The 72,089-nt window shown below is 41.0% G+C and overlaps 3 protein-coding genes and 1 long non-coding RNA gene across 4 annotated transcripts; 1 reads left to right on the top strand and 3 right to left on the bottom strand.

The window, feature by feature from the left end:
* Window positions 1-31,407: 31,407 nt before the first annotated feature.
* Window positions 31,408-35,502, top strand: LOC134755031 (FMRFamide receptor-like). The gene is made up of 6 exons (XM_063691510.1): window positions 31,408-31,543; window positions 32,059-32,309; window positions 32,865-33,212; window positions 34,077-34,268; window positions 34,443-34,580; window positions 34,965-35,502. Exons 1-6 carry the CDS (start codon window positions 31,408-31,410, stop codon window positions 35,379-35,381), a joined length of 1,482 nt encoding a protein of 493 aa, XP_063547580.1. The 3' UTR covers window positions 35,382-35,502.
* Window positions 35,503-36,974: 1,472 nt separating this feature from the next.
* LOC134755030 (uncharacterized) lies at window positions 36,975-45,801 on the bottom strand. Its single transcript, XM_063691509.1, has 11 exons — window positions 45,542-45,801; window positions 44,805-45,007; window positions 43,364-43,568; window positions 39,714-39,960; window positions 39,538-39,656; window positions 39,276-39,398; window positions 39,022-39,144; window positions 38,768-38,890; window positions 38,514-38,636; window positions 37,695-37,927; window positions 36,975-37,067 (listed from the first exon to the last, which is right to left on the bottom strand). The coding sequence occupies exons 1-11, from the start codon at window positions 45,659-45,661 to the stop codon at window positions 37,058-37,060; spliced, it is 1,629 nt and encodes a 542-aa protein (XP_063547579.1). The 5' UTR covers window positions 45,662-45,801; the 3' UTR covers window positions 36,975-37,057.
* A 694-nt stretch (window positions 45,802-46,495) lies between these two features.
* LOC134755029 (outer dense fiber protein 2-like) lies at window positions 46,496-54,163 on the bottom strand. Its single transcript, XM_063691508.1, has 10 exons — window positions 54,095-54,163; window positions 53,298-53,378; window positions 52,954-53,121; window positions 52,769-52,882; window positions 52,313-52,423; window positions 51,796-51,948; window positions 51,385-51,536; window positions 49,061-49,205; window positions 48,535-48,639; window positions 46,496-46,672 (listed from the first exon to the last, which is right to left on the bottom strand). The coding sequence occupies exons 1-10, from the start codon at window positions 54,161-54,163 to the stop codon at window positions 46,496-46,498; spliced, it is 1,275 nt and encodes a 424-aa protein (XP_063547578.1).
* A 190-nt stretch (window positions 54,164-54,353) lies between these two features.
* On the bottom strand, window positions 54,354-55,766 carry LOC134754072 (uncharacterized). Its single transcript, XR_010128870.1, has 3 exons — window positions 55,706-55,766; window positions 55,577-55,609; window positions 54,354-54,400 (listed from the first exon to the last, which is right to left on the bottom strand). It is a non-coding gene; the product is annotated as an uncharacterized LOC134754072 (long non-coding RNA).
* Between the last annotated feature and the right edge of the window lie 16,323 nt (window positions 55,767-72,089).

The raw sequence follows: 72,089 nt of genomic DNA, 5'->3' as shown, positions 1-72,089 counted from the left end.
AATAAATTAGGTATGGATGGTATAGAAAGGACGCCAATCTCTTATGGCAGAATTGTTGCAAAAGTGACCGCTTTCAGCTTTAAATAATAGTTCCTAATCTCTCCGGTGGCGCTAGTTAGGCTCTGGGACATGAGTATAACATGAACCATATAAGGCAACAAATAACCCGACCAAATTACGTAGGTTGTTTTTGGTAGTATTTCGGTGTATGGTGGCGCCGCCTAATTACTGTTTTTTGATGGACACTTTTCATACATAGAGATTTGGCTCCTTTATATAGTCTCCATGGAATTAGGTAATCCGTATTTTTTGACATTTAGATTTTTATTCTAGAAAGTTTCTAGACTAGTATTTTTTTATACAATTTTGGTGTTTGACGATCCTTTTGTGAAACTCTTATTACTAAATTTGACATATCTATAATAATTCAATGTTTTTAAGAATAATAATAACTGCATCAATAAATTGCTCTGATATTTAGATTGGTAATATTTGTAAAACTTGACAATTTAAAAGTACTTGTTGCTAGGCCTATTTGAATAAATAATATTTTGACTTTGACTTTGACCTTATTACAAAAGGCATAAGGTCCACCGCTGGACAGTTACGAATGTTACTGTTTTTAAACAAAGACACCCCGCGGTTGATCGAACTGATAATTTTTTAAAGTCAATTAAAATTAAAAATGATAAAAAAGTTCGCCCGCTAGCCGTAAGACATTATCACCAATTTCCTCCCCGGGCCGAATAAAATAATGGCGTCCGCGAATTATTCCTCAATTATTTAAATGAGGCCTATCGGCCTCAAGCTAATCAGCATTAGTCATTTCGGCGACGTCTGTGAAAAACGTTTAACACCAAGTGCTTTCACATTTTCTGATACGATTTTTGGTGGTCTCTGTTTATTTGTTAGTTTTCTTGATTTCTTCGCGTTCGAATTTGAAACAAGCGCAAGTCAATAGGGTCGTTTCCACATATTTAATTTTATAACTACATAAATCTGATTAAATAGATAGAAAATTAGCAATTTATCACAATAAATTGGAAACTTAAAAAATATATAGGAATAATAAATAAATACAAGACTTGTAAAAAAAAACTCAAATAGGAAAAAAAATATGGTACCATTCGATTCCTTACATTTTATTAAAAAATATTGCAACAATATACATAAACGCAATATTTCACCGACAAAATAGCAATTTCCTTTTTTTTCCACGGCTTCTAAGCAATATATTTATAGCGACGTTACATGCTGAGGTCACGATGTAATGCCAATTTGTTAGGAGCGCTTCGTCAGTAAAGTGCGGGTGCCAGACTTTGACCATCATTTGTGACTTTTGTATTGATTTTTAAGACAATGGGTCCCATACAAACATTTGATCCTAAAAACAAACCTGATCGACTGATACCATTCATAAAAAAATGTGGAATACCCTATTCTGAGAGTGTACAGTCCCCATCAGGCGAGGCGCTAGTGCGTGTTCAGATATTTTTGAGCACCTCGGCCGCTCCGATGTATCTGATGGCGACTGCACGAGAACCGATCTCAAAAATTGTTAGCTACACAATGTTAAGTGAACATAACTATAGATAGGAGATAAATGTCATCAATTATAAAAAAACCGGCCAAGTGCGAGTCGGACTCGCGCACGAAGGGTTCCGTACCATTAAGCAAAAAACGGCCAATAAAATCGTGTTCGTTGTATGGGAGCCCCACTTAAATATTTGTTTTATTCTGTTTTTAGTATTTGTTGTTATGGCGGCAACAGCAATATATCATATATGAAAATTCCAACTGTCTAGCTATCACGGTTCGTGTATCTCGTGATATACAGCCTGGTGACAGACGGACAGACATATAGACAGACAGACATCGAAGTCTTAGTAATAGGGACCCGTTTTTACCCTTTGGGTACGGAACCCCAAAAACACGGCACTGCATGGCCTTAGTCTCCTGGTCTAGTCGCCAGGCCCAAGTTGCCTATGTACGGCAGGGGTGCGAAACTCCTCGCTTCGGGCAAACTCGGCTCCGTTCGGTTCAGCATTGCTCCGAGCAATTATTAGGGTTGGCACAACTTGACGTCCCTTTACACGAACACAGATAAGATAATGACCTGAATTTTGACAACCCTAAATAGCCGAAAGGTATGGATGGTATAGAAAGGATCGCAATCTCTTATGGCAGAATTGTTGTAAAAGTGACCGCGTTAAGCTTTAAATAATAGTTCCTAATCTCTCCGGTGGCGCTATTTAGGCTCTGGGACATGAGTATAACATGAACCATATAAGGCAACAAATAACCCGACCAAATTACGTAGGTTGTTTTTGGTAGTATTTCGGTGTATGGTGGCGCCGCCTAATTACTGTTTTTTGATGGACACTTTTCATACATAGAGATTTGGCTCCTTTATACAGTCTCCATGCCGAAAGGGACATCATGATTCGACCCTGAACCGCTGTCAAACTTCGGTATTGTAGGAAGTCTCCTTTCTGTACGGCAGCACTATTATTCTGTGGTTTCGGTCGCCGAGAAACCGAGTCGCCGGCTCTAATTTAAACTGTCGGTAATCAACATTCGTAACTTCCGCGCGTTAAAGTTTTATTGTGGGCTGATAAAATTATGAAAGTCTGTGGTTTAATAGGTGTAGGCGCTATTAACGTTAATCGGTTGATTAATTCAGGGAACTTCGAACAAAGGCGGCAAAAATATACAATCTTATTAGTAGGTATAACCCTACAAGAAAAATGTATGAGTGCAAATCGTCTCACGAAATTAAATTTACACTGAAATAGGTGTTAAATACCAAAGTAACCAAACCCTCCAATTGTCGAGACCGGAGTCGAAACGGTGTCTTCAGCTTTAGTGGCTAACACCACACCTAGGCCAGACCGGTCGTCAATTATACACTACATCTGTAGCTGTACTAAACTGACTGAACTTTAGGGAAGTAAGAAAGCTTAATATAAGAAAAAACCGGTCAAGTGCGAGTTCGTCTCGCGCACCGAGGGTTCTACAAACTTTCAATTTTCTCATGTAAATAGAATCGAATCGTGGTTGGTCCCATAGTAAAAGTTGCTCAGTATAATCCCAAAACCTCTCTGGCAACGGGAATGCACATATTTTTTGGCCACCCTGTATATTCGCGATTCATGTCAACATCCCTGTTGACAGATTTTGATATTAATATTTGACAGGCAATCTTGTATTATAGATTTTCGAGCATAAAGTTAATGACACTGTAGGCCAAGCACATGATTGGCGCGACAGTATCTCGCCGCGAGATAGACTATCCGTCTTTTTCTAACTGTATGAATTAAAGGAGGACGGGTAGGCTATGTCGCGGCGAGATACTGTCGCGCCAATCATGTGCTAGCCCGGCTGATCGCGTTCTATATTCTACCACCCCCTTTTAATTCCCAAACGATTCTAACTGTAATCTATTTATATCTGAAGTTGACGGCAAACAGCAGGTACCGAGAAAGTAAACTTATGAAGTGGCTCTTATCGAAATGAAGTCGGCAATCAATACGGTGTGTTTCGTTACACTTTGATGTTCGAGTCCCGTGGCCCGAAGATAATTAACGTAGATCACCCTGCACTAGGTGGAGTATACTGTGTATACTGTGTACTGATAGCCACTCAGTGTTTTACAGTAACGTTTACTGTGACATAAACACATATTGCTTGTCAGCGCCACCTAAAGTGTATACAATGTGAAAAAAAAATTATGGGCTCTGCACGGAATGTGCCTTAAAACCTTCAGTTTTGTTTCTTTTTAAAAATAAAAGAATGTTTCCCTTAAGTAAAATAAGCTAACTTAAGGTTTTAAGGCACTTTCCCTCCAGGGCCCATTAATTTTTTCCAACCTGTATATAGGCAGGTGTTTTAGAGAACATACGTTCTTATAAATTTAAGATATACTCTCTGTCCCTGCTCGAAAAAGTATAACAAGATCAGTCTTGTTATTTCATGGCGATCCAGACTAACGAACCAAGGAACTAACACTCAAGAAAGAACCTTCCCCGCATTTTCAAGAAGAACCAGATCCATACCTAATCCAGATCTTGTACCGACCACACTTTATTTTCTAGGCAGGAGGTACAATTTTTTTATAAAATGACCCAACTTTCATCTATGGTCAGTTCAAAAAGCCGGGTGGTAGCCGGACACTTAGTCCTAAAACTTATAGTTAAAACGGAGTCTTGTGTGTGGTAATCTACGAGAATTATAACAAAATCAATGTAATCGGAAATATTACACCAACACTTGTAGCTTTTTGACGATTGTCGATCGAATCTATTTCCCCTGAGTATTAACTGTGTTCAAAGAAAAGCATTGAAATAGGATATTTTACACGAATAAAAATAATGCTGGGAGTACCTCCTTCGAAAATAGTAACAATTTCGAGAACCATAGGGTTCCGTAGTAAACTAGAAACCCTCATAGTTTCGACATGGTTTCTGTCTGTATGTCTCGGCTTTGCTACGTGATCGTTAGACTTAGTGTACCTATTTAGTTGGTGTGGGTCAAATCTTGGAAGATAAATTTGACCCTCTTCCCGATTTCCGATTGAGCTGATAATTTTCATACTTATGTAAGGCGGGTGACGATTCAATATTATGATACCATCGAGCTGATCTGATGATGGAGACAGGAAGCGGTAATTAAAAATATTATCAGATAATCGATATAATATTATTCCTTTATGTATACTTGAAACCGAAAAGTTATCTTAATCTTCAAATTGCAATGTCTTTCAATTCTTTCGTAATTATAAACCTTTGCTTATCTCACCTAGTTTTTAATAGTGGAGGCAGGCAGTTATGCATCGCGCCCGTACAAAACCCTTTTTTTGTTAAGCTATGAGCTTCATCACATTTTCCTTGAGTAATTAGAATATACCAAGTGTGTAATGTTTTCTTAAACTGAAAACCTAGTCACAACTAAAGGGGACCCATTACCAGTCCGCCGGACGATATCGGCCTGTCAGCTGTTCGGAACTGTCAAATTTTCGGTCTAACTGACAGGCTGATATCGTCCGGCGGACATAATCAGTGGGCCCCTTAACATTTGCGGCCGAATTATTTGACATTCTGACGGCGACTGTACTCTTACTTTTAACGGTTAAAAACCAACAATTACAAACTATGTAGATTTCGGGAAAATCATATTATCATATTATAATGAACGGTGTAAATGTAAATACTTTGGACACAGATGGGGTACTCCCTGCCACGCCAAAACTGACCTTAAATATTCTGTACAAAGCACATATTCGGACGGCTATGCTAACTATATATCGATTCCCATCTTGCTCACAACGTCTATTATACTTTTTGCGTCAAAGGAAATACGACTTAATTGCTTGTGAACAAAGTATATTTTTAGACTGAGCTTTATTACACATAAATTTTAGCAAATTAACGATTTTAAGAAGATATATGAACTGTTTAATTATTGGAGGTCTCAGTCCAAGATATGGAGATGACAAATGATAGCTATTTAATAAATCGATGTTACGAAAGTTACTTATTTTCAGGGCTCGAAATTTTAGTGCCGATGACATCAAACCACACATAGGTGATTTTAAATAGCCTTTTCGTGAGGTATAGGTACAGGGTACAGTGTTCTACGTGGTTCTACTGAAATAAAGACTTAATTCATCATCACGTGAGACAGGGCCGCTGACAGGAACCGATGGTACGCGCCGTATCCAAGATTACCGCCTTCTGCATCTGACCCTTGATGATATGATGATAGCCAATCAGCTTACAACTTGCACCTCACAGTTATTCATTAGTGGAGGGCAAAACCAGTAAAATCAATTGACGGCCTGCTGTAATATCCACCGACGAGCAGCTGACACTGACAGACTCCCAGACATAGTAATAATAATAGTATAGCAAACAGTCTTTCCTGTAGATATAAAGCCTGACCAGTAATATATGATCATTGTCAAGAGGGCGCTGTTGTTGTGCATGTATAGGGCGACAGTTCAGTATAGTATGAACAAATTAGTTCTAGTGAAATTCCGCAACATGGCGCGTGATCAGTGATCATATATGCCTGGTCAGGCTTTACATATATCCGTGTATAATCATATAACTGTGTACGGCTACGTATAATATGTTTTGTAACAAATGAGATAGTACGGAACTGTTGCAAACTTGTGGTTCCGACATGACGTAGGATAACGGATAACAACTGTCTTTTACAAGTAGTTGTGTGCTATCAACTTACATCATACAGGGTGGTGGGTGCGTCTAAATCAATGAGAAGAGAGAAAAATCAATGAGAGAAAATTATAAACCAAATTGGATCAAATCGTTGTTTGGAATCGCGAGGAATTAACAAGGAAAATGCATTTTCTTCTTATTAACTTTTTTTTCCCGTTTACTTGGGGTCGGCCTTTCTTGTCCTTTTCTTCCATAATACACGGTTTTTGGCTATTTCAGCGTCCAAAATGCCGCGGCAAATTACAAACGGCGCGGCGCTGTTAATGTCATAAGGTATTTTACAAATTGCCTGGACTACTTACAATTTGCCTTTGTAAAATGACGACGCCGTTTGCAAACGGCGGATTCTTACAAATTCGCTACAAATAAAAACTGCAAAATATTATCTTCATTTTATTTAGCAAAACTGTATCCCAGAACAGTAATCGTATTTTTCACAATTTTACACAATCTTTGATCCCAAGCTACTGTGTGTATCCATTACCACAGCTAGTACGCTCGTTGGCCACAATGAAACCAGCCTTGATATGTTTGCAAATTTGCAATGAGACCTCGCGGGGGATTTGTGTGGCCGAGTCGCGTCCCTCGTGCGGTAAGTATGTTTGTTTAGGACAAGCCGAGTGTCCACATTGCGGAGCGCGGGTGAAATTGTTACTATATCGAAATTCGAACCAGAGTGTCGAGACCTCAAGGTTTGTTACAATATTTTCCATTCGCATGTTAAAAGAATGTACAAAAGTCCATAATCCTCTTCTCCACTATGGATAAATCAAAGAACAGAGCCCCGAAGATGGTCTTATGGAACTTTCAATTTCTGGCTAGTTTATAAAAGTCCTAAGTGCCACTGCCACTTCAAAACGGTAGCCATATTGTTGTTTCCTAACAAAGCTTGATAGGCAATAATGAGCCTACTAAATTACGTACAGTCACCATCAGATATTATCGGTGCGCCCGAGGTGTTCACAATATCTGAACACGCACTCTAACGCCTTATATTGACAATAGAAAAATCTATAAAAGGGTGCAATGTCATGAAGACACCATCTTACTACAAGATGATTTAAATAAGCTTTATGACTACTGCAAAAGGAATAAATTATTTCTAGCTTTCAACAAATGTCAACATATGATATTCACAAAAAAGAAATACATAATACATAACTCATATCACATAAATGAACACCGCCTGGAAACTACTGAAAGTATACGTGATTTAGGTATGCACTTAGACTCTAAATTAACTCTTGATGTTCACGTAGACAGCGTTGTAAAAAAAGCGTACCAAATGCTCGGCTTCATAATACGTACATCTAAACCGTTCAAAAAGCAGGACACTCTCATTCTACTATATCAATCACTGGTAAGATCATATCTTGAGTATGCTTCAGTAGCGTGGAACCCATACTACCAAATTTACGTAGATAAAATAGAAATGGTGCAGAAGAAATTTCTTCGCTTTCTGAATTTTAAAATAAAGAGTCCGCGTTGTTCATACGCTGATCTTTTGACCAAGTTTAACATGCTGTCTCTGGAGAACCGACGAGCCGTTGCTGACGCAGTGATGCTGCGCAATATCTGCGTAGCCGATATAGACTGCCCGCAGCTTCTCGCGGCCCTACAGTTTCGCACTCCGCAGAAGTTGACCAGGTCCAAACACTTATTTAGTTTACCGCTTACGCGTTCTAACGCAGGCAAACGGGCTCCTTTACATAGAATTTGCGACCACCACAACCAGCTACTTTGTAATGTAGATTTATTCTCATGCTCCCGTGCCTCATTCAAGGCTGCTGTCACAAAATTATATAAAAAATAGATAAGTAGTTTTAGATCATAACATTCATAAATCATAAATATGAATTTAATGTAGTTGTTGTAGTTAAAATAGTTAAGTGTTGCATGTTGCTAGGTTTACATTCTAATACCACTTATGTTCTCGGTGAGATATGCTTAAGGAAACAACATAATCTATAATAGTTATGTATATTCTGTCTATATTGTTCTTCACTTGTATGCTTCTGTTTTATCTCCTTGTAATAAAAAAAAATAAAAAAAAAATAAAAAAAAAATAAAATAGAGCCGTGTTCAGATATTTGTGAGAGCCTTAACCGCTCAGATATATATGATGGCGACTGTACCTAGGTTGTTTTGGTATGTTGCTGGAAATGTTAAAACGTGTTTTTAATATCTTCGCCCTCACGAGTGCACGCGTATACTTGATACTTGCTTCGACACGAAGATCTATCTACACTAGCCACCGCTCTCGCGTTCGCTACGCTACAGCTACAGCAGCGTCACTCGTGTGGTTACATCAGCGGGTGTCATACACAGAACAAAGAACGGGCCGCCTCTGCAATTCAATGAGAGTTCAAACGAGTCAAACCAAACCACTTCCAAATGGAATCGTCTATATTAAGATTTACAGAGGCACGAAAAGAGACCGCGCGCGTTGGAGGGTCTGCCATCTTGTGGCCTGAATCGGAAACATAAACCTGTACAACATTGCCAAAGCAAATGCTGCCATCTACCGTCCTCGTACGTTTTCTTGTGCATAGTAGGTTCTGCCATCTTGTGGGCTACGTCGGAAGCATCAACTTCACATTACGCCTCGCGCCAAAAATCTGACGGCTCCAGTGCTGCCCCCTATAGTTCATGGACACTCCCTTTCACACAATTCGAACGTAAACTGACATAAGAATGATAATATATTTGAATCATGTTATTTAGTTATCGTGCGTTTCGCCCGCGCCAATACATTTAAAGACTAGTTCGAGCGAAATGACATCAGTTATCTAGATATCGTTTTGATATAAGTAATATCAGGCCTCCTTCACTCGCTCAAGGCCACACGCTTTATGCCTACCGCTCGGCGTATCGTCGACGATACAACCGACAGAGGGCCGCCGAACGCCCGCCTGAGCGCTCGCATCGCACGTTTCCCGCGCCTACGCTTCGAAATGCCGAAACCACGTAATTATTGTGCAGTAGATGGGTGTAAAAGTTAAAAAACAAAGGAACATTTGTCGTTTTTTTCATTTCCGAGAGACGAAGAAAGGTGAGTAGTGTCAGGGGGGTGTCACTGCGCAGTTTAGGTATATTTGGCCGGCGCACCGCCCGAGACGGTGTATGGTAGTGGGCTGCCGCTCGGCTCGCACGATAGTCGTGTCACGTGGCGCTCGCGCAAAATTGTAAATAAGCAATGGCTTCGAAACCTAAATCGCGATCTAATCTGTATAAAAGATAATGTTCTGTTTACGGATGTCTGAATAAACGGAAGAACAAGGAAGCAGAAAAAACCTTTTTTTTTAAATTCCGGACTATATTGACCGACATATTTTCAAAGGAATAAGTACTTCTAGGGATCCCTTATAGGGATAAGTCCGCCTTTGTACATTGTATATTTTTTTGGTGTTTTATTGTGTTTGTAATCTGTCTTATGTACAATAAAGTGTTTACATACATACATACATACTTCTGTGGCATACCTACTTCCGTGAGAATCAGACATACTATCTCCGGCTAAAAATTTTATGTTTACAGAATCAACGTTTGTAATTCCTACATATTTATCTTAAAAATAATAAATCAGTAGGTTACAAAAACTTGTCAAGTGACAACCCCGTGCCGACACTCGGAGCTCGGTCATAAAACTGCGGCGCGCAAAGAAGATTCACGGTTCGTGCGCGGTTAAAAGTTTCAATTTTGCTTGCAGGCGGCGAGTGTAGGTATAATTTTATACCTAAATCTGGCTTTTGTGAAGGAGTGAATTTTCTGTACGGTAGTACTATTAGTTATTCTGTGGTAGTGTTTTAAATCTATCTTTATGAATTTTGTTACCATTTATTTCTTTGAACATAAGTAGTTAAATCGTAAATTAAGGAGTTTTTTGAGTCAGGTTGTTTTTATATTTGATTGACTAATAAAAAATATGGTTGATTAGCAACATTCGTTTTATTGCAATAATAACATAATTAACAGTATAACCCTAGCGCATTCTTACGTTGACGCGTTGGCACGTGACTCGCACGGCGAGCAAGGCAGTCTCGACTCTTTGTGCGCGTACTTATGGTACATTTCTTCTCGTCCTAAGCAGCAGGTATTATTATTAAGATTTTGTAGGCTATTATAGCGTAGGTATTTTCGCTTTAGTATGGGAATGATGTATCTGTTACGTAGTAACTATCTGTTAATTTGTGGTAATATGTACGTCGAATTGGCCTGTAAGATTATTCCTCTATGGCCTTGCCTTACTCTGAGCGTTAAAAATCAAGTTAAAGTAGTTATTAGTTTTACAAGGAGTAAAAGTTGTTGTTAAACCGCTCGTGCTATTTAATATTGATACCCGAGCAAGCGATAGATTTCAAAATGGAAAAATTTTCACACAAAATTTTCACCACACTCAACGCGAGGAAAGTACTATGAAATACCAAAAAAATCATATCCAGATGAATGTAATAAAAAAATATCATTCAAGATCATCATTTAAAAGTGAATTCTACCAGCTAACGTAAGGAAACAACGCAAAATTTGCATCTGATTACTTTGCCCAATCAGGCTCCTATTTCACCACGGCTACAATAATTGTAGCCTGACAATTATTGTCAGTGACATATGTCGAGCGACAATTATTGTCAAGCGACAGGTGACTATTACAATTTTATAATTAACCGATAATTCTATATAGGCACAGATTAACAAATAGTTACTACGTAACAGATACATCATTCCCATACTAAAGCGAAAATACCTACGCTATAATAGCCTACAAAATCTTAATAATAATACCTGCTGCTCAGGACGAGAAGAAATGTACCATAAGTACGCGCACAAAGAGTCGACACTGCCTTGCTCGCCGTGCGAGTCACGTGCCAACGCGTCATCGTAAGAATGCGCTAGGGTTGTACTGTTAATTATGTTATTATTGTAATAAAACGAATGTTGCGAATCAACCATATTTTTTATTAGTCAATCAAATATAAAAACAACCTGACTCAAAAATCTCCTTAATTTACGATTTACCTAAAAAAAAAAAAAAAAAAAAAAAAATTTAAACTGTTTATTTCAAGAAAGATTACAAAGACTATTTACAGACTTAGCCTAATCTACATTCTAATAGATTGTATGCTAAGTATGGTCTATGGTATAATATGCTATATTTAACAATTATGAGGTTAACTTAAATATTCAGGCAGTGCTTTTTTATCATGATTTTAATTTTATGGGGCTTACCCTCTTCTAAATTATCTATTATATCTCTAGGAAGACTATTTAAGATGTGTGGCAAATAACTCGACCAGACTCTTTGCCCATAATAGTTGTTGCTACTTGGTATATTGAAATATTTTTTATTTAACAGTACTCTAAGGTTAGTTGGCCTGTCATACCTATTCAGACTTTCCAATTTATGTCTATATTCTAATACTATCGCTAGTTTCACTTTATCATACACATTCATTATTCTACAATGTTGGAATAAGTTATCATAATTATGTTTATGTTTATATTTGATTTTTAGTGGTACAATGGATTTTAAGATTCTTAACTGTAAACTATATATTCGCTGTAGGTGACTTTTGTGGGTTCTGCCATAGCTAGATATTCCATAGTTTATCACCGAGTCAGCCATGGCCATGTATATTAGACGGAGTGTATTATATGGCATTTTGTTTTTAAGTATTGTCAGGTTACTGAGTATAGCTCTTAGTCTCTTACATACATGGTCAATGTGCGGATTCCAATTAAATTTATTATCTATTATAAGTCCAAGGTATTTATGCTGTTCTACTAAGTCCAGGGGCTCACAGTCGCAGCTCGAACCTGACCCATGCAAACAAGGGTGTTTGTGTGCTGTAATCTTGGGTCTTATGTTGGTTTTGATGTAAGGTGACCTTATATGCAATATTTTAGTTTTTTGGTAATTGATAGTTAATCCTGCATCGTGGGACCATTTGCATAACATATCAAATTCGCGCTGCAACCTGCGTTGTGCCTCTGAGATATCAGTATCAGCTGTTATTAGACAAGTATCATCTGCAAATTGGTATACGGAGGCCTCTCTGAATATGTTGCACATATCGTTGACATAAACTAAGTATTCGGTTGGCCCGAGCACAGAGCCTTGTGCTGTGCCTTGGTAAGACTGCAGCAGCTCACTTTGCTCTCCTGCAATGCTGACCGTATTGTATCTATTTGTGTGATAGTTCTTTATCAAGTTCAGAGCCGGCCCCTGTATACCGCTTTGTTGTAATTTATTATATAATTTATTAAGATTTAAGGTATCAAATGCTTTGCTGAAGTCAATCATTACCGCTAGGACATGTTTTTTCTCATTAAGGTGCATGTTAATCTCATCAGTAAATTGTGCTAGTAATTGGGTAGTGTTTTTCCCCTTTTGGAAACCGAATTGTTTTTCATGTAATATTCCATTGCCCGACAGGAAATCATTTAATGTTTTACCTAGGTGTTTTTCTAGAATTTTGTCAATTACTGGCAATATAGTAATAGGCCTATAATTGTCTGTGTCAGTATAGCTCCCTTTTTTATGTATTGGCCTAATTAATCCTATCTTTAATTTGTCCGGATATACTGAATTACTAATACATTGGTTAGCAAGATGGGTAAGGACAGGTGATATTTCCTTGCTTATGTACTTTACATCTCTAGCCCTAATTCTGTCATAGCCTGCACTCTTTTTTTCATTTAAGTTATTAACAATTTTATACATACCTTTTTCACTTAGTTTTCTAATTTTCAGTGTCAGGTTTGGGGTGTTTTGATAGGTATTTTGGTCGAGCAATGGAATATCACACAAGTTTAGTATATTTTTAACATTATTTTCAAAGTCTTTAGAGAACTTGTTACACAGGGCAGCGGCTTTCATTTTGAATGACTTCAGCAGTACATCATCAACGGCTTTCAGAATTCTTCCTGTCAGACTATTTATAATTTGCCATAGCTTTTTAGGGTTTCTAAAATTAACACAGATTTCCCTTTTAGTATAGTTATTTTTAGCTTTATTCATGAGCTTATTTGTTTTATTCCTATATTTTTTATACAACAACTCATTTTGTTTATTACTGGGGTCTTTTAGATGAATTTGTAGTAACTTATTTTTTACACGTGACATTTCTAAGAGTTTGTCATTTATCCAGAGACAGTTTTCCCTGGGTTTGCTATTGGTGGTTTTTTGGATAGTGCACTTGTCATATATATTTTCAAAATTGTTACTTATGCAGTTGTATATACAATTTGGGTCCTTCATTTTCAGAGCTGGCTCCCAATTTATTTTGATTAACTCTTGCTGTACCATTTTATTGTCTAATTTACTACATACTGTGTTTGTTTTTACTATTTGACTAGTCAGGGAGAAGCCAGTAATGAAGTGGTCCGCTATTGCATCACGCACTACCGCAGCACTGACATGGTGGGGTTGGGACCGCCTATTATTATTTGAGATGTCTCTAAAGTAAATGTGGTCTATGCACGACTTGGAAGTACCTCTTAGAGTGGATTCAATCCTTGTGTACTGCGAGATGCAACATTGGAGGCCTCTATCTGCTAAAGTATCTTGGTAGTAGTTTGACATATGATTAGATACGCTAATGTCTATGTTTATGTCCCCGCATAATAATAAATTACAGTTCATTGGATCTGCAGTTAATAGTCTGGCTAACTCACCAACAAAGTCACTCACGTTAGAACTAGGCGGACGATAAATGGCACATATATACGTTATATAGCCGCACGGCAAAACTTTTCTATCTTTTCGTAACGCCGTGTTCATCGTGTAGTTTTCTAGATGAAATAGGTTTTTAGTCTGGTCGCTCACGTTGGCCTCTGTCACTACAATTAAGTGAATCGTTACTGGGCTTGTCTTCACACTGTATTCTAAAATGGCAAAGTTTTTTATAAGAGATCTAATGTTGACATGTAGCAATAATAGTTTGTTATGATTTGAGGTTATGTCGCAAGTGAAGTCGCTCCACTTATTAAAGCTCTTTTCACATACTCCACTTTCCATTTATATCTGTATTTTGTATTAAAAAACACTATATATGACTAAACACAGGTATATTTGTATTATTGTTGCAATCAGCCTTCGGGAGCGCGGTCCATCGACGATTTAATATTTTGTATGTCTTTCAGTGAGTGCACGTAATATATTTTCTTTGCATTGTCTTCCTTCCGCACCATAATACGACCGTCCTTGCACCACACATGTTTGCACAGAGGCTTCAACTCGCTCTTCGCTTTCCATAACAGATACGCCACACTGGGTGTCAGTGCGGCTCTTGCGTAGATTTTTTTATCAACGCTCCTGTCATCCGTGCCCGCTGGCTGCTCCTCTGTGTTTACATGGCCGGTGCCGCCGGCAGTTATTCTCATATTGGCTTTTTTGAATACACTAGACGTGATGGTTGTATTTTTTGATGCACTAATCCACATATCTTGACAGCCCTCTCTCAGAGTTACGCTAATAGGGGCGTCAATGGCGGCACGGGCTGCCTGGGCCTGTCCCGTCCGTATTGGTGCTTTTTTCCTATGTGCTCTCACAATGTCCTCTTCGTTTTGCTGTAGCAGATGACACATAGTAGACACTATTTGCTGTATGTTCTCGTCCTTCTGTTCATTTACCCCGCATATTTCAATGACGTTGCTTATTTGACCTTGTTCTAACTTGCTAACTTTTTGGTCTAGGGCGTCGTATTTTAGTTCCAGATTTTTGTACGAGTCCGTTATGTGTTTGACTTTGTTTTCCATCAGCTTTATTTTGGTTTCCTGATCTTTCACTCTTCCTTCGTAGTCGTCGATTTTATCCGAATAGTATTTCATCGATTCTTGCATCTCCTGTTTTATAATGTTCTTGACGGTCTGCCTTAACTCGCGTATCTCCTTGTGAATGTCGAGTAGTATGTTTTTATCTCGCCCGCCTGGTTCGGTGGCCTCTGTTTCTGAGTCTTCGTCCTCTATGGGCTCCGCGGGCTCCGGGTCCGGGAGTATTACAGATAGGCGTTTCGGCTTGCCGCCGGCCGTGCAGTTGCGGCATTTCCAATCTATGGAGTCCGTCGTGGATAATGCGCCGAGTTGTTCCGGTGTTAGCGAACTGCATGTGCCATTACAGTGTAGCCATCTAAAGCATTTGCTGCACTGCGCTCCTGGGAATTTTTTTCCTATCGTTTTGGTACATTTGTGGCACTTGACTGTTTTGACCATTTTTTTTTTTTGTCGGTTAGCCGTTCAATCTATAGATGTAAACAAGTTGTAGTTTTATTTTGACTGCGCTTCCTGGATTTCGCGGCCTGTGCTACGTTCCCCGTAGCAGCGACGTAGCATTCGTAGCCGATATTCCTGTCTCGCTCACAAAACCCGCTAGGGGGGCACCTAATGGCCCTGCCCTGCAGGTGCGACAAGGAGGGTCCGATTTTTTTGCGTAGGCGCGATCGGTGTCACTTTGCTGCACTATTTACACGGGTTATTACGCAAGGGGCGCGACTGCTCCTCTCGGCTACGCGCGAGCAACTGAGTTACCTACTTATGTTCAAAGAAATAAATGGTGACAAAATTCATAAAGATAGATTTAAAACACTACTCACCTTTCTTCGTCTCTCGGAAATGAAAAAAACGACAAATTTTCCTTTGTTTTTTAACTTTTACACCCATCTACTGCACAATAATTACGTGGTTTCGGCATTTCGAAGCGTAGGCGCGGGAAACGTGCGATGCGAGCGCTCAGGCGGGCGTTCGGCGGCCCTCTGTCGGTTGTATCGTCGACGATACTCCGAGCGGTAGGCATATAGCGCGAGGCCTTGAGCGAGTGAAGGAGGCCTGATATAGGTATGTCGCACCTGTCACCACTTGTGAAATTGGGACCGAGGCGAGGGCATTTACACTGGTGTGGTGAAAATATTTTTTCCCCTCACTAGCTCGGAAAGCCGTCTTTTATCCTTTAAAACAAGCGGGGAAAAGCGCATTTTATCCACTAGTGGGGAAAGTAATTTGACCTTGGATGGCGTGTTTAAGTAGCTTTTGACAGATAACAAAACGTAAAACGTTCATAATAATGGTTCGTTCGATATTAATAATGATTAAATAAATGGTTTGAGAATTTAATAAAAAATAGCAAATGTAGGTAGCTTTATTTAATGGTTTTAAGTCATAAACCTTAAAATTCCATAAAAAATATTTGTTTTTTTATAATGATGTTGCATATAACTGAACGCACAAGTTGAGTTGATGCAATTTCAAAACGCATCGTCAGAAATGTCAACATTGTCAAGTGTCAACAAAAATTTTACTTTAAAAGTTCTCACTTGGTCCTCACCGACTCCGACTCACGTAAAAATACACAACTTCCAGGGTTTTCTCTAATAATATCGTAAAAAAAAGTGCGAGTCGGGCTCGCGCACGAAGGGTTCCGTACCATTACGGAAAAAAACAGCAAAAAAATCACGTTTGTTGCATGGGAGCCCCATTTAAGTATTTATATTATTCTGTTTTCAGTTTTGTTGTTATAGCGGCAACAGAAATACATCATCTGTGAAAATTTCAACTGTCTAGCTATCACGGTTCATGAGATACAGCCTGGTGACAGACAGACAGACAGACGGACAGCGGAGTCTTAGTAATAGGGTCCCGTTTTTACCCTTTGGGTACGGAACCCTAAAAATGAGTGATTCCAGTGATGAAGATGATCTAAAGAAAGCCTGTGGATGTTGCACTTTCCTCGCTATAGTGAGGCGAAAAGTTTTGTGTTACACACGGGTGCAAATGTATTTTACTTCTCGTGTGTTGAAACACTCGCGGGTAAAATACAACTTTGCACCCTTGTATAACAAATAACTATTATTTGTTACAGGTACTAAGACGGCGGGCGGTATCTCAGCAATAATGAATGAAGCGACTTGACTTGACTTCAAGTTTCAGAACTACTCGGAAGTTTGTACGAGTAAGTAAATTAAACTTACAGGTACTTTTTTGTCGTTTAACCATATTGGAAAGTTTATACTTTTAATCTATTCTGGGCCACTGAGAAAATTATGGTAGTCAATAAAGTTTCAAAGCGGGAAACGTGTTCAAAACACGCATTAATCGTTTAAGAGAAAAAATACCACGGCCGCTTAGCTGCTTATGATTCTGGCTGTACCTGATAGTACTATGCGCTAACACTTACGAAACATTACTATACGAACAATTAATATCTATGCCGTGTACTGTGAAACTAGGGAATCTCAAATCAATACAATCCGACTGTGGAGAACTGTCCTAACTGAACTCCTCAGACAATTAAAATTATATCTTAAGTTTTAACATAATGTTCTCCCAAATATGGGAAGTTTTCCCAGTCATAAAAAGAAATATGAAATAAAGTTAACTAATGGGTCATTCCAATAAATTTATAGATCTGTTTAGGTCGCGACGACTTTATTTATGTAGGCCGAGCACATGATTGGCGCGACAGTATCTCGCCGCGAGATAGACTACCCGTCTTTTACTAACTGTATGAATTAAAGACTGACGGGTAGTCTATGTCGCGGCGAGATATTCTCGCGCCAATCATGTGCATGTGCTCAATAAAATGATTAATTTCATATATTATTATATAAGTAGAAGGCTTCTTGTTATTTCAGCCACTGTGCAGATGCAGATCAAGTAACGTCGGGTACATTAAGTACTCCTTTTATTTGAATAAGTATGATAAAATCATTACCTACATGCCCACAGTGTGTTCGTCCGAACGGTACAGTTTTCTCTCCTGTATATTATAATACAGGGTCTCTCAGTGAAATTGATAAATTGGGGCTTACATGCAAGTATAAAACCATTTGTGAAGAGACAGAATGATGGAAGAGCCTCTAGTCCGTAGGGCCAAGGGATACGACAAGATGGAGTATAATAATATTGAAAGTTTGGTAAACTAGCTAACAGCATGTTGTCAGACTGTTCAGAGTAGTGTCCCGTAGTTTATGTATAAACTATCGTCACAGCTATATAGGGCAAACCATTAGTATTGAATTATCTTTAGTCTTTTTAGTTATTAGCAGGCATCGTAAACTGCGAGCGAAATCCATTGAAATGACGTATGACCACAGAATAACTAATAGTACTACCGTACAGAAAATTCACTCCTTCACAAAAGCCAGATTTAGGTATAAAATTATACCTACACTCGCCGCCTGCAAGCAAAATTGAAACTTTTAACCGCGCACGAACCGTGAATCTTCTTTGCGCGCCGCAGTTTTATGACCGAGCTCCGAGTGTCGGCACGGGGTTGTCACTTGACAAGTTTTTGTAACCTACTGATTTATTATTTTTAAGATAAATATGTAGGAATTACAAACGTTGATTCTGTAAACATAAAATTTTTAGCCGGAGATAGTATGTCTGATTCTCACGGAAGTAGGTATGCCACAGAAGTATGTATGTATGTATGTAAACACTTTATTGTACATAAGACAGATTACAAACACAATAAAACACCAAAAAAATATACAATGTACAAAGGCGGACTTATCCCTATAAGGGATCCCTAGAAGTACTTATTCCTTTGAAAATATGTCGGTCAATATAGTCCGGAATTTAAAAAAAAGGTTTTTTCTGCTTCCTTGTTCTTCCGTTTATTCAGACATCCGTAAACAGAACATTATCTTTTATACAGATTAGATCGCGATTTAGGTTTCGAAGCCATTGCTTATTTACAATTTTGCGCGAGCGCCACGTGACACGACTATCGTGCGAGCCGAGCGGCAGCCCACTACCATACACCGTCTCGGGCGGTGCGCCGGCCAAATATACCTAAACTGCGCAATGACACCCCCCTGGTATGACAACCAGTTAGGCGTATGAAAACCCTATTTCGCTCGCAGTTTACGATGCCTGGTTATTAGGTAATGTGCATGTACAATATACATCATTGTTCTCATATGTGTATGTAACTTAGGGCAGTCTGTTCAATTCAAAATACAATGTGTGGCCTGTAATATATTACTATAGGAGCAAAAAATTAAACTGTAGTCTGTACTCCTCATACCGACTAACATTTGTTGAGCGACTTTTAAAAATAACTTGTGTTTTGATTTTTAATACACTTTAAAAAAAAAAACAAGGCGCAATGTATTGCGAATTTTGTTATGTTTAAGGTGTGACAGGCAACGTCAATCACAATGATAATGGCGTACATTGAAGATAATATTTATTTTGTATGAAAAATATGAAGTCTAAAGTCTTCATTATTTTTAAAAGTCGCTGAACAAATGTTAGTCAGTTTGAGGAGTATAGCCTACAGTTTAATTTTTTGCTCCTATTACAGGCCACACATTGTATTTAGACTATTTAGGCGTGAGTCACGCGCAAGACTTGCGCCGCGTGACTATTATATGGCAACGCGGTACAGAAAAAGTTGATATTTACGGAAATTGTCAAGAAGTACAATCAACCAATTTGATTCCTAGGCCACTATAAAACCATGTCATAATGAATCAATTTGTTTATTTTCTACTTGTGCTAATATTATGATGTAGGTATATAATGTATCTAATAGTTAAAGCGACAAGGTTATGGAGTGGCCTAGGAATCAAATTGATTGACTGTGTACATATACTGTGTATATATACGTATTCATATTTTTTGGGATACAAGTTGGGAGATGAGGGTATATGGGTTTTCAGTGGGTCATGAAACACCGTGTATATGGCGGGCGTTCTTGCTAATAAAATTTAGTGACCGGTTTGAATTGGGAGTATCAGATCGCGCGGCAAGGTACTTTAAATATATAAAGGTACCGTTTGGACGGGAGCTTGTTTGGATACCTAAAGTATTGATATCGGTACCGGAATGCTACTTTAACGGTCGGGTACCTTTAAAAAGACCGGTCAAAACCGTTTTTAAAGGTAACTTTTCAGTACCTGCCGGAAACCCGTGCGGCGGGTTCTCTGTTCGTAGTCGATTTCCTCCACAAAGCGGAAAAACGCTGGGATCGACTACGTACGTACAGTCGCCATCAGATATATCGGAGCGGCCGAGGTGTTCACAATATCTGAACACGCACTCTAACGCCTTTACAATAGAGGCGTGCTCAGATATTTGTTAGCACCTCGGCTGCTCCGATATATCTGATGGCGACTGTACGTACGTACGTTGGCAGTGAATGTGTTAATGAAGTTTACTTAGACAAATTGACATGGCAAAACTATAAGTTTTTTTGTTTTCTATTAAAAGACACTCACTAAAACTCCAAATTAGTTTACAATAGATTATTTATTTTGAGTTTTCTATAATTAAAACAATACAAATCTCTTATCCAACAACTTGCGTTTTTTTCTCTGTCTTAACTTAATCTCCTGTCAATGTCATTATTGTCCAAAACCGCGGCAAACCATCTGTCACTTGTCAGATATTTTAAAAATAATACTAAAAGACCGTTTGAGATATCCTCAACATCTAACACTATGGAACCCCAAAAAAAGCTGGGATATACATTAATTACTTCTGCCAAAAGTTGTTTTTGTCTGCGATAGCTTGAACAGCGCCAATTTTTTTACTTTTACATATAATATGATATATTTCAGCCTATATTCGTCCCACTGCTGGTCACAGGCTTCCTCTCATGCCAGAGAGGAATTGGGCTATAGTTCCCACGCTAGCCCAATGCGGGTTATGCTTTTAGATAACCGAACATGAAATAACCGAAGACCTTATACTATTGTCACTGTGACAAGGTACAAAATGGGTCGGAAATTAAATTCTTTGTGTACCTATAGGGGCTATAGGTATACTGAATGCGACAGCCTGTATAATCAACACAGACAACAATATAGTTTATCAGACCCCTAACTGTGCCCGGCGGTTGTGGCGGCGGTCGACAAAAACTTACAACTTCGGATATTATAGTCGCGAGACGCGCAATATAGTGATGTCATTATTATGTGTTGCTCAGAAAGGAATATCGAAATTACGATGTTTCAAAAGGAAATCGGACTAATAGAGTAAAGTACTGACGTCAGAATGTTTGCGAAATTGCAAAATTTCCACGTTATTTAATTTTGGAGACTTCTCATATTTTAGTATGGGGCGCGGATAGAAATGTTCCGATTCCAAAATGAAAACTTCTTTAATTTCCTATGAAATTTCCCTAAAATTTCCAAGATCTTATACCCATAAAGTATTGATTTACCCTACAGATTAGCTCTATTAACAACCTATTGTTATGATAATTTATTATTTGGTTACTGGTTATTTAATTTTTAATACGATTTACCCTCAATATGTATTACGCCCCATTAATAACCACACCTCTCTTTTTGTGTCATGGATTATAAATTATTCGCAACATTTGCTTCTATCAGACTCTTTGACTGATAGGTACTGTTAAGATGGAATAACTTGAAATAATGTAGTTAAGTATTCCACTTATGTGCATTCTCTTCATTCTTACCTACCTACTTAGACTTGGTCTTTGACAAAAGTTCAAAAATCCAAACTCAAGGTTTGTCAGCGGGCCATGGAGCGTAGTATTTTGAGCGTGAAATTAACCAATCGCATTGAAAATACAATACTGCGCTCCAAAACACGAATCACTGACGTAGCTGAAACTGCCGTCAAGCTTAAATGGGACTGGGCGGGACACGTCAGCCGTATGCCAGATGCTCTGTGGGCCTTAACAGCCACCCGTTGGGTCCCACAAATTATAAGGCGTCACGGTAGACCTCATCGGAGATGGTGGAACGAGCTTGACGCATTTGACAGAGACTGGTTGAAGACTTCAGGGGATAGGGGTACGTGGAGAAATAAGAGGGAGGGCTTTGCCCAGCAGTGGGACAATATGGGCTCATAATAATAATTCCACTTATTTGCGCACAGTAACACAGGATTCTAACATTGGCAGAAATAATTCGCTCCTTGAAAACCATAGCTAGTGCCGCTATACAAAATTAAAAAACCGGGCAAGTGCGAGTAGGACTCGCGCACCGAGGATTCCGTACTTTTTAGTATTTGTTGTTATAGCGGCAACAGAAATACATCATCTGTGAAAATTTCAACTGTCTAGCTATCACGGTTAATGATATACAGCCTGGTGACAGACAGACAGACGGACAGACGGACAGCGGAATCTTAGTAATAGGGTCCCGTTTTTACCCTTTGGGTAAGGAACCCTAAAAAAAACGATTTATGGGAAGGTCTGTGGGCATATGCCCAGTACGCTCAATCCCTAACGGCCTATCTCTAGACGGGGGGCGAAGGCAGTTGGAACTTTCTCGAGATAGGTACCACACAACTTCATTTAACTTTTCACGTCTTCATGTTTTGTTGATAAGTTCCGTCAACCGGGGTCAATAGGGCTGGCTGGGGTGAATAGGGACCAAATTTCAAATTAGATTTACCTGACAATTTCTTTAAAAATACCCACACACATTGTATCATTCAATTGAAAACAATAGAAGATTTGTTAAGAAACAATTTGAGTGAGTATTTTTTAAGAAATTATCAGGTAAATCACTTTTTAAATATTGTCCCTATTCATCCCATCCCTATTCACCCCAGTTGACGATACCTACTTTATTGTTACCTGGTGGTTTGGCACTCACAAAAATATCACATACTTAGTATTAGAAAATCAGTAAGTAAGTAAAAGATTTAATACATAAAACCACGGAAAACAGGCATATAGCTTAGGTAAATCACACTCCGACGGCGAACTGTCAGACGAGCATCGCCCGCCATTACGTCGTCGGAGTGTGATTTACCTAAGCTATGCCTGTTTTCCGTGGTTTTATGTATTAAATCTTTTATTTAATGATGTATGGTGTTTTCTCCTCTAATATTAGACTATCAAACTACTAACTATAACAGGCGCCGCAAGACGATCGTCAAGCTCGTATATGTATAGACCAGTTCAAACTGTAACAAATTATTAAATTAGAATTAACCTCCTGCCAGTCCTGCTCAACTGATTGTACTACAATATGTAGCCTTTATCTAATACCAAGTTTAATTTTAGTATTGTATTTTGTTTACCCTAGAGGGTAATGTAATGTTAGTGTACTCTGCACATAGAGAGGGATCTCTGCCAGTTAATAGTTAATGTTACCAAAGTGATCAAATCTAACCACCTCCAAACTTAAGTGAGAAATAGTGAAGGAGTTTTAATCCGGTGAAACAGTGTTGGGGGCAGATAAACACCCCCCTCGGGAAATGAGCGGCGGCGGTGTTATCAGCTGTATTGAAATATACTGAGCGGAAGGGGCTACCTACTGATTTTTACGGATTGCTTTGCTTTTTTTGCGGAAGCTGATTTCTTTTCAGGGGCTAAAGGTTAACGCGGATGACCCGTGAGATGAACGTTAATAATATGGTTTAAGCCCCATAGGGATCAAGAACTTGCATGCGATTGTCGTTACATTGCCGTGCAGTATTTGGTAGATCGACTTGTGTAGTGATACCATATCATCATCATCATCATATCAGCCCTTTATCGCCCACTGCTGAGCATAGGCCTCTCTTCCAGTACGCCACTTGTCCCGGTCCTGAGCTAATCTCATCCAGAAGTGACCCGCAATCTTCCGGATGTCGTCCACCCAACGAGCCAACGGACGCCAGGGGCTTCTTTCATTCGAAAGCGGCCACCATTTTAGTCCACCAGGGGCCCATTTCTCGAACACTATTAGTCTAATATTATTAGTGTGTTGTCATGACAACCCATACGATTTGACAGTTCGTGGACTAAATAATATTAACCTAATATCGTTCAAAAAATGGGCCCCTGTCATCACTCTGCCTAGCAACATGTCCCGCCCAACTCCATTTTAGTTTGGTAATGACGAAACCAACGTCTTGCACCTTGGTGCGTCGACGGATCTCAACATTCCTTACTCGATCTTGAAGCTTGATACCGAGCATGGCACGCTCCATGGCTCTCTGTGCTACGCAGATTTTATGCACAGCCTCCTTAGTGAGCGTCCATGTCTCGACACCGTATGTCATGGGGAGTAATGATAACAGAAACACTCTGTAATGGTAGCTAGCTATGTCTACTTTTAAGTTTTATAAGAATGTCGACATATGGTAGCCAACGTGACAATATGTCGCTCTGACAAGTCAAATAGGCCCCCAAGCTATGCGAAATTGATTGACTTGAATTGACTTCTGGAGGCTTATTCTAATTCAACTGTGGCCAAGTTTAATTAATATTTACTAACTGTGAAACTTATGACAACCATCGCCTTGCATTTGCGAATTACATTTCAGCTGTTCTCTGCTAATTTTGTAACTTAATTTCGAATATCTAGATCTCGTACAATTGCTGCTGCTGTTTTATTTTACGGTAACGGCTCTGCGAACTTCTTTCTTTCTCATGTTATGTTATGTTATGTTATCTTATATAGTAGTAGATGATAAACCATATGAAAGAGCAAATTAAACTTATTTTACAGATATATTTAACAAACTAAACCTTCAGGTAAAATACTGCCTCTAAAAATGACATATGATTAAACTCTCGTATCGTATCAAACGTGAATCCTGTATGTGCGACTTAGTAGCAGTAGCCATTGAATTCTATCAGGGGATGGGGTTCTTCAAAAAGGAGTGTACAGGTTTTTAAAGGGTCGGCAACGCGCATGTATATATCTCTGGTGTTGCAGGCGTCCAGGCTACGGTGACTGCTTACCATGGGTCGTATGCTTGTTCGCTACCGACGTGGTATTATTAGATATATCCTTAAAAGTAGGCAAGCACCTCTCAAGACTATCGCTTCAAAAAAAGGACAAAACTCTTAAACCTAAACAGTTGATTCCTGTATGTAAGTTTAGTATATTAATTGGAAATTACCTTACCTTAGGTGGTACACTGTTACAATTTAAGTGTTATTCTAGACTTATATTGACCGGGATATAGACCGTGATTACCTTTTGTATTATTTGTGAGCTCCCGATATTTCGACGCAGTTACATGCATCATGTTCACGGGTGACTGAAGATAGCGGGTGGGTGTCAAAGTTGTGTAGACAGCGCTCTGTCTACCCTCATTCTTGCGCGTCGGCTGCGTTCACTTTCAACGTTACCAACGGTCGCATTCACACTTGTTGGTCCGGTCGCGTTCACACTCATTGGTCTGTCCAAACACACTACACTCACGGTGTCACTACGCGTGTTTGATTCGGATATCACTGGTCAATATAAGTCTAGTGAAACTAACCGTGAATCATTTAAAACTCTAATTTTAAGTGTTATGTTTTGCAAATATTACCTTAAACATACAAATTAAACCAAGTTAAAAATAAAAGCTATGAGTCGGTACCTAATTCAGTACGTATTTATGGTAGGTACGATATTAATCTCAACCTCTTCGCGGATGTCCTTGAACTCGCCCTGAAGGGGGGCCTAAATTTGCATTCAACATTTGCGTACAATATGCGTGAGATTTTCCCCTTCGCAACTCCTAACGGTTTCCCTAAAATATGGTCTGCAATCTGTCGTCGCGATATCGTGCGATAGCGGATGGGACACTCCCCGATAGATGGTGCTTTACCGTAACGGCCTTTGAGATTCGAAGTATCTATGGATTCTGTTTATTTTGTTTTGACTACTCGCGTATTTAGTGCAAAGCGAAAAACTGAAACTGCATGTGATTTGGCTTATCAAATCGTACAGAAAGAAGTACTACTACAAAGAAGTTTCAAAATGTGTTTTTAATCACCGAAGTGGCATCTCATCCATTAGTGTATTACAACTTTACCTTGCTTAGACTTTGAACCGAACAGTCGGCTGGCTGCTCTTATGACAAAACGTCTCCGTGTTGTGTGATTACTTGATTAGTCTCTTTGGTAATTCATTAGGAGGATTGTAAGGCAGGATGGTGCACTTCTTTCTTTGGTAACTTAACTAAGCTTTTAAACCGGAGGTAGTGGGTACAAAACCCGACTTTTACAAATGAAATATTTTGGAATTGAAATTTATTATAAATCTATACCTTTTTGGCGAAGAACATTTGACTGAAGGTTCGAATGTTCGAATGGCAAAGGGCATTTATTTGTGAGTTTTCTCGGATATTTGGTTCGTGTCTTACGGACTTATAACAAAACAACATACAGCAAAAGTTATTTTGAGTTCAATGCGAGACTTGGCCGATTTGTGCGTGGTTGTCTTATTAATATATTTATTTACATTTACCCTGTCCCTGTCCCCCGACACTGAATAGAAGTAATAAAGTGTCATCAACGGCACGTCAAAAATTACACGTAGACAGTGTAAGTGGCGTGTGAGGCACGAAATGTACTGACTTTATATTAAGTATACATTAGTATCCGTAGGCGTGAAGACTATAACCCAAACATTGGTGTATTTTAATTGCTGTAACCGTAAAATTGATGCGATAGAGGCAATATATGTAACCCGTATATAAAATGCGCACGACGCACTCAAAAATGAATTATGGATTGCTTGCCGCCCTGTGACATCTTCCCCGTCTTCCCCGAGGGACTCGTAAACAAAATGTAAGTAATTTGTATCGTCCTTTAACGTATTAGATTACGTTATATTGCCATATTTTGGAGCAGCGAGAGCTAGGAGCTGCGAGACCATTCGAACCTCTCGAAATAAGGCATTTTATTTCCTTTTTATTTTTGTTGCCTTCCAAATCAAATTTTGACGTTACGAAATAACTCCTGGTGCGGCAGTAGCGTTCGACGATGGACTTAACGGGTAATGAGGGCTACCGTTTTTGTGCTCACCAGTAGGCGCCACTTTAGATGTAGGTCCAGAAAAACAGATCTTAAAATTCTTCTGTGCTTATTTTTATAAAATCAATAAGTTATAATATACGCATAAGTATATATTAACGTCTAAATGTGCCATTTCTCAACCTATATATTTAATTTTGCATATTTTAGTTGGCACTTTTTACCAATAACATTTATTGAGCTATATCTATCGTTTACCATGATTAATCAAAGAAGGACAAAGATTTACCACAATTACGAATAAAGAGTGAAAATTCCCGATAAAAAAGCTTAAAACTCCCTAAACTTCTATGCATTTCACATTTAAACCTCCATCTACACTAGCGCCGCAAGCTGTGAAATTAAATGCGGTAGCCCTCATAGAAACACACACGATAAATTATTGTAATGTGCATTGCGAAGCTCAGTTCTGTAGTAGGTACCCACTAGGTACCTAAATTTAAAATCCGCTTACCTGTCGAGTGTCGAGTAGAAGCGAGGCGGCATCGGCTTGAAGCTGATCGGCTTCTCTATTCTCAACGACCCGACTTGCTCCATCACGCCATTCACGCCGCACTCCAACACCTTAACATATTCAACACAGATTCCAGGATGCGCTAGGTTAAAAGGCGATGCGCCTTATGGACACCACAGGTGACCAGAAGGCTGGCCATGCTGGCCAGAGGGCCTACCGCGAACCACGACGTGTTGCCTCCATGTCACACTTACTTACGAATTTACAAGTGCGAGAGAGGCAACACATCGAACGTGGTTCGCGGTAGCCGCGCAGTATTGCGCTCAACGTATAATTATAATCATTTACCAATCAACGTGGCAATGCGGCCTTCTGGGCACACCTTCCAGGCAGCGATTTGGAAGACATTTCCTATTTATTAATCTTAGGTTTATTTACATAAGATTATGTTTATCATTTTGTATCGTTATCGAATGAAATTATTGTATGTTAAATAAACAAAAGGCACTGGCACTCAGAAATAAAATATCACCATCTAAACCACCATCTACATGCACCACACTAAGAAAACATGAATAAAAATATATAAATCAATCCCATTTTTGGACGATAAGGGACGCGGCGCGACATTCAACCAAATACTACCCAAAGACAATTGACAGCATGAGAATTAAGGCTGACACACGACTCGTAAAAAGGTCGGTGGTAAAACTAACCAAAGGCAATCTCCTAGATGCTTCTTCTTCATCCATATTAATATGAACATATAAGTTACTCTATGATATGAACTAGCTAACATGTAGCATATATTATAATACTCTTTGCATGTAGCTAACTCATAGCTAACTACTATATTATGTCTATGGAAGGAAGAAAGCCATAATCATGGCTATAGCCATAGTCGGTGGTATGGATGGTATAGAAAGGATCGCAATCTCTTATGGCAGAATTGTTGTAAAAGTGACCGCGTTAAGCTTTAAATAATAGTTCCTAATTTCTCCGGTGGCGCTAGTTAGGCTCTGGGACATGAGTATAACATGAACCATATAAGGCAACAAATAACCCGACCAAATTACGTAGGTTGTTTTTGGTAGTATTTCGGTGTATGGTGGCGCCGCCTAATTACTGTTTTTTGATGGACACTTTTCATACATAGAGATTTGGCTCCTTTATACAGTCTCCATGGTCGGTGGTAAAACTAACCAAAGACAATCTCTTAGATGGTCTTCTTCTTCATCCATATTAATATAAACTAGCTAAAATGCATGTAGCTATCTCATAGCTAGCTAACTACTATACTATGTCTATGGAAGGAAGAAAGCCATAATGTCAATATGAAATACTGTCAAAATGTCACACATGTCAGCATCCTTCTTCGGTCGTACAAATCTAAATATTGAAATAATATCTTTCTCTTGATGATTAAGCTGACATAAACCAAAGACATTAAAGACTCGAAAAGAGAACAGACCCGCAACAGATCTCAATGCTGAGGACAGTGTTAATGTTATGCGCCGTATGCGTGAGCGTGGCGAACGGGGGGCTACACGTTCTTCCGCTCCATGAAGACTGCCGGAACTCGACGAATGTTCGGCGCCACTGAGGTAAAGGCTAAGAGGTAGTGAGGTAAAGGTACCCAGCACTATTCTAATGCCTACCTATAGAATAGATACGTTACATGAGTGGCAGTGTAAGACAGTTGATGAAGAGACCATGCCAACACGTTGTTGTTATATTCTTATGTACCCAACTGGTACAACAGAGCAGAGGGCCGTAAGGCCGTAACGAGTTCACGCCATTCGATCCTATGGCCCATAGCAAAACTTCAGCTCAACTGAAATGCTTCTCAACAAAGCGCTGTTGTGGAACTGCGCAGTTGATATCTGGCGACTGGTTATTGTGAGAAACGTGCGCGACTGCGCGTTGTGTGCTCAGCGATAGGCTATTTCTGTTACTGAGAAAGTTTCCAATATTACCAAATTTCCCACATTAAACAATTTCGGAATCTTCTCGTAATTAGGTATGTAAAGGGATGAAAACTTTCCATTCCCGAATATGGAAATTATCTTTTTTTTTTTGTAAAACTACAGAAATTTCGTAGAATTTCTTCAACTTCTTAAGTGTCCCCGGCAAGCTCGGCCGAATTTCACCTTCCCATACAAACGGATTTTCGTTCTCATTTTAAAACTACGGTTTGGATTGTAATCAAACTTTGACATGCGGTATATCTAGTTCTGTAATTAGTTTATATAGCTCTAATACATATTTCTTTGCCACATTGAGTAAGGACATCGACTAAGCGCCTACCTGATCATGCCTCTACCTGAGGCTGTGATCTGGGGCGGTTTTTTTAAGCTACAGACAGACTGAGTAGCGTCAGCAGTAGTGGCACGCTATGCATGCTAGTAAACATTCACTGCCGTCAATAATGCCACACTATAAGCCTAACCAGCCGGCCTAGCCAAGGTGACAATCGCTATCGCTTCCACAACGAAACGCTTTGTGTCTCTCTATCACTCTTCCATAGTGCGACAGTGACAGTTGCGTTTCGATCGCTACGGAGCGTTAGCGATTGGCGGGTTAGCTACGCGGCCAGGGCATACAACAGGATTCTCGTAAGAAATCCGATTCTTAGAACTACAGAAGACTAATAAGAACACTCGCTTACCTGACCATCGATCGGCGAACCTTCTACCTTGCCAGTGTGAATACTGTGTGAATGGTGGTTCACTGAAAATAAAACCTCCAGGTACCAGACGGTGATGAAGCCCGTCGATGACGTCACGGACGTGGTCGTGCTAGTGAATTTATAAGTCATACTGAACAACTTTTATTATGGGACCGGTGGCGAAATCGCGAAAATATATTTGGCTGTTTTATACATTCCGGCTGATGTGATTCCGCTGATTTCTATGGGCCAGGCAAAAATTTTTTCGCAATGTCGGCATTGGTCCCGTAATAAAAGTTGTTCGGTATGACCTATAAAGTCACTATGCAGATTATGAACGGTGGTAAAAATTTCAACCTGTATTTAGTATATGGAAATATTGGAAATATTATTAATTAAATACATACTTACTTCTATTGTTTAATTCCCCTAAATTTTATGCCTGGTCCTGGCGCCATTTCTTCTAGCTACGCCCCTGATTCTACGCGACGCAGTTATACGGCTGATGATGCTCTCCTGACCGATTTCGGCCACAGCGACTGTGTGCTCTGTCAGTCAGTCTGCTCAGTCATCGCCTCCCGGGCGAAAACTCGTATAGTGGTTAACGGCTATGTATGATGAACCCTCGTGAACGGGCAATTTTTAATTCGCGTTATTAGCGTGTAGCTGATCCGCTCTCTGGTGCGCCCTTAGGTGGTTCACGTATCCTATCTTTTTGCTAAATACTCGAGCGCATTTTGGACACATCAGCGCACCACCTACATAGTTGTAGGGAATCGATATACGGCTATAATAAGTATAATAAATAAATAATAATAAATAAATAAATTTATTTGGCAGGCAAGAAACCCAATTTTTACAATTTACAAAAAAAAACAAAAAATACAGTGCAAAATACTAAAACTTACAACCTAAAACAATGAAATAAAACATATACAAACTTATGGTCTAAAGATGGCCGTTCTCGGACCGGTGCAGTTTTCGCCAATGTTTGTTAAATTCGTCACTGTAGTCTTTAGCTACCAGTGACAGAATTTCATTGTTAGAGGCTAGCAGTCTCGCCCGGAAGGCAGCCGACCTGGCTCTCAGAATGGCGAAAAAGTCAGGGACTCTCGCGTCCGCAAACATGCCCTTCGCACTGCAGAAACGCGATAGTTTCAACAGAATACGAAAGGCGTTGTTGTACTGTACCCTCAGCGCGTTGAAGGAGTGCCTGGTGTACCTGTTCCAAAGCTGACAAGTATAAAAACATTGGCAAAAGGCTTTGAACAGGGTCACCTTTACCTCACTCGAACAACGCGCAAACCGTCTAGCCAACATGTTGCACCGAACCGCGAGAGCCCTGCGCTCCCTCTCCATATCGGCGTCATCTTTCAAGTACTCGCTCAGGATGTGTCCCAAGTACTTGAAGCTCGTTACAACCCGAATTGGCGCACCACTCATACACACCGTAGGTATCACCTCCGGACCCTTCCCTGACCTAAAAACGAGCATTTCGGTCTTAAGCACGTTATATTTTAGGCCATGCGTACTGGCATAGTGTTCGCAGAATTTAAGCAGCTTTACAAGACCATTTATCGAGGGGCTAAGAAGCACCATATCGTCTGCGTAGCTCAGATTGTTAACACATACGTTACCAATGTGGCAACCGACGTTAGAGCTTCTCAGCTCCCCGATAAGGTCGTTGACATATAGGTTGAATAGGTCCGGAGATGTCAACCCACCTTGGCGCACTCCACAGTCTAGCCTGTAGTCGTTAGACTGTGCGTCACCCCATTTTACATTGTTAGTTTGGTTCTCGTACCAGAACCTCAACAGACCTACAACCTCGGGAGGTGTTCCAGACGTGAAAAGCTTTTTCCACAGCAAATCATAGTTGACTAAGTCATAATATATATATCTGACTGCGTCCCGCAGATTCTCCTTACTTACACACCGTGCTTAACAGTATCTTTGTATTTGTTCGCAGAGCGCTCTTGTAGCGCGGCGGGAGTGGGCGCGACAGCGACGGCGGGCGCGGCAGCGGGCGCGTACCATGCCGCGATGAGCGGCGACGGCCGCAACGGCACCAACGGCACGCTCGAGTGCGACTCGGACGCGGACGTGTCCGAGTCTGACAAACTGTTCCGATTCGTCGTGCACGGCGTGATGCTGAATGTGGTGGGCTGTGGGGGGCTGCTGGGCAACGCACTGTGCGTGGCTGTGCTCAGCCGGCCGCAGGTGAGAAACATATTTTCTTGATTTTTTTGTTAACTCGGATGCGGAGTGTCCGAGTCGGGCGACTTGTTCCGATTTGTCGTAAACGGTGTGCCGCTGTTGCTGAACGTGGTGGAGTGTTGCGAACTGCCGGGGAACGCTCTGTGCGTGGTCGTGCTCGGCCGAACGCGGGTAAACCCTTACTCATTTGTTTACACTCACATTTGACGTTTCACACATTACCAACTTGACCGGCCGAAGCGGGCCGCATACGGTTCCCAAAATTTCATGCTAGAATCCCTCGTTCGACATTTCATGTGAAAACATTTCGCTTTACTCCAGATTAAACTCCTCCCTCAAATATTTGTTATAATTTAAAATTTTAACACCATACAGACTGGATAGAATGTGGAATTGCGAAAATATTTAAATGTATTTTTGTAACGAATATGACCTTTCCATACTTTCTTTTGTCAGAGTGGACGAAGATTTAGATTTTTAGATTAGATTAGACGGATTTAATTTCATTCTGACCTGCTGTTTCTGCTCTGTCATATATCTTTCTATTAAATTTTCCAGATGCGCTCATCGATAAACTGCCTGCTGGCCGGGCTCGCGGCCGCCGACGCGGCCCTCCTGGTGGCCAGCGTGCTGCTGTTCGGGCTGTCGGCCGTGTACCCGTACACGGGCCGCCTGCGCCACTACTACTACCACATCTGCCCGCGCCTGGCACCGCTGGCGTACCCGCTGGCGCTCGTGGCGCAGACCATGTCGGTGTACCTGACGCTGGTGGTGACGGCGGAGCGCTGGGTGGCGGTGTGCCGGCCGCTGCGCGCGCGCGCGCTGTGCACGCCGCGTCGCGCCCGCTTCGCTGTCGTCGGTGTCGCTATATTCGCGTTCGCGTATAACGCGCCCAAGTTTCTTGAGGTTAGTTCTGTTGTACTGCAGTTACTACTTATTTTTAAGAGTGAACAACGCGCGCCTCCACAAGTTTTTTTTTCTAAATTTTTCTTGAGGTGAGCGCTATTCTGAGTTAAAACTGAGTGTACGCTCGTTTAGCGACGATCAGCGCGGAGTCCGTGCTAACGCTGTAAGCTACGTATAACGTCACTTAACTGTTTATGTAAATGTGAAGTATTACTGAATGTTTCAAATCAATCAAGTGCACTTGTATGGAGAAAGGAAACATTGTATAATGCTCTAAATTGTATAATTGTATAATGCTTTAAATATCGCGGCCATAAGCCTCAATTTCTGTCCATATGTAGTGGTACTCTATGTTACATAATTAGACATTTAACCTATAGGTATGGACACTTAGCCGTAAGAGACTTGACTGACAGACTGACCAACGTAAATCCCTAGTAGCTAAGGTTATTAGCATTAGCACCTATCTTCATCTTTAGACATACTTTCTTTTTTTTTTCAATCTAGTTTTTAATTCACTAACTGGTCGCCCAAGATACAGGCTATGCCTAGTTTGGGGACCCCTGTTCATACTGTTATAAATGTACCGCTGTATGCGCGCAACCTGGACCTCATGTATACTCCATCTGCAAATTCCCATCTTTGTGTGCAAAATAGATATATTTTTCATTTTCATTTTTCATTTTCAATCAGTGACGTTTGTCCAGTACCCAGTTCAAAGTTATCTTTCTAGTCAATTTTCTAATTTATTAAAAAAAAATCTCATATTAGTGAGATGTATGTGATTAGATGGTAAATTTATCAACCTTCAGATAAACAAAAATATTCGTCAATTTACACATTCGTCAAATTTACGTTCGGCAGGTGGAAGTGGTCCGCATCCCGGCGCTGGGCGAGGGCGCGGACAACGAGGAGGACGCCATCTACTGCGTGGCCGCAGCCGAGTTCCGCAGCGAGCTCTACGTGGCGGTCTACGTGCACTGGCTGTACCTGCTCGTCATGTACGCCGTGCCCTTCACCGCGCTCGCCGTGCTTAACGCGGCCATCGTGCGGCAGGTGAACACTAGAGACACCTCACACCTACCTCGGCCGGCTCGCGTGCGGCAGATTTTACCTACAATTTCACCCTAGCACGTGCGTTCGTTCCGTGCACCCGCGCCAGCTAGCGGACGCTCTCTTAAACATTACAAAAATTTTTAAGAGTTGAAATAATAAACGCTCCCTCCGCAGGTGCGTCGCGCGCAAGCGGAGCGAGCGCGGCTGTCCCGCTCGCAGCGACGCGAGCTGTCGCTCGCCACCATGCTGCTGGTCGTCGTGCTGGTCTTCTTCCTCTGCAACCTGCTGCCACTCGTCACCAACTCCTTCGAGGCAAGTACTTACTCTCTCTGACCATTGCTGGACCTTATGTCTTAGCAATAAGGTTTACCAATGATTAGAATCCGTTCCCACGCCACCATGCTGCCGGTCGTCATGCTGGTCTTCTTCCTCTGCAACCGCTGCCGCTCGTCTCCAACTCATTCGAGGCAACTAGCATTGCACCGGTGTCTAGCTGTGCTTCTCTCACAACAAACCGTCTGCTTTCTGGTAAGATCGCAAAGAACAATTGCATGAGGGCAGCACACATGGTCCTTGAGAGAATTCATTAATTGAGGAGCTTTCCAATATGGCGCAAAGCTCCTCAATTAATGATCTCTCTCCTTTCATTTTGCTTACATTAAAGATATTAGCTGATACACAACGTTTATCATGCAGGTGTTCCTGGGTTCGGAACTGGAGCGGCTGGACGCGCTGGTGAAGACCTCGAACCTGCTCGTGACCATCAACTCCTCCGCCAACTTCCTCATATACGTGCTCTTCGGCGACAAGTTCAAGCGCGTCTTTCTCGCCACGTTCTGTCGGCCGGCGCTGGCCTTGCTGCCGTGCATCCGCCGGCGGGAGGAGTCGCCCGAGCACACTAGAGACGATTCCTGCGCGTCGGGCCCCGAGAGGCTAAGCCTCCGGGTGTCTCTGGCCAGGGACACGACCCTGCGCCGGTCCGTGCCGCGCCGGCAGCGCCCGCGGCGCCCGGAGCCGGCCCCGACCGTGTACTACCCGGCCACGCCCTCCTCGTCGATAACGACCCTCCCCAACGACTTGCCGCATAACGGTCACGCGCGCGACCACTTCTAGACTGTGCTCGAGTGTTAGAGACGGCGCTTCGACGCTGGGACTCTTTAGTAATGTTATCTGTGATTCGCTGTACGCGTTTTAGAACGAGAGTGTCTCGGTTAAATAAAGGTTCATCGATGTATTTGTGCGTCTCATTTATATAATCTAAAGTAAGTCTAAAGTAGCCTAATAAAACTTGGTGTTTTTGATAAGTCTACTAACTAAATATGTATGATAAAAAACCAGCCAGCCAAGTGCGAGTAGAACTCGCGCACGAAGGGTTCCGTACCATTATCTATAAAAACGACAAAAATTCACGTTTGTTGGATGGGAGCCCCACGTAAATATTTATTTTATTCTGTTTTTAGTATTTGTTGTTATAGCGGCAACAGAAATACATTATCTGAAAATTTCAACTGTCTAACTATCGCGGTTCATGAGATACAGCCTGGCGACAGACGGACAGACACACGGACGGACAGGGAGGTTAGTAATAGGAATAGGGTCCCGTTTTTACCCCTTGTACAATGCAAGCATCGCACATTTCTCGCGTCAGCATTTAATATATGAATGACTTATAATAATTATGCTGTTTATGCGATTACGCTTTAATTCGATTTATATTTCAGTTTACGTATATACGTGCTCCTAGCTAGTACTCATTATATACCTTGGTTATAAATAAATACATATACCTAAATTAGTGTTTCCATCAAGATATCAATCAACCATCAAGATCAAGAATCATATCAGCTCAGATGTACAACCCTTACAGGTACGGAACCCTAAAAATGCAGAGAAATGTCACGGAGATGTTTCATTTTATTACTAAATTTAATATCAATAAATATAAAATTTTATTTATAGCCAGACATCATTAACGTCTTACTCTTGTCTGTATATGATATTCTAGGGATCCTGACCGAATTATTAGTAATCTTAAGCATTTCTCTTAGAATGAATTTTTCTTCACCACGTAGGTACAGCACAACCAAGGTTTTGAACTCACCAGTTTTGACCAAAGGTTAAGGTATTTCCATAGATTTTCTTGTGAAAACCATCATAATTAAAACACAATGCTTAGCAAGGCACCAGTTTAATAAACCTGATTCACTTTAAATTAGTTCAAACACAAACAGTAAAAACACGATAGACCTCACTCGTTCCAAAACCTAAGAAACCACACTAACCACAAGGAATTTCGTACATTGACCCGAGTGATGCTATCTTTATTGCACGCGCATAATAATATTGCTGTCCCTCTCGCACATGGACATCGACAGCCGGTATCATGGGCGGGACAGCAATATAATTACGCGCGTGCGATAGAGATAGGAACAGGCGGGTTAGTGTACTTGTTTCCTCGTGCCAAGCGTCCTTTCTTTAGCACATGTGTTTAAATATAGATATCCAGTTAAAATTACTATATTGGAAAGACAATATAAATCGTCATCAAATTATTATAATTTCGGCTTTAGACAGGAATCGTCTTACCAGTAATTTAATTCCTGGGTATCTGGTATTTTGGGATCGAATGTCACAAACATAACTATGGGCACTGAGAAACAGCAACCACAGTTTGAAGCAATAAGACTTCAGAAAGCAGGAGACATCAGGACAGGAGACGTCAGGTTAGGAGACATCAGGACAGGATGACTGGAGACTGCGTGAGTTAGTGGAGAGTCGGGGGCTGGCGGTTATAAGCTCCTGTGGGTAAAGTAATAGGTATCATATTTAGAGTACCATTCTGATTTTAACCCTTTACCGCATACGAAGCCATATATGGCGGATATGATATTCAACTCTATTGACAGCTATTAAAGTTCAAATTTAAAAAAAATAATTATACATGCAGTAAGGCATTTCTTGTTCTGAAACTGTTATGGATTTGATATGTTGATGAATTTGAACAGTTTGATAACCAGAAATTAAAATCAAAACGGGAATCTCAGACTAAGAACAAAACTGCATGGATATCATTTAAATACATAAATAAACAATCAAACGAAACGTGTGTGCCACTTAAATATCACCTAATATGCAGGGCAGTCAAGTATATGACTTGACTTCTAAAAAATATCTTACCTTCTTCGATGAAGGAAACAGTACTACTAAAATATTCCTAAAATATCTACTTGCTTCTTTATTATAAATCCAAAAATTATCGCATCTACAGGCACAAGTTATAAATACCCAGACGGTTCGGCCGATGTAAATACGTACACCCAGCATCATATTGAAAGCCGTGAATACGCCCACTCGAGTAGTACCTGCATGCGCACGTGGTAGATGGTGGAGTTGATGAGAGCGTCAACAAGGACACCAGAGTGGTACCTGCATAGCAGCAGCGACGCCGCACACACCACTTCCACGCCGGTGCGTCTCCTGGCCGCCGAGCGCGCCACTTCGCGCATGCGAATCGCTGTATCCACGTCGTAGATGGTGGAGTTGATGAGCTGGGCGTAAGGCCGGAGCATCGTGAATACGGAGACGGCCGCCGCCGAGCCCTGCCCGCCGAGCGGCGACGGCGCGCCGCACTCCACCGGGCCCATCGACATCACGCCGATCTACAAACAGACATACTTTTAACATTTTACTTTACCCACAGGCTTATGACATGTCAAATTTCTTGACCTGCGGTTCCCCTTCTTTTAGTAATGCCCCTCGTTTTGCTCTGATGTAAGATCGAAGAGTAAATGAAATGAGATGCAACATTTATTTAGACCGCGGGCAAGGAACAGATTTCCATGACCGATAGCATCCCGGGCGAAACCTCGTAAAGTGATTAAGGGCGGCGCAGCTGCCGCTCTGTTGGTGGATTGAGGAACTGCAGCCACCCAAACACGTAAAAAAAGTAAATAAGTTTAGTCATCACTTCCCAATTATAACTTTGCCAGAAGATTGTTGAGATGTTGATTGTTGTCAGCCTGTTGTATCGCGGTGGAAAGAACGTCAGCTGGTCGCATTGAACGACAGCCGTGTAAGTCCTTTTACCCTTTGCATTATGCACAACAGCTGTTTGCAGGATTGCTGTAAAGTGAAAATAAATTTCACATTGTGTACGATCGAACAAACGCCATTGGCCGTGCCGACCGCCCAGACGAGTGGCGCCAGCTCTCGCGCCCGCACGCGGCCAGCCGCAGCCGCACCTACCTGCGTGCCGTTGTAGAGCACGGGCCCGCCCGAGTCGCCGGAGCACACGCCGCTAACCGCGCCGACCGCGCAGGCGCAGTGCCGCCAGCCCTCGCGCCCGCACGCGGCCAGCCGCAGCCGCACCTACCTGCGTGCCGTTGTAGAGCACGGGCCCGCCCGAGTCGCCGGAGCACACGCCGCTAACCGCGCCGACCGCGCAGGCGCAGTGCCGCCAGCCCTCGCGCCCGCACGCGGCCAGCCGCAGCCGCACCTACCTGCGTGCCGTTGTAGAGCACGGGCCCGCCCGAGTCGCCGGAGCACACGCCGCTAACCGCGCCGACCGCGCAGGCGCAGTGCCGCCAGCCCTCGCGCCCGCACGCGGCCAGCCGCAGCCGCACCTACCTGCGTGCCGTTGTAGAGCACGGGCCCGCCCGAGTCGCCGGAGCACACGCCGCTAACCGCGCCGACCGCGCAGGCGCAGTGCCGCCAGCCCTCGCGCCCGCACGCGGCCAGCCGCAGCCGCACCTACCTGCGTGCCGTTGTAGAGCACGGGCCCGCCCGAGTCGCCGGAGCACACGCCGCTAACCGCGCCGACCGCGCAGGCGCAGTGCCGCCAGCCCTCGCGCCCGCACGCGGCCAGCCGCAGCCGCACCTACCTGCGTGCCGTTGTAGAGCACGGGCCCGCCCGAGTCGCCGGAGCACACGCCGCTAACCGCGCCGACCGCGCAGGCGCAGTGCCGCCAGCCCTCGCGCCCGCACGCGGCCAGCCGCAGCCGCACCTACCTGCGTGCCGTTGTAGAGCACGGGCCCGCCCGAGTCGCCGGAGCACACGCCGCTAACCGCGCCGACCGCGCAGGCGCAGTGCCGCCAGCCCTCGCGCCCGCACGCGGCCAGCCGCAGCCGCACCTACCTGCGTGCCGTTGTAGAGCACGGGCCCGCCCGAGTCGCCGGAGCACACGCCGCTAACCGCGCCGACCGCGCAGGCGCAGTGCCGCCAGCCCTCGCGCCCGCACGCGGCCAGCCGCAGCCGCACCTACCTGCGTGCCGTTGTAGAGCACGGGCCCGCCCGAGTCGCCGGAGCACACGCCGCTAACCGCGCCGACCGCGCAGGCGCAGTGCCGCCAGCCCTCGCGCCCGCACGCGGCCAGCCGCAGCCGCACCTACCTGCGTGCCGTTGTAGAGCACGGGCCCGCCCGAGTCGCCGGAGCACACGCCGCTAACCGCGCCGACCGCGCAGGCGCAGTGCCGCCAGCCCTCGCGCCCGCACGCGGCCAGCCGCAGCCGCACCTACCTGCGTGCCGTTGTAGAGCACGGGCCCGCCCGAGTCGCCGGAGCACACGCCGCTAACCGCGCCGACCGCGCAGGCGCAGTGCCGCCAGCCCTCGCGCCCGCACGCGGCCATCTTCAGCCGCACCTCTCGCAGTCGCTCGCCCGCCGGTTTCGCCTCCGTCATACCGTAGCCCAGAATCTAGAAGGTTAAGCGGTAAACGCTTAAAAGGTTTGATCGCAAGACACCTTGAAAAAGATCCTCATCAGATATCGATTTTCATCTTGATCAGAGCTGCCAAACCGTATGAAATATTATTTCTACGATAAAGGCTCATTGCACCAACCACAAATACCTACTTAAACAACACCCATCTAGAGATGGGTAGGGGTGAGTAAATACTGAGTATTTACTCGGTATTTACTCAAAGCATACAGTAAATACTAGTATTTACTCATTTTGGTGAGTAAAAACGATTATTAACAAAATTTCAATATTTTGGTGAGATTTAAGTACGAAATTGGTTTTTATTTAATTGCGTTAACGTGTATTAATGATATTTATGTTATAAGAAGCTTATTACGCTTAGTTTTTGGCAAAAAGGTGATTATCAGTGAGAGGTAATTTGGAATTTAGCGGATGTAGACGTGATAAAGTATAGTTAACAATTTTGTTTTAAATAAGAAGGTACTTAATTACTTTCAAAGTTACTTAATTACTTACGTTGCAAGCTGATTCACATATTATACAGTTTTTAACCAGTTGTTTATTAAAATAAAACTGCGACGAAAATACTTTACAATATTATAGCTCTTACCAGATAGCGCGGCGATTGTTACTTAGTATGTATAGTAGTTCTTACGGCTAACTCTTTGTCTAAATAGTAAGTAAAACCGCACGTGCTACTACCTGCCAAAAAGGTTCGGTCATTGGCATATAATTCTAAATAGGGTATTTAACTACTAGTCAAATCAGTTTCTTTTTTCGAACAGTCAAAACGATTTTGCTACTATGGAATTTATATGAAACACTAGCATGTGACGTCACAATCAAATTACCTACTCTTTATAGTTTTATACGGGCTTTAAAATAGAAATTGTGTCTAAAAATAACTGCTGTCCACGTTTCTCTATTAATCTTCTGGTGCTTTATTTCATGCATGGTGTAAAATAATTAATTTGAAATACGGTCAAATAAGATGTTGGCTTATCAATATTCGGGAATCTAAAATATTAAACACGAACTTTCATTGGGCACAAATAATATAATTTGGCTGTGTATTAATATTTTAGCGCCAATAATTTATATGAGCCTCCAATATATAGCCGTTTTGTTTTTAAAATGTGGTCTTCTCCTCCTCCTTGCATCGGTTTCCTCATCACTGAGGGTCGTGGTCACTTCTAGGTAACTTCTAGCTTCTCTTGGATAATTTGCCGCCACTTCTTTCTGTCTGTCGCCGAGTGTAGGGCACCGTGGAGCGTTACATCAAGGGCTGAGCGAATTTGGTCTGTCCACCGCATTGGGCTCCTGCGCCTCGGCTTATCGCCTTCGATTTTCTAGTGATTACCAGCTTTTCCAGGTTATCACTGTCAATGTGGCCAAAATTCATAAAAATACAACTCATATTGATTAATTTAAGGCTTCGTTTTTGTTGCCAATTTATGAATTTTTGTACTAATGGCCAAAATCGTTACTGAGCCCACGGAACACCATAGACGGTGCAGGCCGGGGTTCAGGCAGACCGAAAAGGAGATGGCGGAACGACTTGGACGCATTCTACCCCAAATGGTGGGAAAATGCCGATGACAGGGTCGAATGGAAAAAACGAGGGGATGCCTTTGCCCAGCAGTGGGACACCAAAGTAGGTTAATAAAAAATAAAGAAGTACCCATTTCTATTTTTTTAAACTACCCAAATTCGATTAATTAGTTTACCGGTTAAATACGTGCCAATTACAATGGAAAACTATTAATTACGTCCAACGTTTAGGGAGAGGGAGTGGGTCTAGAAAATGTGACATGTTGTGACACGGGGGAGAGGAGGAGTTACAAACTTTGTGACGTCACTTTAACTTCACTTGTAGTCGAAAATTGTTTTGATTGTTTGTATTCGCGATACAACTAAATAAGCTAGTTTTTGACACGATATATCGTATCGGTTTCGTGTCATAAAATTTCTAATATCCTATTATTTAAAATATTTTTATTAAAATAACTATATTTCATTCAATTTGCTAATTTCGTTGAAAACAAAGTTGTCAAATATGTGAAGTCACACGAAGGGGAACGGGATTGCCAAATGTGTAATCACTAAATACTTGTGATGTAATTTATGGATAACCCCCTAGGCCAACGCTCAAAAACCAGTGTAAGTGCGCTCTCCGATATATATACATTTTATATCGGATAACGCGCCTTTGTTACGCATCTCGTTGACACATTATAGACTGGTTCTGTAGCGTTCGACTCGCCGAAACTCAGTAACCGTAGAGGGACCTCACACAGCCTCGCAATTTTTCCGTAATTCATTTTGAATCTTATTGCAAGTTCAATAGAAATTGTAATTCAATAATCAGTTAAATTAACCGAACCGTTTTTTATTGAGTTAATAGCACGTGCGGTTTTACTTACAATAGACAATGAGTTAGCTGCAAGGGCCAGCTTGAAAATTAACGACTACATAGTATAGCCGTATAGTATACGCGATCAACGTTAGCGATTCTTTTTTTTTTGCAGGCAGTAGCACGTGCGGTTTTACTTACAAAGAGTTAACCGAAAGGGCCAACCTGAAAACTAACGACTATAATTAAATCATATTTTAACCACACTAAATACATAGTTACGGTATACGGCAAATACGGGTATTTTAGGTAAATATTTGGTGGGTTTTTACTAACTACCCATCTAGTTGCGGTCAACTGCTGCTTAGAAAGCGTCGTTCCACGCTGGGTTCCACTCTCCCATTAAATTAGTGACAGGACTGGAATAGAATCCACAGGTCCGCCTTTTAGAATCCTGAATCCCCATACACGCCAAATTACGTGTTTACGCGGCACTTACGTCCTTTTATGAAGAGTTTTTTAATGAAAACTCAAAAATGACCCGAATGATCATGTTGAAAGTATTTTTACCTCAAAGTGTTTTTGAGGGTCTATTCTCCCGATATTTTTTCATATTTTATTAAACTTTGTTCCAAAAGTTATAGAGGGATGAACATTATTTTGACCTTTGGAAACGGTTTTTTCCCAAAAGTATTAAATTTATCGAAAAAAGTGCATAATAACATTGAAGTTATTTTTAAAGACCAATTTAATGATGTGCCACACGTTGGTGGTTTCAGTTTTTTTTATTGTGACACTTAGTTACATGTATGGAACGCCCCTCTTAAAATATATTTTTTACTAATTGGACTACTAAATCCAGTACAAAATACACCTTTATTTCAGATTTCTATACCCTGTCAGCAGTGTCAGCACTCTAAATAGTTTATACCCACCAAATTGGGTATAAACGAGTAAATACGGGTAAATTGAGTAAATACTGAGTATTTACTCGGTATTTACTCTTGAGTATTTACTCACTACCCATCTCTACACCCATCTCACATCAACATCCTTATTTAGCAGATCCTCGACATTGTACAGCATCATGGCGCCCACGATGTCCCCGTTGGCGCGCGGGGCGCGGGGCACGGGGAAGTACGAGTGGGAGGAGAGCACCATGTTGCCGCGCGTGCGCACCAGGCCCAGGTCGTGCTGCAGCGTCACCACGTCCGGGCCCTCGCCCATGTCCCGAACCACGGCCTCGAACCTGGACAGATAAAAGTCCACTCAAAATAACCTTTGCCATAAAAGGAACCCACTTCATAAAAAAGTCGGCTATTAGTGCTATTAATTTATGGTTTTCATTAGCAATTTCACTTCACCAAATGATTCTTTAGATACTGTAAATAATGTTAACCCTTTTCCAGGTATAGTGCACCTAGCCTAGCACCACATGCGCGCCAATAGAGTTTCAAACTTAGGAATTCGATTTAAGGTTCATATTCGATTAGACTTTCGGGAAAAGTGACCTGTTATTAGATGAATCTTCAAAGCTGCATTAATTTTAATATATTTGCATTTTTTGGGAAAACCTTGTAATTTGGTGCGGCCTGGAAAAGGGTTAAATAACTTGTTTCATAATACCAACTGAAATGCCGTCATTTGGTTTTATAGTCTACAAAGAGCTGTCGCAAGTCGCGCGGGAACCCAGCGATAACATTTTGAAGTAACACCACAGATTAATAAATAGTTACTACGTAACACAGCGATACCATTTTGAGGAAACACAGCGATAACATTTTTAAGTATCACAGCGATAACATTTTGAGGGAACACAGCGATAATATTTTCCTTTTTTTAAACTAACAACAAATTAAATTTCAAGAACATGATATCCGCGATCTCGAGCACTTACGTCCATCTCGCTTACGCTTACGCTCAGTGAAAATGAGAGAAGAGAAGAACACGAACCTACGAGGCCTTAACTTGCCCTGTTAGTATATATGTTACCCATCATCAGATGAAGACAAGAGGTGGTCATGGGAACTCTGTGATAAAACAACGTGTTTGGGGTTGTTAGAATTGTCTCGATGAATATTAATTTCCTGTGAAAAGAAAAGTACAGTCAGCGATAAAAGCTCGTACTTACTAGAAACGAATTTTTTGCCAAAAACTTTTAAATCGCTATTTTGCAACACATTTTGATCCGCGGTATATTTAAAATCCTGCAAGATTCACCTTAAGGAACAAACATTGTTATGATTAGTTCATATAGAGAAGCCATAGCAAACAATGAAATTGTAGCAAACGCAACCTGTAGGCGGCGACTAAATCGTCGTAAGCGGGGTGAAATTTAATGCGCTTAGGCGTGGAGCGTGTAGGCCGCGAGATTCACGCTCCGCTTCCATAATTTGTTTTTGGACGACAACAACATGGCGGAAAATGGTTCTCTGTGCATTTTAAGTCAAATAAAAGCTTTAAAAAAAGAATGATATCAACTTACGCGGGATGTGCGTACATGAGCTTTACAGTCGCGAGATTGGAGTCGGAGCGATATGCTCCATTAAACTGCACGTAGGCGATCTCGGGCTTCACGCAGTGCGCCGCCGTGAGTGCCCAGCGCGGCGCCAGCACGGCGCAGGAGCAGCGCGGCGCCGGCGACGAGTCCAGCAGCGCGCAGGCGCCCGGGTACGCGCCCGCCGGGGCCTGCACAGTTGCACACGACACGCGTTACAGGAGTACAGTGAGCGCCCGGGGGGCCTGCACACAACACACGAAACGTTACACGGGCACAGTTAATGCAAAGCGCGGCGTTATACGTTATACGAGTACTCATCACACAGAGAGTCTCCCGAGCGGCGGCGTTCAGTCGACACTATGGCTGCTGCTCGACGCAACGTTGGCGCAACTGCACAGCAACACCATTCTCCATAGCGCTGACAAAGCGCGGACGCTCAAAAGACGCTAGTGTGGGACCTCTCTGCTAAGCTTTCATGGCCTGTTGGCAGCCAAGTTCTACCAATTGGACAGTTATGTCGGTGAGTTAAGGTCATTGTGGTGAAGACTGTCTACAGATGTGTGAATAATCTTTCACCATTGTATTACCACGGAAACGCACGAACGTGTTATGCTATTTCAGTCAGTTTAGTCTAAGACTAAGTACAAAAAGTATACTGAGATTGACTCAAGTAGCATAACAAATATATACGAACGAGAAAATACGATGGTAAAGAATAATACCTCCGTGCCGCCAAAGATGCGACGTGCAGAGGCGTCGCGTCCTATCGAGCGGAAGAATGCATATCTCGCGGTGACTTCACACAAAGCACACAACACAACCGGCACCAACCCCTTCAGCATGGCTTACGCTTTGGATTGATGGAGACACGAATCGTTCCAGATCGACCATTTAGATGCACTTAATAGATTATATCGAACATTTATGTTAAATTTATGACAGAAGACTGGACGTGTAGATGACAACTTGTGACAGTTTTGAAGTTTTATGTTCTGAGCTGTGGTTTATGAGTCAAAAAAGAATTCTATACATTTTGGAGTTGGCAACATAGATATAGATGTGCATACGCGTTCGCCAGTGAGGGACAGAACATACCTATACGCAATGCGATGAAAATAAAAACACGTTTTAAGATGATACCAATTTTCAAAACTACATAAATTATCTCCGCTGATTACCCATTTTCGGCTTAGTTTGACGTGGCTAGGTATAACAAACTCTCCAGAAATAGGAGCCCCAGGTAGCGGGGCGCCGTCGACTCCGGTCGTTCCCATCAGGAAGGAAATTTCAAAAGACAGGTAGGATAGGTTCGTTAGGTTTCTTCCGATACCCGAAGGGCAAACTGTCCAGAAATAGCGGCCCCACGTAGCGGGGCTGCGTCGACTCACGGAACGAGACACAGATTTTCACGTTTCAAGATATGCCTAGAAATTGTATGATGTAGTGGATATAACTAACGATATATAGGCCGCCGACAGTTAGATTTAATCAGTCTCGACACTCTTAGAAATAAAAACATGAGTGACACCCGTTTGTATACATTTATTTTATAACAAATGCAAAAGTATTTACAACAACTAACTTTTCGCGAATCAATTGGAATAACTAGGCATCGTACGAAGTACGGTCTTAATAGTTTTTAAAAGAGCTGTCTTTGAACTTGGGGTGTTCAAGTATCACTCGTCTTGGAAGAAGCTCCTGCACTCGCAGTGCGGCCGGTCGTCGCCCTCGTCGCCGTCGCCGGCCGCGCGCCGCAGCGCCGCCGCCTGCGCCGCGAGCGCCAGCGCGCGCAGCTCCGCCCGCTCGAGGCTCTCCTCCAACCGACCCAGCTGGCACTGCATTCGCTTCCGGGCCTGCGAACAGTATTACCGCGGCTTCAAATATACATATGAGTAGATTAGTAAGTAGAGTAAAGGCGAGAAGTCAAATTTAGCTCTCTGTTCTCTGTGTAACCATGTTAAGTTTTTATTAAATGAACTTCGACGTTCACTCGACGTCTAGGGAGTAAAATTATAAAATTAATTACAATTGGTATAATTAAATACTTTTACGGAGAGTCTCTTGTTTTTAGTCACTCGCGCGACATGTTTCGGAGAGCATAGGTCTCCTTTCTCAAGCACTAACAGTGCGAGCAGCGTTCACGACGGCCGTGTATCGCGTACTAAAAACAAGTGAGTCTAACTTTAAACAGTAAAAATATTTAATGTTATTATGTCTCACAACAGTTTAAATTCGATAATTGATATCAAAGATAGATATAGTTATACGGAGTTCCGTAATAGATGGATACAGTCTAAGGAAAAAACGTGCCTCGAAAATCACGAAAATTTGATTCTCGATCAGAGGGCGCCACTAGTTTTGGCCTACTCTCGTATAGAGGGCGTTGACGGTTTCGTATGTTATTTATAATTTTAACGCATATCAGCGAAAGAACATGGGTCAAAATCATATAAAAATAACTAATGCAAATAAAAAAAAATATTTATCCATATTTAAATACGATACGATAACGATAAAAAAAATGTGTAACTCTAGCTAGACTGCGAAAGTCTTTTGTTTTGGCTCGAAAATTCCAGGCTCCGACAATGACTCGACTCAACGAAATAAGTATTTATAATTTTGTCATTATTTAAGCTTACCGTGAAGTCCCAACTCACAGAGCCACTACTCGTAGTTTTAAACAAGTTCAATCAATACTAGTACCAATTCAATATCTTGCAATTGGTTACCAAGTTATTTGAATTTATTTTATCCACATAACAACTGCTATACTTTACTTCTGTGGCCAGTAGGCCGAGCACACGATTGACGCGACAGTATCTGGCCGCGAGATAGACTACCCGTCTTTTACTAACTGTATTAATTAAAGGGGGACGGGTAGTCTATGTCGCGGCGAGATACTCTCGCTCCAATCATGTGCTAGCCCGGCAGGGAAAAAAACTTATGACTCTTATGACACAGTTAGCTATTCGGAAACTTATATGACACAGTTAGCTATTCGGAAACTTATGACACAGTTACGTAGCTATTCGGAAAGGTGACGGAACGAAATGTTGTCCCTCGACGACCATTTTTACCTAAGTTACTGAAGTTATAAATTCTTGTTAACTGGCTCCGCTGACTGAGGAGATTGTCCCTTGATACTTGCGGGGCAAAACTATTGCCTACTAGACGTAGCCATCGCAAACATTTACTAATTTCTGATTCAATCATAGATTAGGTCAGTGCCTATTACAATATCAGTGTTATTTAATGCTAATTATTGTTAATAGGACAGTTGTTGCTGTATTATTTGGATTAACCCTTCGTATGCCCCTGTCAAAAAATTGCTACTGAATTAATAACTTTGAAATTATAAATTACAGACCAAATTGTCTGGGACGGATACGGGACAAGGCATACGAAAGGTTAAGCATCAAAATTATCAAAATTGAGAAGAATGACCAATCATGTTAAAAATGTTGTCGTTTAAAATAATCGCGTTCCGGTCTAGGTGTCTGTTTATAATTATCAGTTGTATCAACTTGTATCACATGCGGGCGGGTCACACTGCTCGTAAAACCAATGGCCGCTAGATTCAAAACGGAATTCGTCGAAAGTCAGCATCGGAAGTCTCAGCAAAAAAGGTGGATCTAATGATCTATGTAGTTGCAAAACCATGATTTGAGGGCAGCTTACATCACTATTTTGGAACAGATCATTGGGAAGGTTTTACCTCGTCACGGTCCAGCTCGGCGGTGGCGAGCGCCTTGTTGGCGGCGGCCAGCTTGCGCTCCATCTCCGTGACCGTGGTCTCCAGGCAGGCGCGCGCCGTGTCCGCCTGGAAGAGCATAATGTAACTTCAGATAAATAAAAACAACCATTCCGCAGGCCTGGCCCATACAAACGCATAACTTTTCATGTTTTTTAGTCTGCGTAAATTTATGGCCATCAAAGCAACCAATTCTTCAAATCTAACCGTTATGAGTACCTAATTATGACAGCTAAGAGAGTTTCAAGAGTTGGACAGCAATTCAAGGGGGGTTAGGGAGGCACGAAGCAACGTAGTTCGGGGAAATGAGCCAAAGTAGCAACCCGCGATTCTAACTGTACGGTACGCACGGGCCAGGCCAGGGATTACAGGGTTACCCCAGCTACAGCTACACACACACAGCACACACACACACAGCTACACACACAGCTACACACACACACACAGCTACACACAGCTACACACACACAGACAGCTAGTTATGTCTCACCCGCTGGTTGGCCAGCAGGATCTCCCTGGTGGCGTGGTCGCGGGCGCGCTCCAGCTCGCCGCCGAGCGACGCGCACTCGTGCATCTTCTCCTGCAGCCGCTTGTCCGTCTGCATCACCGTCTCCTCCATGCGAATCACGTTCAATCTGCATTGTAAACACGTTTCCCGTTGCAAAATAAGGTTTGAACTTCTGGACCGCGAGCCAGGTGCAAATTTCGTCAGTCATCGCCTCCCGGGCGAAAACTCGTATAGCGGTTAACGGCTATGTATGACGAACCCTCGTGAACGTCAGCTGCCGCTCCGTTGGTGGGTTGAGGAGTGACAGCCATACACTCGCGTAACACGGTCTTTCCACCGCGATAAACTATCTAAACTATCATCTGACAAAGTATCAAACGGATTTTTTTTATAGACTATTTGCTGCCATTCCTCAACCCACCAACGGAGCGGCAGCTGACGTTCACGAGGGTTCATTATACATAGCCGTTAACCACTATACGAGTTTTCGCCCGGCAGGCGATTGGTCATGGAAATCTGTTCATGTTCGACGTAGTTCTGCTCCAATCCCTTGTCTGTCTAAACTTTGTGTAACTTACTTGAGTCGTTCGATCTCCATCTCGAACACGACAATAGGGATGTTGACATGAATCACGAATATATAAAATGTTGTTTTTATCATAGCAGGGAATATTATAATGCTGAAAATCATATTTTGTAAGTGCGTAATAAACTAATTAAAAATAATTACAAGTATTTAAAACAATGCCCAGCATCACGTGCATCACGTGACTGCAAACCTGTCCTGCAAACGCAAATCGGAGCGCGTGACGTCACGGTGTGAGAAACACGCACAGACAAGTTGTCAAACCTGGTTTTCCTCTGGCACTGAGAGCAGTTTGTTTATCACAACGTTACGTCATCAAGATCACGTGACAGCTTAGAGCGTTTTTTATTTAAGTTTTTTATTAATATTAAATTTAAACACTAAACTATTATAATGAAACTCGATTTCTTTTTAAAAATTAATCATTGAAAATTAAAAGAAAAAATCTTTTTGCAATAATTACGTGTCTATCTATCAAATGAAAACAGTTCAAAAAAATTGTCCCTATTATTGTCTCTGCGAGCCGGGCTACGCACGCGCACGCCTGCGCCTGGGCGACAATCTTCCGTCCCTGTCTACTGTCTGTCTTACTCACTGGAGCCAGTCATCTCCTGCTTGAGCGCAGCATTAGTCTCGGCCAGCTGGGCTGCGCGCGCCTGTGCCTGGGCGACCATCTTACGTCCCTGTCTATTATCTATCTTACTCACTTGAGCCGCTCGATCTCCTGCTTGAGCGCAGCATTAGTCTCGGCCAGCTGGGCTGCGCGCGCCTGTGCCTGGGCGACCATCTTACGTCCCTGTCTATTATCTATCTTACTCACTTGAGCCGCTCGATCTCCTGCTTGAGCGTAGCATTAGTCGCGGCCAGCTGGGCTGCGCGCGCCTGTGCCTGGGCGACCATCTTACGTCCCTGTCTATTATCTATCTCACTCACTTGAGCCGCTCGATCTCCTGCTTGAGCGTAGCATTAGTCGCGGCCAGCTGGGCTGCGCGCGCCTGTGCCTGGGCGACCATCTTACGTCCCTGTCTATTATCTATCTCACTCACTTGAGCCGCTCGATCTCCTGCTTGAGCGCAGCATTAGTCTCGGCCAGCTGGGCTGCGCGCGCCTGCGCCTGGGCGACCATCTTACGTCCCTCTCTATTGTCTATCTCACTCACTTGAGCCGCTCGATCTCCTGCTTGAGCGCAGCATTAGTCTCGGCCAGCTGGGCTGCGCACGCCTGTGCCTGGGCGACCATCTTACGTCCCTGTCTATTAACTATCTCACTCACTTGAGCCGCTCGATCTCCTGCTTGAGCGCAGCATTAGTCTCGGCCAGCTGGGCTGCGCGCGCCTGTGCCTGGGCGACCATCTTTCGTCCTTGTCTATTGTCTATCTCACTTGAGCCGCTCGATCTCCTGCTTGAGCGCAGCATTAGTCTCGGCCAGCTGGGCTGCGCGCGCCTGTGCCTGGGCGACCATCTTACGTCCCTCTCTATTGTCTATCTCACTCACTTGAGTCGCTCGATCTCCTGCTTGAGCGCAGCATTAGTCTCGGCCACCTGGGCTGCGCGCGCCTGTGCCTGGGCGACCATCTTACGTCCCTCTCTATTGTCTATCTCACTCACTTGAGCCGCTCGATCTCCTGCTTGAGCGCAGCATTAGTCTCGGCCAGCTGGGCTGCGCGCGCCTGCGCCTGGGCGACCATCTTACGTCCCTCTCTATTGTCTATCTCACTCACTTGAGCCGCTCGATCTCCTGCTTGAGCGCAGCATTAGTCTCGGCCAGCTGGGCTGCGCGCGCCTGCGCCTGGGCGACCATCTTCTCGTCGTAACTCTTCTCGGGACCCTTCTCGGGCGGCGGCTTCGAGATTGTGTGCAGAAGCATGTGCAACTGTAACATGTATTATGGTCATGGGACTCATGGGCATGCCGAAGTCGAAGCCAAAAGGACAATCGTTTATGTTATAAACAAACGCCAATCGAAAAGAAAAATGTGTTAGAATGAGAGACACGAAACGAAAAGGCACGGTGCAGGCAAGGTGCTGTGCGTGCGTTTCGTGAATGATCACGTGATCCTTCGTACATTATTTAAGTTCGATTTGCGTTTCCTTTTCTTGTATGTATTAGCCGTAAAGTAGACCCTGCCGTACCCTCTCCCTGGCGGTGCTCAGCTCCTTGGTGAGGTTGTCGGCCTTGTGCTCGGCGAGGGCCTGGCTCTGCTGCGCCTCCATCAGCCGCCGCTGCGTGTGCTTCAGCACCTCGGGCAGCGGGGATAACTCCGACAGCTTCTCTTGGAATTTAAGCTGAAAACACCACACGATAAGCAATCATGAATTAGTATAATACTTAATAACGGCGACTTTACGAGTCACCACCTGTCTGGATATTATTCATAGGCCAGTAGTTTTTCCAATGCCTGCTGAGAGTGTGTGATGGTCTGGGTTCAAACGTCAAGAACGCCTAAAGTCGTCGTTACCAGTCGTGCCCACCGCGCCATGGCCATGGACAACTATAGGTGTTAGGTATTCACACTTACAAGACAAGTAAGGTTTACGTTAGCTCGCATGCGCCCGGGGCCTTGGCGTGTCAGTGACATTTTTGTTAACGTAAAACGCTCAAAGGGATAAACCCCTCAGTCTCATCTAGAGGTACATCTGCAGATTGTACCTTGATACGCTGGATTTCAAGGTTGATCTGGTCGGCGATGCGCTGGTTGTCCATATCCTGCAGCGACAGTTGCCTCTTCTGCTCCTCGATGGTCTGCTGCGCGCGTTGGTACTGAACACATAGAGACAAGCAATGTTAGATAAGTTTAACTTGCCACTTGGGAACTAAGGATAAATAGTGTTTCTGTTTGTATCAAGCTACAGGGAAGATTTTCCACGATTGGTCAAGTTAAAGCTGCGATAGATGGCTCGTCAAGCGATTGTACACAGGCAACCATCAACAAAAAATGGCGGCATGATATGAAGCTCACCCAGCACTAGCCACTGTATCAAGAGTAAAACGACTAAGACAATCGAGGTGCCATCATCCCCACAGTCAACTGACGACTTTACTTTGTTGCCAAGACATAAGGTCAACCGAGTTAATTAGTAGTGTTGGCGATGCTAGCGTATATACCTTAGCGCGGTAGTCCTGAACCTGTAAGTTCTGTTCGGCCTGCAGCATGCGCAGTTCGTCGATTTCTTCTCGCGCCTCGCGGTAGCACTGCTTCAGCGTGCTCACTGCCACCTCCTGTCACATAATATTATATTATATTTAGTAAAGCTAGACGACAGACGATAACGCAATAATATTGTTCAGACCTGCTCGAGCGCCTGCTCCTTGACCCCCAGCATGTGTACGGCGCGGGCCCCGAGCAGCGAGAACTTCTCCTCGAGCTCCTTCAGGCGCGCCGCGGCCTCGCTCCGCAGGTTCCGTTCGCGCTCCGCCTCCTCCTTCCGCTTCACCACCTCGGCGCGCAGCACAGCGCACTAGAACGGCACACTTTTAAAACTGCTTTTTGAAACAGACTCGAATTGCTGTTTTAAATTTGCCAAATAAATTGCCTATTAGTTTAGCAGGCATATAAATGAGTCTGAATAAGAATAAATCAATCACAACCTCGTCGTAAACTGCGTCTCTGTGTTAGAAAGTTAACAGCTCTTGCCTCAGTGATCTTGGATTTGAAGCTCTCCTCGGTGTGCTGCAGGCGCACCGCCAGCGACGCTGCCTCGCGCTCGGCGGGACTCTAAAAACATACGCTTATTGGTAAAGAAGAAGAATACATTATGAAAGAAAGAAAGAAAATTCATATATTTGACACCACAACATAGTACATAAAAACCGGCCAGGTGCGAGTCGGACTCGCGCACGAAGGGTTCCGTACCATTATGGAAAAAAAACAGCAAAAAAATCACGTTTGTTGTATGGGAGCCCCATTTAAATATTTATATTATTCTGTTTTTAGTATTTGTTGTTATAGCAGCAACAAAAATACATAATCTGTGAAAACTTCAACTGTCTAGCTATCACGGTTCATGAGATACAGCCTGGTGACAGACAGACGGACAGACGGACGGACAGACGGACAGCAGAGTCTTAGTAATAGGGTCCCGTTTTTACCCTTTGGGTACGGAACCCTAAAAAGAAAGGCATGCAGACAAAAAAAAATTGGACGCTAAAAAGGAACTAGTAGTAAGTAAATCACTTTATTGTACAAAAAAAAATTGTTAACATGAAATTCATATAAATTTAGGTACAAAGGCGAGCTTATCCCTATAAGGGATCTCTTCCCGCTAACCTTAGAGTAAATGAGTGGAAAATTCGAATTAGATAGATAGACAAACTTACAGAACGTACAATAATATTTAAAAAGGAAAACTACAATATTAACGTCTACAAATTACTAATTACTATATATTCTTTTTTTTTACTGGGGTTACAAAATTACTCTATGATACGGACGGACGAACGGAAGCGCCGAAGCGCAGAACGCAGATAGAAATGTGTGTTGTCAAACAGCGATTTCGCCATCTTTTTTTATTAATTGCACAAAAGTATGCTACATTTCCAGCTTATACTAGGTTCGACAAACGTTTCGTTTTACGGCGAAATGAGGCACTGATTTTAAACTTTAGTATCTACCTTAATCTAACTTTTAGGTAGGTACACTATGTATATTATGATATTGTAAAGTATTGTTTGTCTCACCGGCGGCGCGGCGGCGGCGGGGTTGCACGGCGCCTGGCATGGCGGACACACGTCGCACGGCTGCAAAATAATTATTACCAAATATAAATAGGTTACTAGTTTTCTTTCAACAAGATTGACTATTCATTGAGACGATACTAACAAGCCTATTAAATTTAAAGAGGTCGCGTTGTTTTATCACCTAAGTCGGGTTCGGTCTTCATAATTAAGACTAGTTTGATAGAACCCAAATATAGCATTGTGTGTGGGGGTTTTGAGAAAAAATTGTACCATTTACTTTTTCAGAAAAATTAATACCTTTAATAGCTTTTGAATTATTTCAATTCAGAATGACGAGGACTATTGATTGAATAAAATTATCCCCAGTAGGTATTTCATACATTTTGGGTGCCAATTTTGTGACGGTTGATCTATGCAAAATGTATGTAAAATGTATGTATGCTTCGCAAAACTGTAATTTTTTTGGGACACAAATTTTTCCTTTTCAAATCGATAGTTCTCGTGATTCTGAGTAGAAATAGGTAACCCAAAATTTGATGTTTTTTTCGAAAATAAGTAAATGATACACTTTTACATTAAATTGCCCAAGAATGCTAAATTTCATCAGGCAACGGAAACAGGTTGCTGGTAAGATTTACTATAAACTAAGGAACACTGTAAGTTGAATTGAAATTTTGTAAAAAGCGTGCAAACTGAATATAGTCTATACGTGCGGCCAAAGGACAATGTCAGTATTATTTTGTACTTGTCACAGTGACTATCAATGTAAAAGTTGCTAGGGACCTAAGCAGTAAGTACTATTGTACTGTGATAAGGTACGAAATGGTATGTACTGAGATTAAATTCCTTGGCCGTATAACATATACTATTATTATAACTGCAACGAAAAGGTCTACCAGTCCAGTCGTCTGTTAAGTATCACATTTTAGTACGCGGACAGATAGTCGTATGTCGTAGCCTGTTTATTTAAATGGAGGTGTTACTGTCGTTACGACATAGTGGGAACGCGGCCGCAGGCGGCACGAGCACGACAGTTAGAACATGTGAACCGTTCGGTTGTGCGCTCAAGACAGTCAAGACGGTAACGGGGTTTCGTGATCCGTCAGCGTCATCACCGTCGTTCCCTATCAGAGAGATTTAGTAAACATGATATAATCATAAATACAACAGTGTTTCTATATTGAGAATGAAAAATCTTTAGTCATTTTCGAACAAATATACGCGTGTAGCAATTACCTTCCTTTTAGCTGCTGGTGAGGCTTCCACCGGCTGAAACAGCAAGCAATAAACTGAATAAGTATATTAGTAATTACATGGACGATATATTATTATATTGGTATATATTGGATAGACCGGCTGACATACCTGGCGCGTGCACGCGTGTCTACAAGCGTGATCATCTTTCTTCGCCTGCATCGTGATGTGTAGGTATTCAAACTGCCAATAAAACATATTATTATTAGTATTACTTTGTTTTGTAATTGTTTAATTTAGGTTAATCCCCTCGACGCTCGGTACTTGTTTCGCCTTTCTCAGGACAATACTGGAGATTTAACGGCAGCAAGTAAAACCTCATTTAATAAAAGACATCTCTGTTATTTAGCGTCAAATAATAGAAATACACGAATCTTTAATAAGCTTTAACGTTTTTTTTAGGGTTCCGTACCTCGTACCCAAAGGGTAAAAACGGGACCCTATTACTAAGACTCCGCTGTCCGTCTGTCTGTCTGTCTGTCACCAGGCTGTATCTCATGAACCGTGATAGCTAGACAGTTAAAATTTTCACAGATGATGTATTTCTGTTGACGCTACAACAACAAATACTAAAAACAGAATAATATAAATATTTAAATGGGGCTCCCATACAACAAACGTGATTTTTTTGCTGTTTTTTTTTCGTAATGGTACGGAACCCTTCGTGCGCGAGTCCGACTCGCACTTGGCCGGTTTTTTTTTTAAATGCATGAATTATGTGTGTGTGAGGCTTCATTTTCACTGAGGCGGTAGTGAGAGGAATCAATCAATAATGCTATTACTAAAGTAGCATAAAATATGAGCGTACTAATAAAAACACGCATAGCGTGATTATATGCGTGTTATGCATAAATATGCGTACCTCCGAATAGTTGTTATAAATAGTTTTGCATCGCCGCACCCGAGCGGCCGTGTCACCGTGTGTCAACCAACGTCACCTGTCACTGAGTGGTCTGTGTCTGTGGTCCGTCGAGTCGAGGAGGTCATGGACGGTGAAATATTCTCTTTTTGAAATAAACTACCAAACAGTTTGACTATAGGTCCACCGTGGAGTTTGGAGGCACATTTCATAAGAAATTATATCTTTTCAAAAAAGTGGAAACTGAAATAATAAAAGATTTTTCCAACAACAGCTAACGGTATTAGCGGTCCCCCGACGGCGACGCGACGACGCTTGGAAAATAAAAATATTTGAACCTACATAATATATGTGACGATAATAATTAAAATAGGTTTAAAATATATATTATTTGGTAGTGTTTAGGGTTCCGTACCCAAAGGGTAAAAACGGGACCCTATTACTTAGACTCCGCTATCCGTCTGTATGTCCGTCTGTCCGTCTGTCTGTCTGTCACCAGGCTGTATCTCATGAACCGTGATAGCTGGACAGTTGAAATTTTCACAGATGATGTATTTCTGTTGCCGCTATTGGCAACAGAATTGGTCATCTGAGAAAACATTATTGGCCGTAGTCGATTTTGGAGCAAAAATGTAAAATTGATAGATTTAGTCGTTGAAATTATACACGTTTTGTTACGTAATATCTAAATAACAAGTATTGATTTCTATTAGCACCTCTTCTCATCTTGCCTTTTAATAATGAGGTCGCGAGCGTGCGTCACCGGTAATGCATGAAGAGAAGGGGCAGTTTTTAAAAATTCATCAAAAAATCATGGTGGTAAATTATACAAATTGATGTATAAGAATAGTTTCAGCAAATGTTGCAGATTGTTTATGTATCAAAATTACGTTGAAATTAAGTCGATTTTCAGAGAAATTGTCACTTGTTTTGAAGTAATTTCCTGACAAATTTGATTTCGTCTAACTTTCATTTACACTACTTCAAAGTCATAATAATAAAAATGTAGTGTGATAAACGTCAAGTACAGGATATGTGTAATACAAAATTACCATGTTTAGCCGTCCAAACTTTACGAAATTTACAAATAAGAGCGACAAAATCAGTGCTTTACGCGCGTTTACCTAAACGTCCATCAGAAAAGCAAACATTACTAATTTAGTGAGTCTGTTTTCAAAAAATTGATCTGATAAAAGGTAAGATAAGAAGACGTGCTAATAGAAACCAGTACTTGTTATTTCAATTAGGTAACAAAAGGTGTAAAATTTCACGGACTAAATCTAACAATTTTACATTTTTGCGACTAAAATCGACACCGGCCTCATAACAACCGATACTAAAAACAGGCTTGAATAATAAGTGTTCTAGACAGATGTCACTTCTCTTGTAATCGTTTGCCTGTGCGGATGCACAATATATTTTACTTTCTTTAATATGGTATTTCATTGAGTAGTCCACGGAATATCCAACATGGCAGCATATCGTGTACTAAATTCGCTACTCTAATTACCGTTTTCCAAAAGTGTGCGCGTGTGATTTCGTAGTTATTTTCAAAATTTATTCGCAAGAAAACAAAAGATGGCAACTGCCATTCAGAATGTTTTTATTGAAAAATTATCCGGGATCCAAGATTATCCATCCTGGAAATTTATGATGCGGATGGTGCTCACCCACGATGATCTTTGGGATTGTGTGGGCGCAACTGAAAATAAAAACGAAGACGCGAAGAAGCAGGAAAAGGCGCTCGCGAAAATCGCCTTGAACGTGAAGCCTTGTGTATTTCCACAAATTAGAAATGCCAAGACGGCTCGCGAAGCGTGGACAACCTGCAGAAGGCATACGAGGACCGAGGCTTGTCACGACGGCTCGGATTGCTTCGCACATTATTCGCCACCAAGTTAAGCGAATGTGCGAGTATGGAGGCATACGTGAATTAGGTCATGGATATATCACAACAACTGAGCGACATCGGAGCGGCTTTAGAAGATGACTTCGTGGCCGTGATTTTACTCAGCGATTTGACAAGCGATTACGACCCGTTGATTATGGCTCTAGAAAATTCGAACACGTCACTGTCAAGCGAAAATGTCAAAGCGAAATTGCTTCTGGAAAACGCAAGACGCGATGAGAAAAGCGAAGATGCTACGGCTTTAGCAGCTCGGTAAGCACCCAAACCAATTAAGTGCTTCAGATGCAAAAAGAGTGGGCACATCAAGAAGGATTGTCCTGACAACTCTGACGGCAAAAAGAGTGGCCGGAAAAGCCAGGCGCATCTCACAGCGCTGGCCGCAGGAGTCAAGCGTGACGTTTGGTACGTCGACAGCGGTGCGGCGCAGCATTTTTGCAATAAACGCAGTTTTTTATCAGATTTTACAACTGAAAAGCCAAAGAAGGTCTTAATTGCCAATGGTGAAGCATTGCCGATAGCTGGAAAAGGAAGTGCGCAAGCTGTGTTAAAGGACAATAGTGTGAGATCGATAAGTAATGTGTACTTAGTCCCAAAATTGTCTGCTAATTTGTTATCTGTTAGTGCGATGGATAAGAAAGGTTACGAAATTAGCTCCATGCATGAATTAATTTTTATTTTTGGATTCATAATTTATATCGTTGGAACACCGGAAATGATAAAAATACTTTTGTAAACCTTTACATTATTTTATTAAAAATATTTAAAATGTTGAAAATTTTTGAGCGGTTGAAACGCTCATAATTTTTGGCGCGAATTCGACAGAGCGTGATAACGTCACACGTTGGGCGGCCCAACTGACGTTTGCTACTAATGACACTAATCTGTCGAACGCGTGACGTCACGTGGCGTTTCGAGCGTTTCGCTCACTAGCTTTTCGCGGGCAAATTTTTGTACTTTTTATTTATAAGTTTAAGTAATTAAATGGTAATTTAAAAACGGAAATGCATTTGTAACATGATATAACGGTAACAAACATCCGAATAAAACATATTTCGTTCAAATATAAACTTCATGCGTGAGGCTAATTGTGTTTCGTTCTGGCGTGTGTACAGTCTATGACAAAGGGGAAGTTTTGGCTACAGCTACCCTGATAGATGGTATTTATGAACTTGATGCCATTGAAACTGTTTCTGTTTCGTGTAGTGAGCCATACTAGCAGGCCATGTGTTCGTCTTTGTCTGTAGGTACAGGTGACAGCAAAGCGGTGCCGGCACGTCAACTGAAGGATGACAGTCGTCCTGTTGCCGTGAGCGTGAAGCAAGCACCGCAGTCCCCTGCTACTGGAAGCCAGCCGACGCAACAAATTTGGCATCATCGTCTATCGCATCTGAACATCCGAAGCATGGAGTTACTGCAAAAAGGTATGGTCAAAGGTATTTCTTATGACTACGCACAGTGCCGCGTCGCATGGCACTTTCAGTCAAAAATCCGAGGGTGATAGGGCCAACGTTTTATGAGCGTCTACCTACAACGTTGCGAACAGAACCATCTGACGAAGCATTTGAACGCCAATTGAGATCCTTTTTTTTGGATAATCCATTATATTCTGTAAAAGAATATATGGATATGACGTCGAATATTATCAATAGATTTAATTAATTATATGATATGATATTGCTTACCTATTCTTATATTGTAATGCATTGTACTATAATTTGACGACCATTACGAGATACCTAGGTATAACTAGGCATATTGACATCTTTTTCGTAACCATGCTATTATTGCCATCGTATATTTATTTCCCAACATTTATTTGACTTTGTGATGAATTTTTATCTGTATTAACATTTGTATATAATAAGTGACGATCAAAATATAAATTCGTATAGACTAAGTTAAAATAATTCATAATGTAATTTAATATTATGAAATAAATAAATCTAAATCTATGACAACAATAACTTTCAGTCGTGTGTTTCCTGTATCTTAGGTAAACAGACCAGACCAAGTTGCCATTTCCGAAGAAATCTGAGACCAGGGTCAAGGAAATCCTTGGAATAGTTCACAGTGACGTCATGGGACCACTGCCGTGCCCGTCCCTAGGTGGGAAAAGATATTATCTGTTGTTCATTGACGACCTGTCACGAAAAACATTCGTTTATTTTCTTATGAGAAAGGATGAGGTTTTCGAGATGTTTAAAGAATTCAAAGCTCTCGTAGAAAACCAAACCAATAAGAAAATAAAAATTCTTCGTAGTGACAATGGTGGTGAATATGTTAATTCTAATTTTCAGAAGTTCCTGAAGAAGCATGGGATTCCACGGTTCCAAGGTCATCAGCTCAGAACGGAGTCGCGGAACGCGCGATCAGAAGCGTTACGGAGAAAGCCAGGTGCATGCTCCAGGAAGCAGGCATGAAAAAGGAATTCTGGGCAAAAGCGGTCAACACCGCCGTCTACCTGAAGAATCGCTCTCCAACTAAGGCTGTTATGGGCAGTACACCAGAAGAAAAATGGACAGGTAAAAAGGAGAATCTGAGTTACCTACGCATTTTTGGTTGTCAAGCTTATGCCCTACAGCACAAACGGGACAAATTGGATCCCAAAAGTAAGCAATATATTTTTGTCGGATACTGTGACGAGTCAAAGGGTTACAGATTGATAGATCCGGCGAGCCCGAAGAATGTCATAAAAGCAAGAAATGTCACTTTTCTAGAACATGCTTTTTGGAATGACACTTCATCGGATGAGGATGATAGTAGATCATCTGGATGTAAAAACGGCGTTTTTGAATGGAGATTTAAAAGAAACCGTTTTTATGGAGAAGCCAGAGGGCTACAAGATTAAAGGCCAAGAAGATAAAGTTTACAAGTTGAATAAGGCCATATACGGACTGAAGCAAGCTTCGAAGTCTTGGTATAAGAAAATAAATGGCGTTTTGACGAGCAAAATGAAATTCAAACGTTTATCTTCCGAACCTTGTGTTTATGTCAAGTTGAGCGGGAAATCTATGATTATAATTGCGCTCTATGTTGATGACATAATGCTATTTTCTTCAGCTGATTGCCGAGATACGGCAGGAATCAAAGAAGAATTAAAGAAGGCCTTCGAAACCAAATATTTTGGGCCAGCACATCACATTCTTGAATTGAGGCTTTGCAGACAGAACAATGAAATAACTCTAGACCAGTCAAGCTATATTAAGAAGGTGCTAGAACGATTTCACATGTCAGATTGCAAACCTGCGCGAACACCTATGGAGACAGGTCTGAAGCTCGTGAAATCTACAAAGAAGGATTGTACGCACGACTACAGAGGCCTGATAGGATGTCTGATGTACATAGCGGTATGTACACGACCGGACATTGCGCACGCTGTCAGCTCACTCAGCCAGTTCAACGACGCGTACGACGAGACTCACTGGAAGGCGGCGAAACGCGTTCTTCGCTATCTGAAAGGTACGCTTAATCATTGTTTAACTTTTCAGAAGTCAGGGTTGGATATCGTCGCATATGCTGACGCCGATTTTGCGTCGAATGAGGTCGATCGTCAATCTTATACCGGTTACGCCTTTAAGATTGGAAATTCTACCATCTCTTGGGAGAGTAGAAAACAAAAGACAGTCGCTCTTTCAAGCACACAGGCTGAATATATGTGTCTGCCAGATGCATGTAAAGAGGCTCTTTTACTACGCAAGTTTCTGTTCGAAACTTACGGGGTACAATATAGGATTACGTTATTTAATGATAATCAGTCTGCACTGAAGTTGTGCACTAATTCTATGTACCACGCCAGAAGAAAACATATAGACATAAGACATCATTTCATCAGGGAAATCATTGAAGAAGGTACAGTCGTTATAAAATACCTATCTACTGATGAAATGGTGGCCGACGTTTTAACGAAACCGTTGGCAAAAGAAAAACATGATAAGTTTGTATGTCATTTATTTGTATCGCTGAACAAAATGACATGAATGGTTCTAAGCAGTAGGTATACTTGCAGAAGTGTAATTTGTTTTGGATCCGTTTCATACATATTTAGACTATTTATTATTTAATATAAATTATACTCTGATACATTTATACTTATGCTATGTTTTTGCTGTTGCAATGTTTTATTATTTTTAGACAGCGGATGTGTCTATGCTCAGATTATTTAATGTGTTTAATGTGTGTAATGTGATTTACATGAGTTTATATTGGTTCAAGGGCCAGTGTTGGAACTAATATAATTAGAACAATGATGTTGGCATGTGCCTAATATATCTACATGGAGTTCGTATATATGTCCCAGTATAAACTCTGGCTATATAGAATAATAAGTGTTCTAGACAGATGTCACTTCTCTTGTAATCGTTTGCCTGTGCGGACGCACAATATATTTTGCTTTCTTTAATATGGTATTTCATTGAGTAGTCCACGGAATATCCAACAAATATAAATATTTAAATGGGGCTCCCATACAACAAACGTGATTTTTTTGCTGTTTTTTTTCCGTAACTTTTATTTTGTCCTTTTTAAAGTAGGTATATTGTATTAGGAAGGTATTTATAGTGATTACTTAGTTGAGTTAGTAACTTAGGAACTTTACCTTTACCTTGCCATATCGTTTAGTTTATTTTGTTGTTGTTACCTACACTACATCATTGAAGTAACACGGTACCAAACTTCCAATCGATAGAACATATATGTCAGGTAGTTAGATCCCCTCGTCAACTAGAAAAGAGCTGATGATCTTCAAACGGCAGAACAGAAAAACAGATTTACAATACATATGTACAATTTTTTTTAAATGATCTTATAATAATTAAAACTTCTAAAAAAAGGAACATAGCTGTGGTAGATATACAACTAATTGTGTCAAAATGTTTTCAATTATGTTAATATATTAGTGAGGACTACGTTTGTATACTTTGCATGAGGCGGCGATTTCGCGCGGGTCCTCCACTTTCGTCTTAATAGTTTGCACTACTTGCCGCTGGATGGCGTTAGTAGTTACTGTTCTTTAAGGCATATTTCTTCTGATTAGAAGTCTTAGGGTGATATTCCACCTGTACAATGTGAATTGCGTCTCACATATTACTTCATGAGAGAGTGAGACGCATATACCACCCTTAGATCGGTTCCGCATAGTAGCCGTGAAAAAGTGACATTGCTAACTTTCTAAATCGTAGTATTAGGTACTCAATGAAATTTAATTAACTATAATGATCCTTCGATATAATTTTGTAACGCGAACTTTCCCAAATACATCAATGTTTAGTTCACATGCAGACTACTAGATGGCGCTAGTAGGCCATGAATTCGACGTAAACATTAACGATATTCTATGTTTCTCGTAGTTTTAAAATTCCAAAACCTTGTGTAACGTCTTGACTAGTTTTTATGCAAACATAACGAATGTGCAAAATCAAGATTAATGTAAAATAGGATATTTCCTTTCCTTTGTCTATTGACAATTCCTATACAAAGTATAGTTCAATGTGCCCTCACGAGATGGTGTTATTGGTACGCAGTTTTGATCTCAATTTTAGTGTTTGAATCTTTAAAATTACTAAATCACCAACGTAGTACTTGTATTTTACTACAGCATTGTTGTTACCTTTAGATTAACCTTTCAAGTGGCATACGTAATTTTAGAGTTAAAGGAATTTCGATTTTATTTTAATTAATCAAATTCCAAATTTAAATGAAGTTAATAGTCCTCGAGGCGGTTCCTGCCACTTCAAGGATTAATGTAACCTTGTTCACCCAACACACCTGTTCACAGGGTTGTTGTTGTTGTGTTATATATACATCTATGTACACAGAGATGGCGTTAGTGCGCCGTTATATCTCGTCATTACTGACTTCTGAAACCTGTAAAAAATACGGACCATCATGTAACATGTTCCTAAAAATATACTGAATGTATCCAAATAGTTTAACACATATATATATATATATATATATATATATATATTTATATATACATATATATATATATATATATATATATATATATATATATATATATATATATATATATAAATAGTTTAACAAGGGGCATGTTTGTACAACCATAGAGTAACTTATACTAGAGCGGTACTGTCATAGTAAATTTTGTAACCCCAGTAAATTCACTGCCATCTGTCGACACACTTTAAAACTAAAAATGAAGATTTATAAAAATACGATAGAATGTATTTAAATATAGATAAATGATTTTTTTTATTTGCATTAATTATTTTTATGATTTTGACCCATGTTCTTTCACTGATATGCGTTAAAATTGTTAAACAACAAACGAAACCGTCAACGCCATCTATACGACTGTAGGCCAAAACTAGTAGCGCCCTCTGAACGAAAATCAAATTTTCTTGTTTATCGAGGCACGTTTTTTCCTTAGACTGTATCCATCTATTACGGAGTTATATCTATCTTTGGTACAACTTAACTTTTTACTAAACAATCTCACTAGATGTCTTTGTACTTGGAATTAGCGCCGACTGCCTAATGTACCGCTATCTGCCATTACTACGTGTTTCACTCCAGCCTCACCGCACGCCCCACCACTCCCGAAGTAACCTGCTTTACAATTTTATTTTATTTTATTTCTCGTTTCATCCTCAAGTTTGCGGGGGATCGCTGCACACTCATTCATAACCATGGCGACATTTAGTTAATATTGTTACGGCTTCAATTACTGCTCATTGCTGCTCAAGTGCTCACAAAAGTAGCAAGTATGCACTACTTGCCGCTGGATGGCATTAGTAGTTACTGCTCTAAAATGCAGGTTTCATTATAATAATCTTTGAAATTTTCGACTAATTTGTATCAATCTGTCTAATAAATATTTAAAAAAAAACCGGCCAAATGCGAGTGGGACTCGCGCACAAAGGGTTCCGTACCATTACGCAAAAAGCGGCAAAAAAATCACTTTTGTTGTATGGGAGCCCCACATATATTCATTTTATTTTGTTTTAAGTATTTGTTGTTATAGCGGCAACAAAAATACATCATGTGCGAAAATTTCAACTGTCTACCTATCACGGTTCATGATACAAAGCTTGGTGACAGACAGACTGACAGACGGACAGCGAAGTTTTAGAAATAGGGTCCCGTTTTTACCCTTTACTGGGCATTTTCCGCAAATCGACATCCAATGTGCCTATTTTGCGTGAATACAAGGTAGACCTATTCTAACCACCCCAGCTTTTACGGAACCCTAAAAACGGTTTAATAAATAAAGAAGACTGCCAACCCCCATTCAAGGCCGCGTGAATCTTATTGATTCATTCATTCATTGATTTATTGACGTAAGAGAGTGACGAGAAGACCATGTCTCAAATCATGCATGCATGAGAGAAGAGGAGAGGAGAGGACAAATGAGATAAGATGAGATGAGATATGAGATGAGATAAGATCTCTCCTCTCATCTCCTACGCCGTTTAAAAATCGTAAACGAAGCAATTTATAATAAGTCGCGTTCATAACCGACACGGTTCATAGATGACATTAGTAGTCCTATCAGATAAAACTTTTTTGAGATTTAATACACATGTCGGACAGAAAAATTATGTTAAAACTAAAAATTTGACCCGAGCGAAACGACTTACACAGCGATGTACGAATTTAAAGATTATTTAATAAAATATAAAGCTTAACAAGGAACTAATTCAATAATAATAGTTTTCGTGTATCCGCTAGATGGCACTAATCAATATATAAGTCTAAGTTAAATGGCGCTGTTAAGATTTTCCACCGAATCATGTGGCGATATTACAAATAGAGTGGTTAGGTAAGGTTCGGAGTTAGGTTAGGTTTTGAGTTAGGTTAGGTTTTGAGTTAGGTTAGGTTTTGAGTTAGGTTAGGTTTTGAGTTAGGTTAGGTTTTGAGTTAGGTTAGGTTTTGAGTTAGGTTAGGTTTTGAGTTAGGTTAGGTTTTGAGTTAGGTTAGGTTTTGAGTTAGGTTAGGTTTTGAGTTAGGTTAGGTTTTGAGTTAGGTTAGGTTTTGAGTTAGGTTAGGTTTTGAGTTAGGTTAGGTTTTGAGTTAGGTTAGGTTTTGAGTTAGGTTAGGTTTTGAGTTAGGTTAGGTTTTGAGTTAGGTTAGGTTTTGAGTTAGGTTAGGTTTTGAGTTAGGTTAGGTTTTGAGTTAGGTTAGGTTTTGAGTTAGGTTAGGTTTTGAGTTAGGTTAGGTTTTGAGTTAGGTTAGGTTTTGAGTTAGGTTAGGTTTTGAGTTAGGTTAGGTTTTGAGTTAGGTTAGGTTTTGAGTTAGGTTAGGTTTTGAGTTAGGTTAGGTTTTGAGTTAGGTTAGGTTTTGAGTTAGGTTAGGTTTTGAGTTAGGTTAGGTTTTGAGTTAGGTTAGGTTTTGAGTTAGGTTAGGTTTTGAGTTAGGTTAGGTTTTGAGTTAGGTTAGGTTTTGAGTTAGGTTAGGTTTTGAGTTAGGTTAGGTTTTGAGTTAGGTTAGGTTTTGAGTTAGGTTAGGTTTTGAGTTAGGTTAGGTTTTGAGTTAGGTTAGGTTTTGAGTTAGGTTAGGTTTTGAGTTAGGTTAGGTTTTGAGTTAGGTTAGGTTTTGAGTTAGGTTAGGTTTTGAGTTAGGTTAGGTTTTGAGTTAGGTTAGGTTTTGAGTTAGGTTAGGTTTTGAGTTAGGTTAGGTTTTGAGTTAGGTTAGGTTTTGAGTTAGGTTAGGTTTTGAGTTAGGTTAGGTTTTGAGTTAGGTTAGGTTTTGAGTTAGGTTAGGTTTTGAGTTAGGTTAGGTTTTGAGTTAGGTTAGGTTTTGAGTTAGGTTAGGTTTTGAGTTAGGTTAGGTTTTGAGTTAGGTTAGGTTTTGAGTTAGGTTAGGTTTTGAGTTAGGTTAGGTTTTGAGTTAGGTTAGGTTTTGAGTTAGGTTAGGTTTTGAGTTAGGTTAGGTTTTGAGTTAGGTTAGGTTTTGAGTTAGGTTAGGTTTTGAGTTAGGTTAGGTTTTGAGTTAGGTTAGGTTTTGAGTTAGGTTAGGTTTTGAGTTAGGTTAGGTTTTGAGTTAGGTTAGGTTTTGAGTTAGGTTAGGTTTTGAGTTAGGTTAGGTTTTGAGTTAGGTTAGGTTTTGAGTTAGGTTAGGTTTTGAGTTAGGTTAGGTTTTGAGTTAGGTTAGGTTTTGAGTTAGGTTAGGTTTTGAGTTAGGTTAGGTTTTGAGTTAGGTTAGGTTTTGAGTTAGGTTAGGTTTTGAGTTAGGTTAGGTTTTGAGTTAGGTTAGGTTTTGAGTTAGGTTAGGTTTTGAGTTAGGTTAGGTTTTGAGTTAGGTTAGGTTTTGAGTTAGGTTAGGTTTTGAGTTAGGTTAGGTTTTGAGTTAGGTTAGGTTTTGAGTTAGGTTAGGTTTTGAGTTAGGTTAGGTTTTGAGTTAGGTTAGGTTTTGAGTTAGGTTAGGTTTTGAGTTAGGTTAGGTTTTGAGTTAGGTTAGGTTTTGAGTTAGGTTAGGTTTTGAGTTAGGTTAGGTTTTGAGTTAGGTTAGGTTTTGAGTTAGGTTAGGTTTTGAGTTAGGTTAGGTTTTGAGTTAGGTTAGGTTTTGAGTTAGGTTAGGTTTTGAGTTAGGTTAGGTTTTGAGTTAGGTTAGGTTTTGAGTTAGGTTAGGTTTTGAGTTAGGTTAGGTTTTGAGTTAGGTTAGGTTTTGAGTTAGGTTAGGTTTTGAGTTAGGTTAGGTTTTGAGTTAGGTTAGGTTTTGAGTTAGGTTAGGTTTTGAGTTAGGTTAGGTTTTGAGTTAGGTTAGGTTTTGAGTTAGGTTAGGTTTGAGTTAGGTTAGGTTTTGAGTTAGGTTAGGTTTTGAGTTAGGTTAGGTTAGGTTAGGTTAGGTTAGGTTAGGTTAGGTTAGGTTAGGTTAGGTTAGGTTAGGTTAGGTTAGGTTAGGTTAGGTTAGGTTAGGTTAGGTTAGGTTAGGTTAGGTTAGGTTAGGTTAGGTTAGGTTAGGTTAGGTTAGGTTAGGTTAGGTTAGGTTAGGTTAGGTTAGGTTAGGTTAGGTTAGGTTAGGTTAGGTTAGGTTAGGTTAGGTTAGGTTAGGTTAGGTTAGGTTAGGTTAGGTTAGGTTAGGTTATAGGGTCTATTCTCGGTCGATTTCGTTCAAATTTGGCATAGGGGCTTTTTTTTACCTGATCTATCTATGGTCTTTCGCTTTTGGTATTGAATCGCCCTGCGTCTGGTACCTCCCATACATTTTTTTTGAAAATTTGCGGTTTTTAATTTTTTATTAAAAACTTATAATAATTAGGTGTTTGGTTTCTACCCTACCCCAAAATTTCAATAATTGCGCATCGAATGACGTTTTTTACATTAAAATCGGATAATAAATAAAGATTTTAGACCCGGGTTAGATTATTTTTGCATTTTTTTTAATTTTTTTTTAGCGTCCAAAAATTTTGAAAAAAATATATAAGGTAGGCATGCCGTACCTCGTGCACCTACTACGTGGTGCCGATAGCTCGAATTTCAAGTCCATTTTTTTTTATCTCTTACCGTTTTTGAGATATTAATTTTTTAGAGGTAAAAATATAGAGAAACATTGCTATTACCTTCATCAGGCGCCTCGACCGAGTTTGTATGGAAAAAGCTAATTCCGACTCGAACTTGACCGAAATTCAGTTTGAGGAAAAATTCTGTATCTTCTAAACGGCTGGTCCGATTTTGATAGGACTTTCAACATTGGTCATGGGATGGAAAATGTAGTTTGACGCATCTGTCAAAACTGTCAAAATTGACAGTTTGACAGTTTTTGTCATTTTTACTGAAAATTAACATGTTTTGTTATTGTTTGGTACTAAGTGACATAGTTTAATGTACTTAGTGTTGTTTGACATATCTGTCAAATTTGACAGTTTGACAGTTTTTGCCATTTTCAGTGAAAATTCTCATTTTGGGATATAATTTAGCACCAAGTGACATTGTTAAGTGTAGATTTATACTATCTGTCAAATCTGTCAAAATTGACATTGTGAAATTTTGACAGTTTTGGGTCCAAAATCGAAACGGCTGGTCCGATTTTGATAGGAACTTCAACAGTAGTCATGGAATGGAAAATGTAGTTTGACACATCTGTCAAAAATGTCAAAATTGACAGTTTGACAGTTTTTGTCATTTTTAGTGAAAATTAACGTTTTTTTAAAGTTTGGTACTAAGTGACATAGTATAGAGTTGTTTGACATATCAGTCAAATTTGACAGATTGACAGTTTTGGTCATTTTCAGCGAAATTATCTTTTTGGGATATAATTTAGCACCAAGTGACATTGTTAAGTGTAGATTTATACTGTCTGACAAAATTGATATTTGTGACATTTTGACAATTTTGCATCCAAAATCGAAACGGCTGGTCCGATTTTGATAGGACCTTCAACAGTAGTCATGGGATGGAAAATGTAGTTCGACACATCTGTCAAAAATGACAAAATTGACAGTTTGACAGTTTTTGTCATTTTTAGTGAAAGTTAACATGTTTTGTTAAAGTTTGGTACTAAGTGACATAGTATAGAGTTGTTTGACATATCAGTCAAATTTGACAGATTAACAGTTTTGGTCATTTTCAGTGAAAATTATATTTTTGGGATAGAATATAGCACCGAGTGACATTGTTAATACTATCTGTCAAAATTGACAGTTTGTGACATTTTGTCTGTTTTGGTTCCCAAATCGAAATGGCTTGTCCGATTTTGATAGGACCTTCAACATTAGTCATGGGATGGAAAATGGAAAATGGAAAACCTATTAGGTTAGGTTAGGTTAGGTTAGGTTAGGTTAGGTTAGGTTAGGTTAGGTTAGGTTAGGTTAGGTTAGGTTAGGTTAGGTTAGGTTAGGTTAGGTTAGGTTAGGTTAGGTTAGGTTAGGTTAGGTTAGGTTAGGTTAGGTTAGGTTAGGTTAGGTTAGGTTAGGTTAGGTTAGGTTAGGTTAGGTTAGGTTAGGTTAGGTTAGGTTAGGTTAGGTTAGGTTAGGTTAGGTTAGGTTAGGTTAGGTTAGGTTAGGTTAGGTTAGGTTAGGTTAGGTTAGGTTAGGTTAGGTTAGGTTAGGTTAGGTTAGGTTAGGTTAGGTTAGGTTAGGTTAGGTTAGGTTAGGTTAGGTTAGGTTAGGTTAGGTTAGGTTAGGTTAGGTTAGGTTAGGTTAGGTTAGGTTAGGTTAGGTTAGGTTAGGTTAGGTTAGGTTAGGTTAGGTTAGGTTAGGTTAGGTTAGGTTAGGTTAGGTTAGGTTAGGTTAGGTTAGGTTAGGTTAGGTTAGGTTAGGTTAGGTTAGGTTAGGTTAGGTTAGGTTAGGTTAGGTTAGGTTAGGTTAGGTTAGGTTAGGTTAGGTTAGGTTAGGTTAGGTTAGGTTAGGTTAGGTTAGGTTAGGTTAGGTTAGGTTAGGTTAGGTTAGGTTAGGTTAGGTTAGGTTAGGTTAGGTTAGGTTAGGTTAGGTTAGGTTAGGTTAGGTTAGGTTAGGTTAGGTTAGGTTAGGTTAGGTTAGGTTAGGTTAGGTTAGGTTAGGTTAGGTTAGGTTAGGTTAGGTTAGGTTAGGTTAGGTTAGGTTAGGTTAGGTTAGGTTAGGTTAGGTTAGGTTAGGTTAGGTTAGGTTAGGTTAGGTTAGGTTAGGTTAGGTTAGGTTAGGTTAGGTTAGGTTAGGTTAGGTTAGGTTAGGTTAGGTTAGGTTAGGTTAGGTTAGGTTAGGTTAGGTTAGGTTAGGTTAGGTTAGGTTAGGTTAGGTTAGGTTAGGTTAGGTTAGGTTAGGTTAGGTTAGGTTAGGTTAGGTTAGGTTAGGTTATAGGGTCTATTCTCGGTCGATTTCGTTCAAATTTGGCATAGGGGCTTTTTTTTACCTGATCTATCTATGGTCTTTCGCTTTTGGTATTGAATCGCCCTGCGTCTGGTACCTCCCATACATTTTTTTTGAAAATTTGCGGTTTTTAATTTTTTATTAAAAACTTATAATAATTAGGTGTTTGGTTTCTACCCTACCCCAAAATTTCAATAATTGCGCATCGAATGACGTTTTTTACATTAAAATCGGATAATAAATAAAGATTTTAGACCCGGGTTAGATTATTTTTGCATTTTTTTTAATTTTTTTTTAGCGTCCAAAAATTTTGAAAAAAATATATAAGGTAGGCATGCCGTACCTCGTGCACCTACTACGTGGTGCCGATAGCTCGAATTTCAAGTCCATTTTTTTTTATCTCTTACCGTTTTTGAGATATTAATTTTTTAGAGGTAAAAATATAGAGAAACATTGCTATTACCTTCATCAGGCGCCTCGACCGAGTTTGTATGGAAAAAGCTAATTCCGACTCGAACTTGACCGAAATTCAGTTTGAGGAAAAATTCTGTATCTTCTAAACGGCTGGTCCGATTTTGATAGGACTTTCAACATTGGTCATGGGATGGAAAATGTAGTTTGACGCATCTGTCAAAACTGTCAAAATTGACAGTTTGACAGTTTTTGTCATTTTTACTGAAAATTAACATGTTTTGTTATTGTTTGGTACTAAGTGACATAGTTTAATGTACTTAGTGTTGTTTGACATATCTGTCAAATTTGACAGTTTGACAGTTTTTGCCATTTTCAGTGAAAATTCTCATTTTGGGATATAATTTAGCACCAAGTGACATTGTTAAGTGTAGATTTATACTATCTGTCAAATCTGTCAAAATTGACATTGTGAAATTTTGACAGTTTTGGGTCCAAAATCGAAACGGCTGGTCCGATTTTGATAGGAACTTCAACAGTAGTCATGGAATGGAAAATGTAGTTTGACACA

Source organism: Cydia strobilella, chromosome Z (genome assembly GCF_947568885.1).
Source record: "Cydia strobilella chromosome Z, ilCydStro3.1, whole genome shotgun sequence".
Taxonomy (NCBI): Eukaryota; Metazoa; Arthropoda; class Insecta; order Lepidoptera; family Tortricidae; genus Cydia; species Cydia strobilella.
This window is presented reverse-complemented; position numbering and strand designations above follow the sequence as displayed.

Bases quoted from the DNA above. Each gene is read 5' to 3' on its own strand.
- LOC134755031 (XM_063691510.1), top strand. From the start codon at position 31,408: ATGTTGCACCGAACCGCGAGAGCCCTGCGCTCCCTCTCCATATCGGCG. The intron at 31,544-32,058 runs GTATCACCTCCG...ATTTGTTCGCAG, and splicing joins ACCACTCATACACACCGTAG to AGCGCTCTTGTAGCGCGGCG. The intron at 34,581-34,964 runs GCAAGTACTTAC...TTTATCATGCAG, and splicing joins TCGTCACCAACTCCTTCGAG to GTGTTCCTGGGTTCGGAACT.
- LOC134755030 (XM_063691509.1), bottom strand. From the start codon at position 45,661: ATGCTGAAGGGGTTGGTGCCGGTTGTGTTGTGTGCTTTGTGTGAAGTC. The intron at 38,891-39,021 runs GTAGGTGCGGCT...GCACGCAGGTAG, and splicing joins TGCTCTACAACGGCACGCAG to GTGCGGCTGCGGCTGGCCGC. The intron at 38,637-38,767 runs GTAGGTGCGGCT...GCACGCAGGTAG, and splicing joins TGCTCTACAACGGCACGCAG to GTGCGGCTGCGGCTGGCCGC.
- LOC134755029 (XM_063691508.1), bottom strand. From the start codon at position 54,163: ATGGCGAAATCGCTGTTTGACAACACACATTTCTATCTGCGTTCTGCG. The intron at 51,949-52,312 runs GTACAATCTGCA...TGGTGTTTTCAG, and splicing joins TTGAAATCCAGCGTATCAAG to CTTAAATTCCAAGAGAAGCT. The intron at 49,206-51,384 runs GTGAGTGAGATA...TTTACAATGCAG, and splicing joins CAGGAGATCGAGCGGCTCAA to ATTGAACGTGATTCGCATGG.